Source organism: Leuresthes tenuis, unplaced genomic scaffold (assembly GCF_036924035.1).
Source record: "Leuresthes tenuis unplaced genomic scaffold, fLeuTen1.0.hap1 SCAF_8, whole genome shotgun sequence".
NCBI lineage: Eukaryota > Metazoa > Chordata > Actinopteri > Atheriniformes > Atherinopsidae > Leuresthes > Leuresthes tenuis.
In genome coordinates, this window is record NW_027325362.1 from 2,324,810 (window position 1) to 2,396,898 (window position 72,089).

Here is a 72,089-nt window from a genome sequence, read left to right on the forward strand (position 1 = left end):
CACTTTCACCATCATAAAAAAGTAGAGACAAAATGTGGAAGATGGAGCAAAGAGACCCAAGATAACCCCGTGGGTCGAGACAAAAAAAGGACAAGAATAAACATCAGATTGGATCTTACTCCTGGAGAAAGGTCAAAGTAACAATGTGGAGACAGAGAGATGCAGTTAGCTTCATTGTTGCTGTCAGGAAATAATAACGGATCAGCTCTCTTCTTCTGTCCCGTCTGCTTTGCTTGGCTCTAAAGTAGCCGGTGTGCAGATTAAGCTTAGTTCATTCATGTAGTAAAACCAATGGGAAATGTTCATGTACTCCAGACATTTCATTTAATGCTAACAGGAAACACGCAGCATCATCAAAAAGAAGCTAAAACCTTATCTGTGTCTCACAGATGAAGCCTCAGTTAGCTCCTCTTTCTGTTTCAGACCAACATGGAAATAAGTTCTTCCAAAGTAAAGATATTTGGTCATTTTTTGCAGCCTTTCAAAATGTTCTTTACGGCACTGTGACACATACAACGTGCGTTACATTGCACACGGGTTGATTTCACGTGCCACGTTCAAATCAAACATTCAAAAATGTAAATCAGTCCTTCAAAAATAAAAAAATGTATCTTGTTTTTGTCTTTTTGAGCATGTTTGTTCTCATGTCTTCTTAGAGCCTTTATTTTTAGAGTTATTAATAACCAGAGTTATTACCGGGGGCTCACAACCCGCCGCTTGTACTTCTTCTGCCGCCGGAAGCGGCCAAAGGGGCGGGGCTTATATGTATAGCAACTAGCATATATATATATATATATAATAATCCATCCATACATCGGTTCCCTCTCTCACCATGGATCGTACTCTTGGCAGCCTTCTTTGTGTTTCTTTGTGTTTCTGCTCTGCCGTTTTCCGCTTTTTTCCGCCTTTTTTTTCCCGCCTTTTTTCCGCCGGAATCCAGATCGGCCCTAATTGGCTGTTGTCGCGTCGCGTCACTGCTCATTTGCATAAAGTTGAGCCTTTCTCAAGTCATTAAGCTCACGCCGGCTGCTCACGACGCTCTTGGTGTGAGCCCCCGGTTATTCTTCTTAGATTCTTTAATACTAGCCTACCTCGTCTATACCTCTTGACATATTTGGTGACTTCTGAAGGTGTCTTTTGTCAGGCTCTAAAGTATAACAACAAATTCCCATCATATCTGTGCACACGCACGGTTCATCCAACTTATTAAGTGATGTTGGTGCATGATTAAAATGCTGCTGTAAAGCAAAAAGAAGCTATTTTCATTTATTAAAAATTGCTCTGACAGAGGAAGGTCTCACAGGATGAGTTGGTGCTCAGATTCAGGTAATCAGTCACTGACGAACCTTTCGCCCCCTGCAGACACATTATGCTGATTTCTGCAGAAATCTCTAATCAACGCTCCAAAATCTAATCAGACCGCTTTGCTGCAAGAGCAAAAATAGCTCTCTGATGATGAGTTATAAAAGATTTACTGCCCTTTTTTGAAAATAATGCCTTTTATTCCTTGTAGTCAGCAGAAAATGCAGAAAAAACAGATGGAAATGCTGCTCATAAAGGATTAAAACTACCTCAGAACTTAAGCTCTATATTTATACTTTTACATTTAATTGATCTGGCTGATTTAAATGTATAATATTAAGTAAATAATCCTTTGTTCCTTTTCACTTTGTCTGAATAAACCAAGCGAGGCACCATGAGAAAAATCTCATGAATGTTTTCTAACAGAATAAAAAGTCAGTTTTGGAACGATCCTGCTTTTTCCTCCTGTTGCGCTTGTCTTTGTTTCATTTCCATGCTTTTTACAACATGCCTCTGCTCGCTCCTTTCATCTTCAGCGAGCAGAGGAGTTGAAACAGAGCTGAGGCACCCAGGGGCCACAGAGGGGCCGAACCTCTGAACCTCACAGGTGTCATCCACAGCCAGCTCAGAGTGCTTCATCACAGCAGCATTGTACCAGGCTGAAGCTCAGATGTGAGCCATACCATGAATAAAACCTGTATTTATAACTTTATTCCTGCTTTATCCCAGCTTCCTGCTTTATCCCAGCTTCCTGCCACTAGGGGGCGCATCAATCAACAAAGACCCTACAGAACTTTTGGATCTGCAGGACGTAAACAGTAAAGGTGGTTAGCTCGTCCCTCAGGCTAAGATACACCAAAATAAGATGTGTCATTGTGGATGGTATTTAGATAAAATCAAGGATTTTTGCTTATTTGTAGAGTTAATATCATTGTTCCTGCACAACTGGTGCTCCAGAGGAATACAGGACACATGAGATAGTCCTTATAATATGAACACTGAATTAACCTGAAGTATTTTCAGTCTAACGGGACAAAGTCACAGCGTGGCAAAGGGAAGGCCTGCAGGAACACAAAGACCAAAGTGCTGTAGCACCTCAGGTCTGTGCTTGATGTTTTGTCTTATATAGTATATTTATATGTATTTAATTATTAGAAATAAAAAGAGTACAGTGGGTGATGCTCTGGATTTTACATGTGAACACACACAACCCCAAAGTTTAATGAACCCCCAGGAGCCTTGATGTTCCCCTACGAGAGTGAAGGAAGACAAGAAGAAACAGAAAGGAGACGTTCCTTAAAGGACTGATTTACATCGGGAACCAGCATCCAGACTATCCAGGTATCATTGCCACCTTTTTTCTGGGAGACCTGGGTTCAAATCCCCTGCATGAAAGGTATTGCCTCCAGTAGGGGTCCTTAGGCAAGACCCCCTTACCCTACCTGTAAGTCGCTTTAGATAAAAGCTTCTGCTAAATGCATAAACATCCAGGATGAGTCCTTTATTTACTGGGAAGCATTTTTCTCTCTGTAGTCCCTTCGATCTTCCATTTAGAGTCGTGAAATGACACTGCCGTGTGCAACAGTGCAGACGAATCTGCAGGAAACACCGAAAAGTGTCCCGAAGGGTGGAGAGGTAGGACCCAGATGCACAAAAAGGTTTATTTCCAAAAGCAGGGAGAAAAAGGCAAGAAGAAAAAGCTCAAAAATCAGATCAAAAATACTTCAACGTTGACAAAAACCAAGGCTATGAAAAACAAAGCTGTGATTAACTGTGACTACGAATAAATAACTATGAACAGGACTATGGCTATGAGGCAGGAAACCAGCCTTATCTTTCAGTGACTGTGGCATGAAGGGATGGAGAGGATTCTGCAGTGACTGAAAGGAAACCAGGAGGCTAATTACTGTGGAGGGAGTGATCAGTGACATGAGGTGCAGCTGGGAACAATTAACCAGGTGAAACTAGGTGGGAAAAACATGACGTTTAAAACATAAACTGTGACAAACAGACAAGAAGACAGAGACTCTCCTGATGCCTGAAGTGGGAAGCAGATTCTTTTCCATTTGCTTTATGCAAAACAGTCCAGACTGGCCTCTCCTCAGCCAGTTTATGTGAGCAGCACCACTTCCTCCTTTTAAAAACACACCTTCAGCGTGGCTCGAACATCAAGCCCTCCTGCAGCGTCCGATACTCCTGCAGAGAAGCTCAAAATGAGGCTATAACACCTTAATTCAAGAGCTTATCTCCTCCCTCACTCACCTGAAAGTATTTGGTGCAGAATCTTTCATCCTGAATCTAAACTGATGCTCATGATCAGCATTTAATGCCCAAAAAATCAGCATTTACTCCCAGATTAATAAATGTGTCATTCTGAACACAGGAACCAGTATTGCAACATTTATTTCCTGTAAAATACTTTCTTTTATTCGATTTTATCTCTGCATCTTTGTCTCTTTCAGTTTCTGCGCTCAGGCAGGAGTTATGTAGCTTTCTTTTCCTCCTACACTTATTCAACAAAAGAAGATGTCTCTCACGGCACAAAATCTATCACGCTGTAATAAAACGTGCATGGATGAACGCTCTATTATTATAGGGCTGTTATGCCTTCAAGAACGAAGAAAATAACCCCTTAAAAACACATTATTCATATAATATATCTACACGGTAAAAGCAGGGAACATTTTGTGAAAGTGCAGGAACCGGAACAACAGCTCAGAGTGCATGATCATGTGTTACCGATGACCTCATAATGGCCTCATAATGGCCTTATAATGACCTCATAATGGCCTTATAATGGCAACTGAAACCAGAATGAAGGTTATCTCTTTTTTATCAATGTGAATCTGACTGAAAACCTTTCAAACAGAACATTTCTGTTTTTCTTTTACTTTGGACAGAAAAGGGAGATTTGATAAAGGTCACAAACACTCATGGAGTAATTTTTTTACGGAGGATTTTGATGATAGAGACCATAGAAGTCTGTGGAAGGTTGCCTATCAACCACTGAGTTATGGAAGTGTTTATTAATCACTGCCACAGAAACAATATGAACACTCGAGCTGTTTTAAACCTGCTTTAAACCTGTTTTAAACCTGTGTCGAACCTGTTTTACACCTGTTTTGAACCTGATTCGAACCTGTTTCGGAACCTGTTTTACACCTGTTTCGAACCTGTTTCGGAACCTGTTTTACACCTGTTTTGAACTTGTTCCAAACCTGTTTTACACCTGTTTTGAACCTGTTTTGAACCTGATTCGAACCTGTTTCGAACCTGTTTCGGAACCTGTTCCGAACCTGTTTCACACCTGTTTTACACCTGTTTTGAACCTGATTCGAACCTGTTTTAAACCTGTTTTGAACCAGTTTTAAACCTGATTTAAACCTGTTTTACACCTGTTTTGAACCTGTTTTACACCTGTTTTGAACCTGATTCGAACCTGTTTCGGAACCTGTTTTACACCTGTTTCGAACCTGTTTCGGAACCTGTTTTACACCTGTTTTGAACCTGTTTTACACCTGTTTTGAACCTGATTCGAACCTGTTTCGGAACCTGTTCCGAACCTGTTTCACACCTGTTTTACACCTGTTTTGAACCTGATTCGAACCTGTTTCGAACCTGTTGTTCTGAACCAGTTTTGAACCTGTTCTGAACCTGTTCTAAACCTGTTGTTTTAAATCTGTTTTAAACCTGTTTGGAACCAGTTTTAAACCTGTTTTACTCCTGTTTTCGAATTAAGCGACTCCAGACTAAATGGTGTAAATGAAGCAGAGAGAAGCTCTCGTTTTCTCTCCACATTTTATTCCTGTCCTCATCTCCTGCAGCCGATGGACTGACTAATAACATCTAATTCTGATGTAGTTACGCCCAACGGTGACACAAATTAATCCACACAGTTTAACATCTGATGCTATATCAGAGTAAATGTCTTTCATTGATCCCGAGTTCAATGTGAATCTTTTTTACACCTGTTTTGAACCTGTTTTGAACTGGTTTTGAACCAGTTTTGAACCTGTTTTGAACCTGTTTTGAACCTGTTTTGAACCTGTTGTTTAGAACCTGTTTTGAACATGTTTTTAACCTGTTTTGAACCTGTTTTACTTCTGTTTTCCAAACAAAAATCTTGAATAAAGCGACTCCAGACTAAATGGTGTAAATGAAGCAGAGAGAAGCTCTCGTTTTCTCTCCACATTTTATTCCTGTCCTCATCTCCTGCAGCCGATGGACAGACTAATAGCATCTAATTCTGATGTAGTTACGCCCAACGGTGACACAAATTAATCCACACAGTTTAACATCTGATGCTATATCACAGTAAATGTTTGCTTTCATTCACCACGAGTTCACTGTGAATCTTTTTTACACCTGTTTTGAACCTGTTTCGAACCTGTTTTACATCTGTTTTGAACCTGCTCCGAACCTGTTTTACAACTGTTTTGAACCTGTTTTACAACTGTTTTGAACCTGTTTTGAACCTGTTTTACACCTGTTTTGAACCTGTTTTACTCCTGTTTTATTCCTGTTTTAAACCTGTTTTACACCTGTTTTAAACCTGTTTTACACCTGTTTTGAACTGGTTTTGAACCAGTTTTGAACCTGTTTTGAACCTGTTATAAACCTGTTTTGAACCTGTTTTAAACCTGTTTTGAACCTGTTGTTTTGAACCAGTTTTGAACCTGTTTTACACCTGTTTTGAACCTGTTTTGAACCTGTTTTAAACCTGTTTTACTCCTGTTTTCCAAACAAAAATCTTGAATAAAGCGACTCCAGAGTAAATGGTGTAAATGAAGCAGAGAGAAGCTCTCGTTTTCTCTCCACATTTTATTCCTGTCCTCATCTCCTGCAGCCGATGGACTGACTAATAGCATCTAATTCTGATGTAGTTACGCCCAACGGTGACACAAATTAATCCACACAGTTTAACATCTGATGCTATATCACAGTAAATGTTTGCTTTCATTGACCCCGAGTTCAATGTGAATCTGTTTTAAACCTGTTTTGAACCTGTTGTGAACTTGTTCTGAACCTGTTTTACACCTGATTCGAACCTGTTTCGGAACCTGTTTTGAACCTGTTTTACACCTGTTTCGAACCTGTTTCCGAACCTGTTTCGGAACCTGTTTTACACCTGTTCCGAACCTGTTTCACACCTGTTCCGAACCTGTTTCACACCTGTTTTGAACCTGATTCGAACCTGTTTCGAACCAGTTTTGAACCTGTTCTACACCTGTTTTGAACCTGTTTCTAAACCTGTTGTTTTAAATCTGTTTTACACTTGTTTTGAACCTGTTTTAAACCTGTTTTACTTCTGTTTTCCCAACAAAAATCTTGAATAAAGCGACTCCAGACTAAATGGTGTAAATGAAGCAGAGAGAAGCTCTCGTTTTCACGTTCTCTCCACATTTTATTCCTGTCCTCATCTCCTGCAGCCGATGGACAGACTAATAACATCTAATTCTGATGTAGTTACGCCCAACGGTGACACAAATTAATCCACACAGTTTAACATCTGATGCTATATCACAGTAAATGTTTGCTTTCATTGACCCCGAGTTCACTGTGTTATTGACTTTATGTGGAATAGACTGAACATAATTCATTCATAATGTGTTTACCTGCCAAAAGCAGCCAGAGAAGAGATAAATTCGGCTAAAGCACGTATTAAACAAGCCAGCAGTGGACAGTCTCATCCAATTCTCCCTCTATGGTCCGAGTGTCTCTTCCACACCCCCACACAGGCTGCAGGTCATGATTTGGTGTCATAATCACAGAAGTAATCACAGCAGAGGAGCTGAGGGCAGCGTGCTGATTGCAGCCGCCTCTCAATGACTGTTGAGCCGCAGAAAGTGGACGCCTCTGTTTGCTGTCGAGGACTGAAGAGTCATCAGCAGTTCATCTCAGACAGCAGCAGGCACAGTGTTTGTGGAGAGGAAGGACAGAAAGTGACCCTGCTCTGGGCTGCAGGAACAATGCAGTGAACACAGCGTTACAGGAGGCTGCAGCAGGCTGCGAGCTTCAGCCTCCTGCTGGAAATAAAACACTTTAAAACGCGCTGCAAGCAAACTATCTGGAGTTAGTTTTAGCCATCTGAGGGTTTCTCGTACTGATTATACTGACCATAAATGTAAAAATAACTCTTTAAATGAATGGAATAAAACAATAAATGCTTCGGAAATAAGAAACGTTTTCAGGAAGCATCATGTTTCTGCTTTAATGTTCAACTGTATTCATTTGAATTTGTGTTAAATTTGTATCTCCATATTTACAGTTATTTCTAATCTGCCTTTTCCCTTTCTCCATATTTTTGCTGAGACATTTTATTATTTTATTCGGAACCTGTTTCTAACCTGTTTCACACCTGTTTTACACCTGTTTTGAACCTGTTTTACACCTGTTTTGAACCTGTTTTGAACATGTTTTGAACCTGTTAAAATCGATTTTCTCTGTCCGTTTTCTCCAGCTCGGCCGCATGGTTCAGACTGAGTTATTTCTTTCCGTTTCATTGTCTCCTCCCCCTCATTCCCCTTATTTCTGTGCCTTCTTTGACACTCATCTGAAGTTTGACAAACAAATTAACAATGTTGTCAGGACTAGTTTTTACCAGCTGCGTCTCCTGGCCAAAGTTAAAATGTTTTTAAGAGAAAGCCTCCATGCAGGTTAGACTCCCAGACTTCTCTCAGTCGCCTTCAGCTGGTGCAAAATGCTGCTGCTGCCCGTCCTTTAACCAACACTAACAGACGTGTGCACATCACTCCTGTTCTTAACTCCCTTCACTGGCTTCCTGTCCTTTATAGAACTGATTTTAAACTTTTAAAGTTTGGTTTTAAAGCTCTTAACGGCCTCCCCCCGTCGTATTTATCTGAGCTTTTAACTGTAACCCTGGCAGAGCTCTGAGGTCAACAAATCAACTTTTTCTGGAAGTGTTCAGGTCCAAATACAAGCCCTGGGGTGCCCCCAGGCTCTGGAATAAGCCCCCCCCCCCCCCCCGAGATGCATCTTATTTCTGACCTGGGCCTCTTTAAATCTGGGCTAAAAACATATTTATTTCAGATGGCTTTTAATACCCAGTAGTATGGTGACTCTTTTATATTATCTTATTCAATTTTGCTGTTATTTTATTGCGTTTCCTGTTATTTTATTGTTTTTTACTTATTCTTTTCTTTATTTATTATCTGCTGTAAAGCACTTTGGATACACTGAAATGGACTGTTGTAAAGGGCTGAATAAATAAATAAATAAATTACATTTACATTCTTTCTACATTTCTGATTCACTTCCTCGTTTCGATCCTTCGCACAAGAGCTTCCTTCTGTGAGCAGATCTGTTAATTGTTAGTTTCCAAAAACAACAAGTAGAGGGAACCAGAGTCCTGGCCACATCCTCTCTGTCTTTGGTTGAGTTACAGACAAACTGACGGGAGCTGCATCCAGTAAACATGCAAACACAGTCCCACAGATCTCTAATCGGTGTGTTTTTTCCTCTGTGAGGTTGTTTTAAAATGGAATAAAGTAGAAAACCACCACCTGAACCCACTGTTCCTGTCATTTTTATAGAAATTCACAGTGAATGTCAGTTTTTTTGTGCCACATGCAACTTTTTGCTGCCCTCCCACAGATTCCCACAGACTCAAAGCAGCCTGTTGAGATCCAAACCACAAAAGCTGGTGGAAGGCACAAAAATCCAGGTGGTCAACTTCATGTTGCTCTATTGTTGTTGTTTCTCACCTTTATATCATTTACTGCGGTAATATTTCAGGCTTCTTATTGTGATATTACTGCTTTTACAATTTCTGTTCTATAGATTGAATGGAAACAAAAAATAATAATATTTGGGACCAGATGTGATTCCTGGTAACTTGTCAGAAGCTAAATCTGGTAAAAAAAACAACAATGTTCAGGTGTCTGTATAAAATGCTGAAGTCAAATTATAAAGAATTTATTCCTGTAAGCATGAAATGTGCACGAGTTCTGGCTGCTGGGACTCATTCAAAATGAGTCAAGCAGCTCAATATTTGTTCTTTTAAAAAAGTATATATTTACAATGATTATATATTAGAACAATAACAACAGTAATGATAACGATTATAAATTAATACATAAATAAAACATTGAAAAAAACATCAAAATCCAAAAATTATAATAGTATTAAATAGATAAATAAATAATAAAAAATATATATGTATATACATATATAAATAATAAAATGAAAAATAAAAAATAAATAGATAAATGAATAAAAAATAATAAGATAAAAAGAAAAAATAAATAAATAGATAAATAAAATTAAATAAATGCATAAATACATAAAATAATATAAAAAATAAAAATACATAAATAAATGAAATTAAAATAAATAGATAAATAAATAAAAATAAATAAATAAATAAATTTAATTAAAAATAAATAGATAAATAAATAATAGTGTTCATGTTAAACAGTGTGATTTACAGAGAAGTTGTGTTCTTGTTTTGTCTTTCAGATCAGACTCTTTGGCTCCCAGGACGATGAGTTCCAGTCCCCAGGTGAAGGTAACGCCACCACCAGGTAACCCCACCACCAGGTAACCCCACCACCAGGTAACGCCACCACCAGGTAACCCCACCACCAGGTAACCCCACCACCAGGTAACGCCACCACCAGGTAACCCCACCACCAGGTAACCCCACCACCAGGTAACCCCACCACCAGGTAACGCCACCACCAGGTAACCCCACCACCAGGTAACGCCACCACCAGGTAACCCCACCACCAGGTAACCCCACCACCAGGTAACCCCACCACCAGGTAACGCCACCACCAGGTAACCCCACCACCAGGTAATGCCACCACCAGGTAACCCCACCACCAGGTAACCCCACCACCAGGTAACACCACCACCAGGTAACGCTACCACCAGGTAACCCCACCACCAGGTAACCCCACCACCAGGTAACCCCACCACCAGGTAACGCCACCACCAGGTAACCCCACCACCAGGTAACGCCACCACCAGGTAACCCCACCACCAGGTAACCCCACCACCAGGTAACGCCACCACCAGGTAACACCACCACCAGGTAACGCTACCACCAGGTAACGCTACCACCAGGTAACCCCACCACCAGGTAACCCCACCACCAGGTAACACCACCACCAGGTAACGCCACCACCAGGTAACACCACCAGGTAACGTCGGCTGGTCAAACTGCGTTTTTAAAGAACTGTTGATGTCTGACCACATAGTTTGTTCCTGAACCTTATCAAATCATGACTGAAGGTAAAACTTTACTTTATAACTATATATATACATATACATATAGTTATATATATATGCATATATATATATATATATATATATATATATGCATATATATAAAGAAAGAGAGGGATTTGGATCCCCCCCAATGTTGACTCCATGGTTACGGCCTGATGCAACAACACTGAAGTCTTTGCATTTATTCTGATAAACATGTGCAGATCTTTTGCTTTTCTTTGTTCCCAGGAGTGAAGCCTGAAGTCACTTTAACTCCATCCTGGACCCGCTTTAATTTGATGCAGCATTTGTTTTTGGACTTTAAAAAAATGTTTCTCGATGCTATTTTCATGTTAAATGGCACAAAAACACAAAAATTAGGCTCAGAGTCGCTGGATACGATCAACACAAAACATTTATTTCTTGCAAGAAAGAGACAAGTCGGGACAAGAGTTGTCTTCCCGACAAAATGGTGCTCCAGCTATTTATGTTGTTTATGCTGCTGATCACACAATGTTATGGGAAAAGGCGCTTTTCTCACCAGTTAATATTATGGGAAAGACTAGTACAAGAGTCAAAGCACTTTTGCTTGAATCATAGAAGAGGAAGAGATGGAGGGACTCTTCTGTCATAGTATAACTATATAATTTTTCCAACATAAATAACAATAAGTCTTCAGTGAGCTTTAGAATAGCTGAGCTGGGGATTCTTACTCATTTATTCACACAAGAGATGAGCCTCAGACATCTGCAGACTGAGCACAAATGCTTTGAATCAGTCACATTTCATGTATTAATGTTCAGAGGAGGCATTTTATTCAGTTAAACTGAACACTGACGATAAAGGTTGAAGGTTATTTATATATATATATAACTTAAAGGTGAAAGTAGCTGTTATATTTATATAATATGTCATTTAAATTGAACACTGACGATAAAGGTTGAAGGTTATTTATATATATATATAACTTAAAGGTGAAAGTAGCTGTTATATTTATATAATGTGTCATTTAAATTGAACACTGACGATAAAGGTTGAAGGTTATTTATATATATATATAACTTAAAGGTGAAAGTAGCTGTTATATTTATATAATAAGTCATTTAAATTGAATTGAAGGTTATTTTCCTCTTGTTAAGATAGTTTTATTTCAAATTGAATAACTTGGTGAAAGGAGAAAGTAGCTATTATATTTCTATAATTCATGCCGCAGCAGTCCTAATAAATGAAATTGCTCAGCTTGAGTCAGTGCTGCAGATAAAGAGAGAACATTTGTTCCTGATCGGTCCAGACTGGGTGGAACGACGTGTTTTTTGTGCCTCGCTTGGTTTTTTCAGAGCAGATTTTTGGCAGCAATCACTGGAGAAAAACTTGGGAGCCCAACGGACTCCTGATCTGAATGAGAAGGAGCCGGGCACTGAAGGCAGGGTGTCAGTGGGGGGCTAAGCTGTGACCCAGATTCCTGCACAAGTCTTTGTCCTGAAGGAGAGAGGAGATTCCCCTCTTTCATTTCTCTGAGCGCTGAGGTGCTGAATACATCCACGAAAGGGGAGAGAACTGCTCGGTCCAGCCAGAAGAGAAGAAAATGACTTTTAGTTTAGTTTAGAACAGATCCTGCTTCATCAGTTATTCCAGGAGTAGATATCTTTATAATCTGCACTGTTCTTCTGTAAAAGCCATTTAAAACGTGTCTCTGAGCCTTTTTCTTCCTGCTTTGCAAACTTGCAGCAGGTTTGTCCCAAACTAAGAAGCTTTTCTGAACTAATTCAGTGTTGATGAAGCAGTTTCCAGGCAGGGCCACATGATGAAAGGCTGCAAACTGTAAGGACTGACTGCACCACAAAGATTTGACCCTACAGGGTACCCATACAGGTGCTCCGGACTCGTTTTGCAGTGCATTTACTTTTTCTCATCACAAAGTAACACTAAAAAAAGTCTGCAAGCTCAATTTTGATCCCACAGGGCACCCATACTGAGACTGTGTTACACCCCTCAACTGTAGGGGGCGCTAAAGAGCAAAAACGCGGCTGAGTTACTTCAACAAAAGTACTTTAAGGTGTAAAAGTAGAAGTAATGAGGTCGAGAAAATGAAAAAGCAAGTGAAAACCAGCAGAGTGAAGGTTGAACCCAAACACGAGTCCCTTGCTTGGGAGTCAGATGTCCTTTTTCCTGTTGTTTTTTTGGTTGTTTTTGGTGTATTTCTGCAGCCCAGAAAAGTTTGTGCCCCTCAACCTTTATTTTCCTACTACAGACTTTAAATAAACCCCAAATTGTTTGGGTTTTTTTTGGTTGTTTTTGGTGTATTTCTGCAGCCCAGAAAAGTTTGTGCTCCTCAACTTTTATTTTCCTTCTACAGACTTTAAATAAACCCCAAATTGGTTGTTTTTTTGGTTGTTGGTTTATTTCTGCAGCCCAGAAAAGTTTGTGCTCCTCAACCTTTATTTTCCTACTACAGACTTTAAATAAACCCCAAATTGGTTGTTTTTTTTGGTTTTTGGTGTATTTCTGCAGCCCAGAAAAGTTTCTGCTCCTCAAGTTTTATTTTCCTTCTACAGACTTTAAATAAACCCCAAATTGGTTTTTTTTTTGGTTGTTTTTGGTGTATTTCTGCAGCCCAGAAAAGTTTGTGCTCCTCAAGTTTTATTTTCCTTCTACAGACTTTAAATAAACCCCAAATTCATTGTTTTTTTTGGTTGTTTTTGGTGTATTTCTGCAGCCCAGAAAAGTTTGTGCTCCTCAACTTTTATTTTCCTACTACAGACTTTAAATAAACCCCAAATTGGTTGTTTTTTTTTGTTTTTTGGTGTATTTCTGCAGCCCAGAAAAGTTTGTGCTCCTCAACTTTTATTTTCCTACTACAGACTTTAAATAAACCCCAAATTGGTTGTTTTTTTTTGTTTTTTGGTGTATTTCTGCAGCCCAGAAAAGTTTGTGCTCCTCAACTTTTATTTTCCTACTACAGACTTTAAATAAACCCCAAATTGGTTGTTTTTTTTTGTTTTTTGGTGTATTTCTGCAGCCCAGAAAAGTTTGTGCCCCTCAACTTTTATTTTCCTTATACAGACTTTAAATAAACCCCAAATTGTTTGGGTTTTTTTTGGTTGTTTTTGGTGTATTTCTGCAGCCCAGAAAAGTTTGTGCTCCTCAACTTTTATTTTCCTTCTACAGACTTTAAATAAACCCCAAATTGGTTGTTTTTTTGGTTGTTGGTTTATTTCTGCAGCCCAGAAAAGTTTGTGCTCCTCAACCTTTATTTTCCTACTACAGACTTTAAATAAACCCCAAATTGGTTGTTTTTTTTGGTTTTTGGTGTATTTCTGCAGCCCAGAAAAGTTTCTGCTCCTCAAGTTTTATTTTCCTTCTACAGACTTTAAATAAACCCCAAATTGGTTTTTTTTTTGGTTGTTTTTGGTGTATTTCTGCAGCCCAGAAAAGTTTGTGCTCCTCAACTTTTATTTTCCTACTACAGACTTTAAATAAACCCCAAATTGGTTGTTTTTTTTTGTTTTTTGGTGTATTTCTGCAGCCCAGAAAAGTTTGTGCTCCTCAACTTTTATTTTCCTTCTACAGACTTTAAATAAACCCCAAATTGTTGTTTTTTTTTTTTTGTTTTTGGTGTATTTCTGCAGCCCAGAAAAGTTTGTGCCCCTCAACTTTTATTTTCCTACTACAGACTTTAAATAAACCCCAAATTGTTGTTTTTTTTGGTTGTTTTTGGTGTATTTCTGCAGCCCAGAAAAGTTTGTGCCCCTCAAGTTTTATTTTCCTACTACAGACTTTAAATAAACCCCAAATTGTTGGGTTTTTTTGGTTGTTTTTGGTGTATTTCTGCAGCCCAGAAAAGTTTGTGCCCCTCAAGTTTTATTTTCCTTCTACAGACTTTAAATAAACCCCAAATTGGTTGGTTTTTTTGGTTGTTTTTGGTGTATTTCTGCAGCCCAGAAAAGTTTGTGCCCCTCAAGTTTTATTTTCCTTCTACAGACTTTAAATAAAGCCCAAATTGGTTGTTTTTTTGGTTGTTTTTGGTGTATTTCTGCAGCCCAGAAAAGTTTGTGCCCCTCAACTTTTATTTTCCTTCTACAGACTTTAAATAAACCCCAAACTGGTTGTTTTTTTGGTTGTTTTTGGTGTATTTCTGCAGCCCAGAAAAGTTTGTGCCCCTCAACTTTTATTTTCCTTCTACAGACTTTAAATAAACCCCAAATTGGTTGTTTTTTTTGGTTGTTGGTGTATTTCTGCAGCCCAGAAAAGTTTGTGCTCCTCAAGTTTTATTTTCCTACTACAGACTTTAAATAAACCCCAAATTGTTGGTTTTTTTTTGGTTGTTTTTGGTGTATTTCTGCAGCCCAGAAAAGTTTGTGCTCCTCAACTTTTATTTTCCTTCTACAGACTTTAAATAAACCCCAAATTGGTTGTTTTTTTGGTTGTTTTTGGTGTATTTCTGCAGCCCAGAAAAGTTTGTGCTCCTCAACTTTTATTTTCCTTCTACAGACTTTAAATAAACCCCAAATTGGTTGTTTTTTTGGTTGTTTTTGGTGTATTTCTGCAGCCCAGAAAAGTTTGTGCCCCTCAAGTTTTATTTTCCTTCTACAGACTTTAAATAAACCCCAAATTGTTTGGTTTTTTTGGTTGTTTTTGGTGTATTTCTGCAGCCCAGAAAAGTTTGTGCTCCTCAACTTTTATTTTCCTACTACAGACTTTAAATAAACCCCAAATTGTTGGGTTTTTTTTGGTTGTTTTTGGTGTATTTCTGCAGCCCAGAAAAGTTTGTGCCCCTCAACTTTTATTTTCCTACTACAGACTTTAAATAAACCCCAAATTGGTTGTTTTTTTGGTTGTTTTTGGTGTATTTCTGCAGCCCAGAAAAGTTTGTGCCCCTCAACTTTTATTTTCCTACTACAGACTTTAAATAAACCCCAAATTGGTTGTTTTTTTGGTTGTTTTTGGTGTATTTCTGCAGCCCAGAAAAGTTTGTGCTCCTCAACTTTTATTTTCCTTCTACAGACTTTAAATAAACCCCAAATTGGTTGTTTTTTTGGTTGTTTTTGGTGTATTTCTGCAGCCCAGAAAAGTTTCTGCTCCTCAAGTTTTATTTTCCTTCTACAGACTTTAAATAAACCCCAAATTGGTTGGTTTTTTTGGTTGTTTTTGGTGTATTTCTGCAGCCCAGAAAAGTTTGTGCTCCTCAACTTTTATTTTCCTACTACAGACTTTAAATAAACCCCAAATTGTTGGGTTTTTTTGGTTGTTTTTGGTGTATTTCTGCCACCCAGAAAAGTTTGTGCTCCTCAACTTTTATTTTCCTTCTACAGACTTTAAATAAACCCCAAATTGTTGGGTTTTTTTGGTTGTTTTTGGTGTATTTCTGCAGCCCAGAAAAGTTTGTGCCCCTCAACCTTTATTTTCCTTCTACAGACTTTAAATAAACCCCAAATTGTTTTTTTTTTTGGTTGTTTTTGGTGTATTTCTGCAGCCCAGAAAAGTTTGTGCTCCTCAACTTTTATTTTCCTACTACAGACTTTAAATAAACCCCAAATTGTTGGGTTTTTTTGGTTGTTTTTGGTGTATTTCTGCAGCCCAGAAAAGTTTGTGCCCCTCAAGTTTTATTTTCCTTCTACAGACTTTAAATAAACCCCAAATTGGTTGTTTTTTTTGGTTGTTGGTGGATTTCTGCAGCCCAGAAAAGTTTGTGCTCCTCAAGTTTTATTTTCCTTCTACAGACTTTAAATAAACCCCAAATTCATTGTTTTTTTGGTTGTTTTTGGTGTATTTCTGCAGCCCAGAAAAGTTTGTGCCCCTCAAGTTTTATTTTCCTTCTACAGACTTTAAATAAACCCCAAATTCATTGTTTTTTTGGTTGTTTTTGGTGTATTTCTGCAGCCCAGAAAAGTTTGTGCCCCTCAAGTTTTATTTTCCTTCTACAGACTTTAAATAAACCCCAAATTGGTTGTTTTTTGGTTGTTTTTGGTGTATTTCTGCAGCCCAGAAAAGTTTGTGCTCCTCAACTTTTATTTTCCTACTACAGACTTTAAATAAACACCAAATTGTTTTTTTTTTTGTTGTTTTTGGTGTATTTCTGCAGCCCAGAAAAGTTTCTGCTCCTCAAGTTTTATTTTCCTACTACAGACTTTAAATAAACCCCAAATTGTTGTTTTTTTTTGGTTGTTTTTGGTGTATTTCTGCAGCCCAGAAAAGTTTGTGCCCCATAACTTTTATTTTCCTTCTACAGACTTTAAATAAACCCCAAATTCATTGTTTTTTTTTGTTGTTTTTGGTGTATTTCTGCAGCCCAGAAAAGTTTCTGCTCCTCAAGTTTTATTTTCCTTCTACAGACTTTAAATAAACCCCAAATTGGTTGGTTTTTTTGGTTGTTTTTGGTGTATTTCTGCAGCCCAGAAAAGTTTGTGCTCCTCAACTTTTATTTTCCTACTACAGACTTTAAATAAACCCCAAATTGTTGGGTTTTTTTGGTTGTTTTTGGTGTATTTCTGCCACCCAGAAAAGTTTGTGCTCCTCAACTTTTATTTTCCTTCTACAGACTTTAAATAAACCCCAAATTGGTTTTTTTTTTGGTTGTTTTTGGTGTATTTCTGCAGCCCAGAAAAGTTTGTGCTCCTCAACTTTTATTTTCCTACTACAGACTTTAAATAAACCCCAAATTGTTGGGTTTTTTTGGTTGTTTTTGGTGTATTTCTGCAGCCCAGAAAAGTTTGTGCCCCTCAAGTTTTATTTTCCTTCTACAGACTTTAAATAAACCCCAAATTCATTGTTTTTTTGGTTGTTTTTGGTGTATTTCTGCAGCCCAGAAAAGTTTGTGCCCCTCAAGTTTTATTTTCCTTCTACAGACTTTAAATAAACCCCAAATTGGTTGTTTTTTGGTTGTTTTTGGTGTATTTCTGCAGCCCAGAAAAGTTTGTGCTCCTCAACTTTTATTTTCCTACTACAGACTTTAAATAAACCCCAAATTGTTGGGTTTTTTTGGTTGTTTTTGGTGTATTTCTGCAGCCCAGAAAAGTTTGTGCCCCTCAAGTTTTATTTTCCTTCTACAGACTTTAAATAAACCCCAAATTCATTGTTTTTTTGGTTGTTTTTGGTGTATTTCTGCAGCCCAGAAAAGTTTGTGCCCCTCAAGTTTTATTTTCCTACTACAGACTTTAAATAAACCCCAAATTGGTTGGTTTTTTTGGTTGTTTTTGGTGTATTTCTGCAGCCCAGAAAAGTTTGTGCCCCTCAAGTTTTATTTTCCTTCTACAGACTTTAAATAAACCCCAAATTCATTGTTTTTTTGGTTGTTTTTGGTGTATTTCTGCAGCCCAGAAAAGTTTGTGCCCCTCAAGTTTTATTTTCCTTCTACAGACTTTAAATAAACCCCAAATTGGTTGTTTTTTGGTTGTTTTTGGTGTATTTCTGCAGCCCAGAAAAGTTTGTGCTCCTCAACTTTTATTTTCCTACTACAGACTTTAAATAAACACCAAATTGTTTTTTTTTTTGTTGTTTTTGGTGTATTTCTGCAGCCCAGAAAAGTTTCTGCTCCTCAAGTTTTATTTTCCTACTACAGACTTTAAATAAACCCCAAATTGTTGGGTTTTTTTGGTTGTTTTTGGTGTATTTCTGCCACCCAGAAAAGTTTGTGCTCCTCAACTTTTATTTTCCTTCTACAGACTTTAAATAAACCCCAAATTGGTTTTTTTTTTGGTTGTTTTTGGTGTATTTCTGCAGCCCAGAAAAGTTTGTGCTCCTCAACTTTTATTTTCCTACTACAGACTTTAAATAAACCCCAAATTGTTGGGTTTTTTTGGTTGTTTTTGGTGTATTTCTGCAGCCCAGAAAAGTTTGTGCCCCTCAAGTTTTATTTTCCTTCTACAGACTTTAAATAAACCCCAAATTCATTGTTTTTTTGGTTGTTTTTGGTGTATTTCTGCAGCCCAGAAAAGTTTGTGCCCCTCAAGTTTTATTTTCCTTCTACAGACTTTAAATAAACCCCAAATTGGTTGTTTTTTGGTTGTTTTTGGTGTATTTCTGCAGCCCAGAAAAGTTTGTGCTCCTCAACTTTTATTTTCCTACTACAGACTTTAAATAAACCCCAAATTGTTGGGTTTTTTTGGTTGTTTTTGGTGTATTTCTGCAGCCCAGAAAAGTTTGTGCCCCTCAAGTTTTATTTTCCTTCTACAGACTTTAAATAAACCCCAAATTCATTGTTTTTTTGGTTGTTTTTGGTGTATTTCTGCAGCCCAGAAAAGTTTGTGCCCCTCAAGTTTTATTTTCCTACTACAGACTTTAAATAAACCCCAAATTGGTTGGTTTTTTTGGTTGTTGGTGGATTTCTGCAGCCCAGAAAAGTTTGTGCTCCTCAAGTTTTATTTTCCTTCTACAGACTTTAAATAAACCCCAAATTCATTGTTTTTTTGGTTGTTTTTGGTGTATTTCTGCAGCCCAGAAAAGTTTGTGCCCCTCAAGTTTTATTTTCCTTCTACAGACTTTAAATAAACCCCAAATTGGTTGTTTTTTGGTTGTTTTTGGTGTATTTCTGCAGCCCAGAAAAGTTTGTGCTCCTCAACTTTTATTTTCCTACTACAGACTTTAAATAAACACCAAATTGTTTTTTTTTTTGTTGTTTTTGGTGTATTTCTGCAGCCCAGAAAAGTTTCTGCTCCTCAAGTTTTATTTTCCTACTACAGACTTTAAATAAACCCCAAATTGTTGGGTTTTTTTGGTTGTTTTTGGTGTATTTCTGCAGCCCAGAAAAGTTTGTGCCCCATAACTTTTATTTTCCTTCTACAGACTTTAAATAAACCCCAAATTCATTGTTTTTTTTGGTTGTTTTTGGTGTATTTCTGCAGCCCAGAAAAGTTTCCCCCGATGAACAAAGATGTGTTTTGTTCAAACTCTGAGTGACACTGAAGGATACAAATTCACAAACTGTCAGTCGCACAAAGAGAAAAATCTTGGCAAGTGTGTCCATTGTCCAGTTCTCACATGTATATGGGGGGGGGTGGATGTGGGAGGGATCCTTGCGTTTTGGTGGGCAGTTCTTCGTATAGTTTCCCCCAAACCCCCACCTCTTCCTCCTCCTTTATCCTCGTCTTCTGCCCCCTTTTATCTGAGTTTTTGAGGCCCCCGCATTCTCACAGCGACTCAGAACCGAGGAGCGTCACATGGTAAGAACACCCGGCCTCTGCTCACACTAAACAACCAATTCGCATCTCCTCTGCTTTTCCACGTCTTTGAAAAAAGGTCGAACCAAATTACAGACAGCCAGGAAAAAATGGTCTTTACTCGGGTGCGTTTGGAGGAGACGGCGGCTGCTTAGCCAGAGGATTATTTTTGGTTTTTTGGCGTCTTTGTCTTTCATCTTCCAGAAACTCTGGTTAAGATGCTGTGCTGGAAGGTGAATTTTACCACTGAAGTGCTTTTTCTGTCACATTCAGACACAAACAAAAGGAGGAACTTTGCACCATAGTAAGACACAGCTACTAAAGATCCAAAACAAGAAAGCACTCAAAGATTTGTGCTGTTATTTAGCTTCCTATAGTCTGAGAGATTAAGCATCTTCTGCCTTTAGGTAGCAGCGAGGATGCTGCCATTATCCCTGAGTTGGCAGCACTGAAGGTAAATGGCCCGATAAATTTGGGGTTTATAAAGTGGATTTGGCCACATTGGGTGCATTTTTCGTTACTTTTCACAAAAATCCCTGATGTAAGTACATGTGTTCATATCGGAGAGCAAGAAAAATAGAAGAGTTTGTTTACTTTTGGAGTATTATACACACATTTACTGCTTCTTTTGGGCTTTATCTGTCTGCTTCAGCAGCATCAGACACTGGATCTTCCATCAACATCACAAATCCTTTGGCTTTTTTGTCCTGGGTCATCTTCCGATGGTCTAAAACAGGCACCACACAAGGTTGTTGGTGCAGAATCTTTGCTGCAATCTCCTCATCTGCACAAAATGCTGTTAAATCAGTTAGCATTACTGTTAATCATCAGCAGCCATCAGCTGACTTTGCTCAGCTGTCCAATAAACTCTTCTGGTTGTCCCCAACCACAGATTCATTTCTCTCTGATGGACGATGTTTCTCCTGATGCCGACCAGGCTCATAATCATAAAACTGTTGTCTGTTATGTGTGTTTCTATCTATCTTTTCATCTCTTCAGCATCCAAATTAATTTATGGATCAATTTTCCTTATTATTAGAGCCGCTCCAGATGTTTCTCATGCGACTTAGCTGCAGGGCTGTGTTTAATAGTCAATAAAAGTGATATTAAAACATCTTTAAATGTTTACTGTAAGGCATATCTATTCGTTAAACCAAGTTCTTGCTACACTTTAAGCTGCTCAGGTTGATATCCTGCACTTTGGTGCTGAATCTGGACAGATTCCCAATTAAAAAGCAAAAGATTTTCCACACAATCATTAACTAGACTCATTTCTTTTGGATTTTCGACCATAAAGTATCTCTCTCCGCGTGGTTTTAAACCCCAGAAGGTGGCCATCTCCATCAGTTATCTACCTCTGAGGCATGAAAAGGAGTGTATCCATGTCACTCTGCTTCTCCGAGGAGAATAAAAACACAATGCTTCTTATTTTCAGGTGACTTTACCTTCAGTAAAACACTGATGTGAACTTTCTGAGTAGAGATGACCCTGAATGTTTAAACTTTTATCACTACAGCAGCCTGTGTTTCATGCATGAAGCAAACATTTCACCTGAGTTTGCTCCATTTTTATGCATTAGGATCATTCTTTATTCACTTTGGTTGCACATGGAGAGTTACAGTCACGTGCACATTCTGTGCTCGAGCTCTTGGAGGACTCAGACTTTGAGTAATTCCCCATAGATGTCCTTGTAATACACACCCTGAGTACAGCTGGTCCTCACTAATGCTTCAAGTTGCTTCCATAGTTGACCTGCTGCAGGATTAACAAGCCAAAAGTTTGCAAATCTCTGACATCTGTTTGATTTCATTTAACAAATGTAAATGTAATTTATTCCTACAGCCCTTTACAACAATCCATTTCGGTACCAAAGTGCTTTACAGCAGATAATAAATAAAGAAAAGAATAAGTAAAAAACAATAAAATAACAGCAAAATTGAATAAGATAATATAAAAGAGTCACCATTCTACTGGGTATTAAAAGCCATCTGAAATAAATATGTTTTTAGCCCTGATTTAAAGAGGCCCAGGTCAGAAATAAGACGCATCTGAGGGGGGGGGAGCTTATTCCAGAGCCTGGGGGCACCCCAGGGCTTGTATTTGGACCTGAACACTTCCAGAAAAAGTTGATTTGTTGACCTCAGAGCTCTGCCAGGGTTACAGTTAAAAGCTCAGATAAATACGATGGGGTGAGGCCGTTAAGAGCTTTAAAACCAAACTTTAAAAGTTTAAAATCAGTTCTATGAAGGACAGGAAGCCAGTGAAGGGAGTTAAGAACAGGAGTGATAACAAGCCAAAAGTTTGCAAATCTGTTTGATTTTATTTGTTCCAAATGGGAAAAAAAGTTTAGATAAAGTCTGAGGCCAAACTTCCCCGATGCTCTCTAATCTGACTGCACCCAGACATGTTTTGCTAGCTTTTGTTTTGGCTGATTACTGGTAACCTCTGCATGATGAAATGAACCATGCTGTGGTTCAGACTCTTACATATACATATAAAAACAAATAATCCAGATTCTTCTTCCATAGATGCAGGTTGCAAATGTAAAATAAGAAGCTGTGACAGAACAGCAAAAAGTGATCAATAAAACCGACACTTCCACTCCAGTGTTAGCTGACGGCAACATGTCCAGTCCGGACTCCACTTGGGGGAGTGTTTCTGCCGCATGGCTGATTTTCAATAAGCCGCTGACCTCCTCACACTGGGCCCTTTGTCCATTTCTTCACCATTTAACACTCGTATGTCAAGTCATTCTTTTCTTACACCTCTGATCCTCTGGACTCCAGGAGGAAGGCAGAACAAAAACTCCACTTTGAACCTTTTTAAGAATTACTCGAGCGAAATTATTCCGGTAAAAAACACATTTTAAAAGACACTTTCGAGTGTTTAAGGCTCTAGTTTCCTTGTAGGAATCATTAAGATTCCTCTCAATACCTTTATCCCAGTCTTACTCTTAATTATGTGGTTGGATTAATGTTGCTGCATTTTTATTTATTTTTTATTTTGCTTCTAAAAGGCTACTTACAGTACCAGCTAAAGGCTTTTCCTTTGATCCACCTTTGTTGACTGCTTCTGCTATCCTGGTTCAATTAAACACACATAGACCTTTCACCTTTCCTGACTGCTTTTACAGTACCAGCTAAAGGCTACTTACAGTACCAGCTAAAAGGCTACTTACAGTACCAGCTAAAGGCTACTTACAGTACCAGCTAAAGGCTACTTACAGTACCAGCTAAAAGGCTACTTACAGTACCAGCTAAAGGCTACTAACAGTACCAGCTAAAGGCTACTTATAGTACCAGCTAAAGGCTACTTACAGTACCAGCTAAAAGGCTACTTACAGTGCCAGCTAAAGGCTACTTATAGTACCAGCTAAAGGCTACTTACAGTACCAGCTAAAGGCTACTTACAGTACCAGCTAAAGGCTACTTATAGTACCAGCTAAAAGGCTACTTACAGTACCAGCTAAAGGCTACTTACAGTACCAGCTAAAGGCTACTTACAGTACCAGCTAAAAGGCTACTTACAGTACCAGCTAAAAGGCTACTTACAGTACCAGCTAAAAGGCTACTTACAGTACCAGCTAAAGGCTACTTACAGTACCAGCTAAAAGGCTATTTACAGTACCAGCTAAAGGCTACTTACAGTACCAGCTAAAAGGCTACTTACAGTACCAGCTAAAGGCTACTTACAGTACCAGCTAAAAGGCTACTTACAGTACCAGCTAAAGGCTACTTACAGTACCAGCTAAAAGGCTATTTACAGTACCAGCTAAAGGCTACTTACAGTACCAGCTAAAAGGCTACTTACAGTACCAGCTAAAGGCTACTTACAGTACCAGCTAAAAGGCTACTTACAGTACCAGCTAAAGGCTACTTACAGTACCAGCTAAAGGCTACTTACAGTACCAGCTAAAAGGCTATTTACAGTACCAGCTAAAGGCTACTTACAGTACCAGCTAAAAGGCTACTTACAGTACCAGCTAAAAGGCTATTTACAGTACCAGCTAAAGGCTACTTACAGTACCAGCTAAAAGGCTACTTACAGTACCAGCTAAAAGGCTACTTACAGTACCAGCTAAAGGCTACTTACAGTACCAGCTAAAGGCTACTTACAGTACCAGCTAAAAGGCTATTTACAGTACCAGCTAAAGGCTACTTACAGTACCAGCTAAAAGGCTACTTACAGTACCAGCTAAAAGGCTACTTACAGTACCAGCTAAAGGCTACTTACAGTACCAGCTAAAAGGCTACTTACAGTACCAGCTAAAAGGCTACTTACAGTACCAGCTAAAAGGCTACTTACAGTACCAGCTAAAGGCTACTTATAGTACCAGCTAAAGGCTACTTACAGTACCAGTTAAAGGCTACTTACAGTACCAGCTAAAGGCTACTTACAGTACCAGTTAAAGGCTTTCCTGTTACTAAGTTGCACTCGAAACAGTAACTTTTCTTATTGGAAATTAACAACGCCCATATTTAGTTAAAGGCCTATTGTTTCTAACAATTGTTAGTTAAATAATCCCAATTTATCCCCAATAATCACACTATTTCTCGCCAACAATAGTAACACAAAGGGTTCCTTACCATAAATCCACTGGTAAGTTCAACAACGAAGAATCCAGCGAGTCTGTCCACTGATTCAAAAATGGATTCTGTCACCTTTCCTCCAGCCAGTGGCAGCCGGCATCTATCAGAAACTCTGCTGAGAGGACTTCAGTTAGGAGTCCTGGACTCCCCCGTGCACGGTTTCAGCTCCGATCCTGGAAGGTGGAAAGGACTTAGAATCCGGCTCGAAGGACCAATATGTTAGAAAAATTCTCTCAAAATTAGGCTCAGAGTCGCTGGATACGATTAACACAAAACATTTATTTCTTGCAAGAAAGAGACAAGTCGGCACAAGCTGTCAGGAAGCTGCTCAGAGTTGTCTGACTAACAAAATGGCGCTATTGCTATTTATATTGTTTATGTTTGCTGGCCACACAATGTTATGGGAAAGGGACGTTCAATGTTATGGGAAAAGGCATTTCTCGCCATTTAATATTATGGGAAGGGACGTTCAAAGTTATGGGAAAAGGCATTTCTCACCATTTAATATTATGGGAAGGGACGTTCAATGTTATGGGAAAAGGCGCATTTCTCGCCATTTAATGTTATGGGAAGGGACGTTCAATGTTATGGGAAAAGGCGCATTTCTCGCCATTTAATGTTATGGGAAGGGACGTTCAATGTTATGGGAAAAGGCGCATTTCTCGCCATTTAATGTTATGGGAAGGGACGTTCAATGTTATGGGAAAAGGCATTTCTCGCCATTTAATATTATGGGAAGGGACGTTCAATGTTATGGGAAAAGGCATTTCTCGCCATTTAACATTATGGGAAGGGACGTTCAATGTTATGGGAAAAGGCGCATTTCTCGCCATTTAATGTTATGGGAAGGGACGTTCAATGTTATGGGAAAAGGCGCATTTCTCGCCATTTAATGTTATGGGAAGGGACGTTCAATGTTATGGGAAAAGGCGCATTTCTCTCCATTTAATATTATGGGAAGGGACATTCAATGTTATGGGAAAAGGCGCATTTCTCACCATTTAATATTATGGGAAGGGACGTTCAATGTTATGGGAAAAGGCGCATTTCTCACCATTTAATGTTATGGGAAGGGACGTTCAATGTTATGGGAAAAGGTGCATTTCTCACCATTTAATATTATGGGAAGGGACGTTCAATGTTATGGGAAAAGGCATTTCTCACCATTTAATATTATGGGAAGGGACGTTCAATGTTATGGGAAAAGGCATTTCTCGCCATTTAATATTATGGTAAGGGAAGTTTTGTTATGGGAAAAGGCGCATTTCTCACCATTTAATATTATGGGAAGGGACGTTCAATGTTATGGGAAAAGGCGCATTTCTCACCATTTAATGTTATGGGAAGGGACGTTCAATGTTATGGGAAAAGGCGCATTTCTCGCCATTTAATGTTATGGGAAGGGACGTTCAATGTTATGGGAAAAGGCGCATTTCTCACCATTTAATATTATGGGAAGGGACGTTCAATGTTATGGGAAAAGGCATTTCTCACCATTTAATATAATGGGAAGGTACGTTCAATGTTATGGGAAAAGGCGTTTCTCGCCATTTAATATTATGGGAAGGGACGTTCAATGTTATGGGAAAAGGCGCATTTCTCACCATTTAATATTATGGGAAGGGACGTTCAATGTTATGGGAAAAGGTGCATTTCTCGCCATTTAATGTTATGGGAAGGGACGTTCAATGTTATGGGAAAAGGCGCATTTCTCACCATTTAATATTATGAGAAGGGACGTTCAATGTTATGGGAAAAGGCGCATTTCTCACCATTTAATATTATGGGAAGGGACGTTCAATGTTATGGGAAAAGGCGCATTTCTCACCATTTAATATTATGGGAAGGGACGTTCAATGTTATGGGAAAAGGCGCATTTCTCGCCATTTAATGTTATGGGAAGGGACGTTCAATGTTATGGGAAAAGGCGCATTTCTCACCATTTAATATTATGAGAAGGGACGTTCAATGTTATGGGAAAAGGCGCATTTCTCACCATTTAATATCATGGGAAGGGACGTTCAATGTTATGGGAAAAGGCGCATTTCTCACCATTTAATATTATGGGAAGGGACGTTCAATGTTATGGGAAAAGGCGCATTTCTCACCATTTAATATTATGGGAAGGGACGTTCAATGTTATGGGAAAAGGCGCATTTCTCTCCATTTAATATTATGGGAAGGGACGTTCAATGTTATGGGAAAAAGCACTTCTCGCCATTTAATATTATGGGAAGGGAAGTTCAATGTTATGGGAAAAGGCATTTCTCACCATTTAATGTTATGGGAAGGGACGTTCAATGTTATGGGAAAAGGCGCATTTCTCGCCATTTAATATTATGGGAAGACGAGTTCAGACAGTCAAAACACTTTTGCTTTGCTACATAGTATTATGAGAACCAAAAGACAGGAGGAGGCCTCCCCCCCATCACAGAAACTCTTATTCATGCAGCTTTTCTCATAGAATAACTCTATAATTTTTCTAACAACAACTTTCAAGGAAACTTGCTTCATTGGTAAGTTTTATTGTGTGTCTGCACCATGTTGGTATGTGATGGCAAATAAACTGCTAAAACAGACATGGCAATAAGATACTTTAGGGTTCCTGCAACAGAAACTGATGCCAGATCTACTAAAACATCTCAAGCTTCAGCTTCTAGACGACCGTTTCTCACTCAGATTAAGACTTTGAGGACTTTTTCGATGGAAACCACAGATCTTGGGCATAAAGCAGTAAGTTTGAGGGTTCCTGAGTACCTTCTGACCTTCAGCCAAAGAACTTCAGCCACTTCTTTACAGTACACAGAGGTTCCCGGGTCCGTCTCCTGTCTTTGTCAGCCTGGCATCTGCTTTTACAATGAGGGAAATCAGAGAAATGTCGGTGGTTTTAATGGGGAAAAGAGCGACAACGAAGACATTCCAGATGTTTCACCAGCTGAAAACCTTTAGATACAACCAGGAATCCTCTATCAGACAGGAACGGGACAACGTTCCTCTCCCAAAGGTCCAGCAGCTGCTCTGCTCAGTTCCAGATGTTTCACCAGCTGAAAACCTTTAGATACAACCAGGAATCCTCTATCAGACAGGAACGGGACAACGTTCCTCTCCCAAAGGTCCAGCTGCTGCTCTCCTCAGTTCCAGATGTTTCACCAGCTGAAAACCTTTAGATACAACCAGGAATCCTCCATCAGACAGGAACGGGACAACGTTCCTCTCCCAAAGGTCCAGCAGCTGCTCTCCTCAGTTCCAGATGTTTCACCACCTGAAAACCTTCAGATACAACTAGGAATCCTCCATCAGACAGGAACGGGACAACGTTCCTCTCCCAAAGGTCCAGCAGCTGCTCTCCTCAGTTCCAGATGTTTCACCAGCTGAAAACCTTTAGATACAACCAGGAATCCTCTATCAGACAGGAACGGGACAACGTTCCTCTCCCAAAGGTCCAGCTGCTGCTCTCCTCAGTTCCAGATGTTTCAGCAGCTGAAAACCTTTAGATACAACCAGGAATCCTCTATCAGACAGGAACGGGACAACGTTCCTCTCCCAAAGGTCCAGCAGCTGCTCTCCTCAGTTCCAGATGTTTCAGCAGCTGAAAACCTTTAGATACAACCAGGAATCCTCTATCAGACAGGAACGGGACAACGTTCCTCTCCCAAAGGTCCAGCAGCTGCTCTCCTCAGTTCCAGATGTTTCACCACCTGAAAACCTTCAGATACAACTAGGAATCCTCCATCAGACAGGAACGGGACAACGTTCCTCTCCCAAAGGTCCAGCAGCTGCTCTCCTCAGTTCCAGATGTTTCACCAGCTGAAAACCTTTAGATACAACCAGGAATCCTCTATCAGACAGGAACGGGACAACGTTCCTCTCCCAAAGGTCCAGCTGCTGCTCTCCTCAGTTCCAGATGTTTCACCAGCTGAAAACCTTTAGATACAACCAGGAATCCTCTATCAGACAGGAACGGGACAACGTTCCTCTCCCAAAGGTCCAGCTGCTGCTCTCCTCAGTTCCAGATGTTTCACCACCTGAAAACCTTTAGATACAACCAGGAATCCTCTATCAGACAGGAACGGGACAACGTTCCTCTCCCAAAGGTCCAGCTGCTGCTCTGCTCAGTTCCAGATGTTTCACCAGCTGAAAACCTTTAGATACAACCAGGAATCCTCTATCAGACAGGAACGGGACAACGTTCCTCTCCCAAAGGTCCAGCTGCTGCTCTGCTCAGTTCCAGATGTTTCACCAGCTGAAAACCTTTAGATACAACCAGGAATCCTCTATCAGACAGGAACGGGACAACGTTCCTCTCCCAAAGGTCCAGCTGCTGCTCTGCTCAGTTCCAGATGTTTCACCAGCTGAAAACCTTTAGATACAACCAGGAATCCTCCATCAGACAGGAACGGGACAACGTTCCTCTCCCAAAGGTCCAGCAGCTGCTCTGCTCAGTTCCAGATGTTTCACCAGCTAAAAACCTTTAGATACAACCAGGAATCCTCTATCAGACAGGAACGGGACAACGTTCCTCTCCCAAAGGTCCAGCAGCTGCTCTCCTCAGTTCCAGATGTTTCACCAGCTGAAAACCTTTAGATGCAACCAGGAATCCTCTATCAGACAGGAACGGGACAACGTTCCTCTCCCAAAGGTCCAGCAGCTGCTCTGCTCAGTTCCAGATGTTTCACCAGCTGAAAACCTTTAGATACAACCAGGAATCCTCTATCAGACAGGAACGGGACAACGTTCCTCTCCCAAAGGTCCGGCAGCTGCTCTCCTCAGTTCCAGATGTTTCCAGATGTTGTTAAAAGAAGAGGGGAAGCTGCACAGTGGGAATCATGGACCAGATACACTGTTTTCTCTTGGATTAATCAGAGGTAGTTGTCCTCTGCATGATGGACGCCAGGTAGTCGGTTAAGTTAAATGAATTTTAAGGAATAAATATAGCTGGATATCATCGGCATATTCTTATAATCTGTTCAGTAAGAATGCAGAAAGCATTCACAAAACCGAGTTGTTGACTTCGCTTTCTCTTGAGTCTTTACCCAAAAGCTCTAACAACTGAAGTTACCCACTGAGTTATTTACAGCATCATTATTGCTGCATCCTGGGCTTAGAGCCATCCAGGATTATTGCTTTAAATACACAAAATACAGATTTATACAGGTAAAGGGAGAACTTTCTTGCTCATTATATACAATTTAATGTTTCTAGATGGCATGTTCTGCTCTAACACTGTTGACATTCAGCATATGTCCCTCCTCAGCCACCATGCGCTTTGTGCAGTGCAGCGTTTTCCTCCTCCTCTGCCTCTTCTTCCTAACTGAGGCCAAGCGCCAGCCTGGCGAGGAAAAACATGAAAAGCCCCGCCAGCCTCCGCCGTCGCCCCAGCCCGCCAAGAGACCCAGAAACCGCTCGGTGCTCAGCTCTGGAGAGCTGACCACAAAGGAGGGCCATAGCTGCACCTGGCAGACGTCTGGTGAGGGTTTGGTGAGCCTGCTGGTGAACTGCAGCACCAAAACTAAAGGTGACCAGGAGAGGTGAGGCACGACAAAGCGAAAATGTCCATAAGAATGTGGCAAATATGTTTTATGCTTTGGAAAAGGGGGATAATTTGCTATACTGGAGGGAAATAAACCAGTTTAGCCAATAATAAAGCTAATAGGAGGCTTTATTTGCACCTTTTTGTCTTCAACTTGTCCTCCTTTTAGGTACTGGTGTCGTTACGCTGGTAAACCAGACCTCTGTCAGGCGTATGGGGTGAAGTCCAGCCAGTATTGGAAGCAGCTGGTGGGAAAACTGAAGAAAAGGGGGAACGCCTGCGAAGGAGAAAAGGTCTTAAAGGCCAAAACCTGTAAGAAGGCGCCCGCCGAGGCCCACATGAAGTTCGCCGAGCGCAGCGGGGAAGAGGAAAAGAAAGGAGGGAAAGAAGGAGGGAAGAAGAAGGGAGCAGCTGGTGGGAAGAACTCAGATGGGGGAAAGGTAGAGAAGAAGAAGAAGAAGGAAAAGGAGGATGAAGAGGAGAAGAAGAAGAAAGAAGAGGTGACTGAATTTGACGATGAATTGTTGGTCAACGACATGGATCCCGTGCAGAGTTACTGCAGCGAGGGATGGCACTCCGTCTGCGCCTTCTTTGTCAGGTTTTTTGAGGGTTGAAGAGAAGTCGGAGAAATGGAGACGTCTTTGGTTTTTATTGGCATGAATCGAGGAAAATTATATTTCTTAATCTCGAGGGAAGCACCAGGCAGCTCATTTATTTGAATAGGTGTAAAATCTTCTCTGTCGAAGTTAAGCAAAACACCATCTGGATGTTTCGTCCCCTCAAATTTTACTAGTTTCATGTCACTGGTTACATTTTACTGGTTAAATCTCACTGGTTACATGTCACTGGTTACATTTTACTGGTTAATTGTCACTGGTTACATATCACTAGTTAAATGTCACTGGTTACATGTCACTGGTTAATTGTCACTGGTTAAATCTCACTGGTTAAATCTCACTGGTTAAATCTCACTGGTTACATTTTACTGGTTAAATCTCACTGGTTACATGTTACTTGTTATATGTCACTGGTTAAATTTCACTGGTTATATGTCACTGGTTAAATCTCACTGGTTACATGTTACTTGTTATATGTCACTGGTTATATTTCACTGGTTATATGTCACTGGTTAATTGTCACTGGTTACATGTTACTTGTTATATGTCACTGGTTATATTTCACTGGTTATATGTCACTGGTTACATTTTACTGGTTACATTTTACTGGTTAAATCTCACTGGTTACATGTTACTTGTTATATGTCACTGGTTATATTTCACTGGTTATATGTCACTGGTTAATTGTCACTGGTTACATGTTACTTGTTATATGTCACTGGTTATATTTCACTGGTTATATGTCACTGGTTAAATCTCACTGGTTACATGTTACTTGTTATATGTCACTGGTTATATTTCACTGGTTATATGTCACTGGTTACATCTCATTGGTTACATCTCATTGGTTATATCTCACTGGTTACATGTCACTAGTTATATGTCACTGGTTAATTGTCACTGGTTACATATCACTAGTTAAATGTCACTGGTTACATGTCACTGGTTAAATCTCACTGGTTACATGTTACTTGTTGTATGTCACTGGTTATATTTCACTGGTTATATGTCACTGGTTATATTTCACTGGTTACATGTTACTTGTTGTATGTCACTGGTTATATTTTACTGGTTATATGTCACTGGTTGTATGTCACTGGTTACATATCACTAGTTAAATGTCACTGGTTACATGTCACTGGTTAAATGTCACTGGTTACATGTCACTGGTTATATTTCACTGGTTACATGTTACTTGTTGTATGTCACTGGTTATATTTTACTGGTTATATGTCACTGGTTGTATGTCACTGGTTACATATCACTAGTTAAATGTCACTGGTTACATGTCACTGGTTAAATGTCACTGGTTACATGTCACTGGTTATATGTCACTGGTTAAATCTCACTGGTTACATGTCACTGGTTATATTTCACTGGTTAAATCTCATTGGTTACATGTTACTTGTTAAATGTCACTGGTTACATGTCACTGGTTAAATGTCACTGGTTAAATGTCACTGGTTACATGTTACTTGTTATATGTCACTGGTTATATTTCACTGGTTATATGTCACTGGTTAAATCTCATTGGTTACATGTTACTTGTTATATGTCACTGGTTAAATCTTACTGGTTACATGTTATCTGTTATATGTCACTGGTTAATTGTCACTGGTTACATGTCACTGGTTACATGTAACTGGTTAAATATCAGTCGAACGATAATCTAAATGATGCAAAGTTATCATATAAAACCAATCAACCTTGAATGAAAGCTATAATCCAGTATAAATTTCACACACAGATTATCTTCTGTCATAACCTCCCTGAAAAATCAATCAGTCTGATTATATTTGATGTCACATTTTGTAAATGGATTGTTTTTAGCTCTGAGGTGTTCTTGTTGTTCTTATTTAGTTGTATTAGACTTTAAATCCGAGTTGTTGTGTACATACTGAGTAGCTTTCTGATGAATTAAAACAATGTTGTGGGACAACAATCAGTCAGTGACTGTAATGATAGAAGTGGTCACTAGATGAATTAACATCTCTTCCTGTCATTATTTCTGTGATGTGACTAAACCTTCGTGTAATTCCTGCTTAAAAACAATCTACTGATAGATGTTGTTTTGTGGATTCGTGTTTTCTTAAAGAAATATTAGCAATGCCTGGAACTCGACAATAAAATGCTCAAAACACCAGCCTGTGTCATTTTAAATATTCCACATTTGGAAGTATGGAAGCCCAGATGTTGAGATCACATTTTAATGACTTCATCATATCAAGATGCTAACGTTTGCTTCGATCTGATAGCGAATACATTCTTTTTGTGATGGAAAACTGACAAGACCCAGAGGATCCCAGGACACAGATGCAGGGAGATTTCAGAACAAGGTGTTTTTTATTGTGACACAGGAGAATTACCTGAACCAATAGGCTGTTAAACTCCTATAAACTACAGCTCTCTCCACTCTAGCAGGAAAACAGAAAGGCTATTAAAGATTACAAATTAACTCTCGCTCTCCTGGTGAGGCGGACATAAACAAAGAAGTTATTAAATCAAAGCGCTCCACTAGCAGAGGTTTCTATGAAAGAAAATGTCTCCAAAAACAGAGGAACGAAAATCAGGCTATGAAAAATTACGTCAGCTAGAACTAAAGCTATGGCAAAAGTCTTACAAACAAAAAGGCTCTGCAGGAGGGCTACAGGCACTAGGATTCAAGGCTTGGAAGTTTACGAGGGATTCAAGGCACGAGGGTGAAGAACTGAGGAGGTGCGACACACTGGCCCAGGACAGAGGGAAAAGCAGAAACGTAAGGTACCTGAAACGAGAGTTTCAAAATAAAACAGGAAATGACGAGACCAAAAGACTTCAGAACAAAACATATCACAGGTTCCTGACAAAAACGTCCCGATGATTTCAGCAGTAACATCTTTAAGTGAGTCGGTCAGCATCTAATATAATCCAGTCCATGTAATTCTGACAGTTCAAAATTACAAAAAGAGGACGGGAGCTTTAAAATCTGATTTATTAAACATTAAAAAGTCATAAAACAGGCACCATAGAGCATCACTAACCGGCGTTTTCCTGCCTCACACAGCTGCTAATGGTCAACATTTCAGACTACACTGGAGGAGAGTGCGGCTATGAAAATTACTAAACAAAGCTCTCTCCACTCTAGGAGGAAAACAGAAAGGCTATTAAAGATTACAAATTAACTCTCGCTCTCCTGGTGAGGCGGACATAAACAAAGAAGTTATTAAATCAAAGCGCTCCTCTAGCGGAGGTTTCTATGAAAGAAAATCTCTCCAAAGACAGAGGAACGAAAATCAGGCTATGAAAAATTACGTCAGCTAGAACTAAAGCTATGGCAAAAGTCTTACAAACAAAAAGCTCTCCAGGAGGGCTACAGGCACTAGGATTCAAGGCTTGGAAGTTTACGAGGGATTCAAGGCGTGAAGAACTGAGGAGTGGCGACACACTGGCTCAGGACAGAGGGAAAAGCAGAGTATTTGAACACATGAGGGAACAGGTGGAAACACTTTGGGATCAGGGCAGACACAAGAGGAAGGGCAAGGTACCTGAAACCAGAGGGAAGTTAATATTTCAAAATAAAACAGGAAATGACGAGACCAAAAGACTTCAGAACAAAACATATCACAGGTTCCTGACAAAAACGTCCCGATGATTTCAGCAGTAACATCTTTAAGTGAGTCGGTCAGCATCTAATATAATCCAGTCCATGTAATTCTGACGGTTCAAACTCACAAACAGAGGACGGGAGCTTTAAAATCTGATTTATTAAACATTAAAAAGTCATAAAACAGGCACCATGGAGCATCACACATCACTAACCGGGGTTTTCCTGCCTCACACGGCTGCTAATGGTCAACATTTCAGGCCTGAAAGCTGAAATCAGGTGTGATCAAATTAACCAGAAGCTCAGTTCCCATAATTAATATATGAAACTGCTTTTTGAGGCGACTGCGTTAGCATGGAAGTCTACATACATGCCCACAGATTCAGTGACAGGAAGTTAATGTCCTACAGCTTTGACCAGTTTTCTTATTACTGCAGCTCTCTTGTGTTTATTGCTGCAGCATTTTTGCTTTTTACCGTCATATAGTCTGTGTCTAAGATGCCTTTTCATGTGAGTGTGCACAGAGAAACCAAACCGTTAAGCTAGGTGCCACAAAGAAAGCCTGACTGGGTTTAATTTCCTCCATCGTACCCCCGTCTAAATGTTTTAAGGTCCAAATCAGAGCCATTAAGCTAGGTGCCACAAAGAAAGCCTGACTGGGTTTAATTTCCTTCATCGTACCCCCGTCTAAATGTTTTAAGGTCCAAATCAGAACCGTTAAGCTAGGTGCCACAAAGAAAGCCTGACTGGGTTTAATTTCCTCCATCCTACCCCCGTCTAAATGTTTTAAGGTCCAAATCAGAACCATTAAGCTAGGTGCCACAAAGAAAGCCTGACTGGGTTTAATTTCCTCCATCGTACCCCCGTCTAAATGTTTTAAGGTCCAAATCAGAGCCATTAAGCTAGGTGCCACAAAGAAAGCCTGACTGGGTTTAATTTCCTCCATCGTACCCCCGTCTAAATGTTTTAAGGTCCAAATCAGAACCATTAAGCTAGGTGCCACACAGAAAGCCTGACTGGGTTTAATTTCCTCCATCGTACCCCCGTCTAAATGTTTTAAGGTCCAAATCAGAACCATTAAGCTAGGTGCCACACAGAAAGCCTGACTGGGTTTAATTTCCTCCATCGTACCCCCGTCTAAATGTTTTAAGGTCCAAATCAGAACCATTAAGCTAGGTGCCACACAGAAAGCCTGACTGGGTTTAATTTCCTTGTGTTTTAAGTGTTTTAAGGTCCAAATCAGAACCATTAAGCTAGGTGCCACACAGAAAGCCTGACTGGGTTTAATTTCCTTGTGTTTTAAGTGTTTTAAGGTCCAAATCAGAACCATTAAGCTAGGTGCCACAAAGAAAGCCTGACTGGGTTTAATTTCCTCCATCGTACCCCCGTCTAAATGTTTTAAGGTCCAAATCAGAACCATTAAGCTAGGTGCCACACAGAAAGCCTGACTGGGTTTAATTTCCTCCATCGTACCCCCGTCTAAATGTTTTAAGGTCCAAATCAGAACCATTAAGCTAGGTGCCACACAGAAAGCCTGACTGGGTTTAATTTCCTTGTGTTTTAAGTGTTTTAAGGTCCAAATCAGAACCATTAAGCTAGGTGCCACACAGAAAGCCTGACTGGGTTTAATTTCCTTGTGTTTTAAGTGTTTTAAGGTCCAAATCAGAACCATTAAGCTAGGTGCCACAAAGAAAGCCTGACTGGGTTTAATTTCCTCCATCGTACCCCCGTCTAAATGTTTTAAGGTCCAAATCAGAGCCATTAAGCTAGGTGCCACAAAGAAAGCCTGACTGGGTTTAATTCCCTTCATCCTACCCCCGTCTAAATGTTTTAAGGTCCAAATCAGAACCATTAAGCTAGGTGCCACAAAGAAAGCCTGACTGGGTTTAATTTCCTTGTGTTTTAAGTGTTTTAAGGTCCAAATCAGAGCCATTAAGCTAGGTGCCACAAAGAAAGCCTGACTAGGTTTAATTTCCTCCATCGTACCCCCGTCTAAATGTTTTAAGGTCCAAATCAGAGCCATTAAGCTAGGTGCCACAAAGAAAGCCTGACTGGGTTTAATTTCCTTGTGTTTTAAGTGTTTTAAGGTCCAAATCAGAACCATTAAGCTAGGTGCCACAAAGAAAGCCTGACTGGGTTTAATTTCCTTGTGTTTTAAGTGTTTTAAGGTCCAAATCAGAACCATTAAGCTAGGTGCCACAAAGAAAGCCTGACTGGGTTTAATTTCCTCCATCGTACCCCCGTCTAAATGTTTTAAGGTCCAAATCAGAACCATTAAGCTAGGTGCCACACAGAAAGCCTGACTGGGTTTAATTTCCTCCATCGTACCCCCGTCTAAATGTTTTAAGGTCCAAATCAGAACCATTAAGCTAGGTGCCACACAGAAAGCCTGACTGGGTTTAATTTCCTTGTGTTTTAAGTGTTTTAAGGTCCAAATCAGAACCATTAAGCTAGGTGCCACACAGAAAGCCTGACTGGGTTTAATTTCCTTGTGTTTTAAGTGTTTTAAGGTCCAAATCAGAACCATTAAGCTAGGTGCCACAAAGAAAGCCTGACTGGGTTTAATTTCCTCCATCGTACCCCCGTCTAAATGTTTTAAGGTCCAAATCAGAACCATTAAGCTAGGTGCCACAAAGAAAGCCTGACTGGGTTTAATTTCCTTCATCGTACCCCCGTCTAAATGTTTTAAGGTCCAAATCAGAGCCATTAAGCTAGGTGCCACAAAGAAAGCCTGACTGGGTTTAATTTCCTCCATCGTACCCCCGTCTAAATGTTTTAAGGTCCAAATCAGAGCCATTAAGCTAGGTGCCACAAAGAAAGCCTGACTGGGTTTAATTCCCTTCATCCTACCCCCGTCTAAATGTTTTAAGGTCCAAATCAGAACCATTAAGCTAGGTGCCACAAAGAAAGCCTGACTGGGTTTAATTTCCTTGTGTTTTAAGTGTTTTAAGGTCCAAATCAGAGCCATTAAGCTAGGTGCCACAAAGAAAGCCTGACTAGGTTTAATTTCCTCCATCGTACCCCCGTCTAAATGTTTTAAGGTCCAAATCAGAGCCATTAAGCTAGGTGCCACAAAGAAAGCCTGACTGGGTTTAATTTCCTTCATCCTACCCCCATCTAAATGTTTTAAGGTCCAAATCAGAACCATTAAGCTAGGTGCCACAAAGAAAGCCTGACTGGGTTTAATTCCCTTCATCGTACCCCCGTCTAAATGTTTTAAGGTCCAAATCAGAGCCATTAAGCTAGGTGCCACACAGAAAGCCTGACTGGGTTTAATTTCCTCCATCGTACCCCGTCTAAATGTTTTAAGGTCCAAATCAGAACCATTAAGCTAGGTGCCACACAGAAAGCCTGACTGGGTTTAATTTCCTTGTGTTTTAAGTGTTTTAAGGTCCAAATCAGAGCCATTAAGCTAGGTGCCACAAAGAAAGCCTGACTGGGTTTAATTTCCTCCATCGTACCCCCGTCTAAATGTTTTAAGGTCCAAATCAGAACCATTAAGCTAGGTGCCACAAAGAAAGCCTGACTGGGTTTAATTTCCTCCATCGTACCCCCGTCTAAATGTTTTAAGGTCCAAATCAGAGCCATTAAGCTAGGTGCCACAAAGAAAGCCTGACTGGGTTTAATTTCCTCCATCGTACCCCCGTCTAAATGTTTTAAGGTCCAAATCAGAGCCATTAAGCTAGGTGCCACAAAGAAAGCCTGACTGGGTTTAATTCCCTTCACCGTACCCCCGTCTAAATGTTTTAAGGTCCAAATCAGAGCCATTAAGCTAGGTGCCACAAAGAAAGTCTGACTGGGTTTAATTTCCTCCATCGTACCCCCGTCTAAGTGTTTTAAGGTCCAAATCAGAACCATTAAGCTAGGTGCCACAAAGAAAGCCTGACTGGGTTTAATTTCCTCCATCGTACCCCCGTCTAAATGTTTTAAGGTCCAAATCAGAACCATTAAGCTAGGTGCCACAAAGAAAGCCTGACTGGGTTTAATTTCCTCCATCGTACCCCCGTCTAAATGTTTTAAGGTCCAAATCAGAACCGTTAAGCTAGGTGCCACAAAGAAAGCCTGACTGGGTTTAATTTCCTCCATCGTACCCCCGTCTAAATGTTTTAAGGTCCAAATCAGAACCATTAAGCTAGGTGCCACACAGAAAGCCTGACTGGGTTTAATTTCCTTGTGTTTTAAGTGTTTTAAGGTCCAAATCAGAACCATTAAGCTAGGTGCCACACAGAAAGCCTGACTGGGTTTAATTTCCTCCACCGTACCCCCGTCTAAGTGTTTTAAGGTCCAAATCAGAACCGTTAAGCTAGGTGCCACAAAGAAAGCCTGACTGGGTTTAATTTCCTCCATTGTTCCCCCGTCTAAATGTTTTAAGGTCCAAATCAGAACCATTAAGCTAGGTGCCACACAGAAAGCCTGACTGGGTTTAATTTCCTTGTGTTTTAAGTGTTTTAAGGTCCAAATCAGAGCCATTAAGCTAGGTGCCACAAAGAAAGCCTGACTGGGTTTAATTTCCTTGTGTTTTAAGATGCACAAAACTGCAGAACCGACTGTAAGCAGATGCTTGAGTTTCATTCCTGGAGGTTGTGAAGAGCAGCATCATTAATTCCAGCAGTCCAAGGCTGCTCTCTACGGTTGTTCTGAGAGCTGAAAGCATGCACTTTACATCATCTGCATACCAATCAAAGCGTTTGCTGAGCTCTTGCTTCTCCTCGTTTATTCGTGTTCTTTCTTTCATTCGTCACATGTGTTCTTGGAGCTCGTTTGATCCGGAGCGTGAAGCTCCAGAACTTCTCCAGAAAATCCAAAAGGTCAAAAGCACGAAGAAGGAAAAGGTAATCAGGTGGATAGCATAGCATTTCTGCCCATTTTTAAAGACTCCTCACGTTCGGGACACCCTCATCTCCCACTCCACGTCTCTGCAGTGGTCCAATTGTCCTTGAACAGCACACACAAACATCCACTTACATTCACAGGGGGGAGCGGCTTGGGTCAAATCCTCCATGGATCGGAACACTAAGACCCCCCATGTTGGACGCTGGCTGCCTGCCTGTGAGGACTCAGGCACAGCGAGGGGCTGGCAGCCCTCAGCTCAGCTTTTATTCCTCAGCTTTTCCCTGAGCATCTTCATTTTTCCCCCCTCCCGTTTAGCCCCTGCACACCTTCACATGAACACAGGACTCCCCTAAGCTGCCGATGAAGTTCACAGAAGAATGAGAAGAATCAGGACAGATTATACTTAAACTGTTCAGATGGCAGAAACAAACTGACTTCATTATGATAACGAAGTCTGAGCCTAAAAGATGAAGCTCTCAGGATCCAAACTGGCTTGATGGAGAGAAACTGGGGAACAGAACAGACTGAATCACCAAAACCTGCAGCTCTACTTGCTTTATAAATTAAGAATGAATTAATTTGCTTCTGTTGAAGTTTAATAGTAGCTTTTTTCATTTCTGTGTTGGTATATGAAGAAATATCGACTGGCTTTTAGCTCAAGTAGAAATGATTGCAGTCGGTCACCCCTGAAGTTACCTGGAACCTTGCTTTGCTTGTTGAACCCCACAGAAGTCACAGCATTTCCAAAGGCAGCTGTTGCACTGAAGCCAGTTTTAAGCATTTGACTGAAACATTACACTAAAACTCACTGGTTTACTGATCCAGCAGCTTCAGCAGCAGTGAGTGTAAAACTAAGTGAACCCCTGATCCAGCAGCTTCAGCAGCAGTGAGTAATAAACTAAGTGAACCCCTGATCCAGCAGCTTCAGCAGCAGTGAGTGTAAAACTAAGTGAACCCCTGATCCAGCAGCTTCAGCAGCAGTGAGTGTAAAACTAAGTGAACCCCTGATCCAGCAGCTTCAGCAGCAGTGAGTGTAAAACTAAGTGAACCCCTGATCCAGCAGCTTCAGCAGCAGTGAGTGTAAAACTAAGTGAACCCCTGATCCAGCAGCTTCAGCAGCAGTGAGCTGTAGTGATGGTTTCCTGTGGGACGTTATCAGTCTCTCTCATGGTTCTGGAGGAATCTCGGCCCTCTTCTCTCCAGCGTTGCTTCAGCTCATTGAGGTTTGCAGCTTTGGTTTCTGCACAGCTCTCTTAAGGTCCCACCACAGCATTTCAGTCAGGGGGCCCCCCAGCACTGAGTCATTGCAGCTGATCATATTATCTATTATTTTCTTTATTTTATGTGATATTCTTTTTGTTGTAATGTTTTATTAAAGTGCAAACAATAAATAACAAATAAATAAATAACATAGAGATGATCTTTTCTGTAATTTCTGTTTGTTTTATGAATAAATTGGAAGTTCTCTCTGATTTTCTCATCATATTAACTGCTGACTTCTCTGATCTTTTTCTGCTCTCTGTCTCAGAGATGTTTTCTTTAATTAAAATGATTAATCAAATTAAATTCTCCCTGATTGAAGCTGCTCCATCACACCCAGCAGCTCTCTGCTGCCCTCATCTGGAAAACACTCGTAACAGCACGAGGTCGGTCAAATGATTCCCGGATCATCATAAAATAACTATTTTTATTACAGCAGTAAGGCAGGAGCTTAAAAAACACATTTTCTGTGAAGCCACGCTGCTGGAAGTCCTGCAGAATGAGGTCTGGCATCGTCCTGCTGAAATAACCACGGACCTCCCGGGAAAAGACGGCACCTTGATGGCAGCATCTGTCTCTCCAGAACTCCAACATCCAGCATGCATCAGTGGTACCTTCACCCAGATGAAGCCCTCCATGCCATGGACTCTGCTGCAGCCCCAGACCATCACAGACGCTGGCTTTAAACCTTCCTCTGAGAACAGCTGGATGCTCTTTCTCAGCAGTTTTTCCCAGAAGCAGCTGAAACGTGGACTCATCAGACTGAGGTGTCTGGGCTTCAGATGTGGAGCAACTCATCCTCCAGGCTGAAACCTGGAGGACTCTTTCCTCCTGCTGAGGTTATTAATGCATCTGATCAGGATGAAGAATCTTCAGCATCAACACTCAGTAAAAGCTGCTCCAGACTCATGTTTCCCTTCAGCTTCCTTTAATGACTCTTTTTAATGAGTTTTTCACAGGAATCTGAGTCCATTCCTGCTGAATCCCAGATTCCAGCTGCTCAGCAGTCCCTGGTTGTCTGGTTCTCCTCTTCATGATGCTCCAACATCTGCAGCAGGAGACAGATGTGGACTGCAGGCAGGCAGCCGAGCTCACACACTCTGAGTGTCTGAAGCTGCTGGAAGTCCTGCAGAATGAGGTCTGGCATCGTCCTGCTGAAATAACCACGGACCTCCCGGGAAAAGACGGCACCTTGATGGCAGCATCTGTCTCTGCAGAACTCCAACATCCAGCTGTGCATCAGTGGTACCTTCACCCAGATGAAGCCCTCCATGCCATGGACTCTGATGCCCCCCCATCGGCTAATTAGCATAAAACTGTATTGTACAAGTTTCACTGTTTTCATGGACCAGTTTAGTAAACAAATCTAGAATTTAATGCAGTGGAATACATTCAAAAACGCTGTTATGGAGTCAAGTTTCCCATCGTGTTCCTTCTGCTTCCTTTTAATGACTCTTTTTAATGTTTTGGGAACTGAGGACACTGATTGTTGCAGTTTTTCAGAGGAATCTGCGTCCATTCCTGCTGAATCCCAGATTTCAGCTTCTCAACACTGATTCAGCCCCATACCCTTAAACCTTTCTCTGATAACAGCCTGGATGCTCTTTCTCAGCAGTTTTTCCCAGAAGCAGCTGAAACGTGGACTCATCTGCCCACAGAACACGTGTCCACTGTCTTTCTGTCCCTCTGAGATGAATCATTCGTAATTTCACTGAATCAAGGCATAAATAGGACATTTAAACCTAAATCTCAGAGTTTTCTTTGCATATTTGACTCCAGATCCACGTCAAAACAAATAAATACTTCGTAAAAACAGAAATTTGTGCAGTTTTGACCACCAGAGGTCGCTGTTGGATAGCTGTGACTAACAACGTGTAACAGGGGAAAGCGAATAAACTTAGATATGAAAACGACATGATGCTGTCTCCGTTCTCATATGATTAATTTAGAATTTTTATTAACCTTTATTTATACAGGTAAAATCTCATTGAGACCTGTTTTAGGCAGCAGCAAAACACAAAGTTTTAAAGATTAACTGAACGTACAAGAGACAAAAACAGGATCATATGATAATTAATAATAATTAAATTAAAGAAAAAAGGAACTAGTTCAGTACAGAACATGTGCAGATCCCCACTGACTGTCTCACCAGCCTTCCTACAAGTATTGTAGAATTCAAATACATTAAACTTAAATCTTCAGGAGTGACTTTAATCTGCTTTATCTTAATTGATTAAGTGAATTTCAGTCGAATCGGCTCCTCCTCTTGTTTCATCAGCTGTTAAACCACCTGACAGCTGCATGCTGGCTAAAAGCTGCAAAGTGGGCATTTCACACAGCTTGCATCATGCTTTCTTCATCCAAAGGTTGAGACATGCAGCAGATGACCCTCCTGGCCTCATTCTCACTGCCTCCTGTGAAGAAAGCAGAAATCTGGCCACTCATTGACTTTAAAACACACCAAAGACTCCCATCCCGCCGAGCTGAATCAGCTGAGAGCAGGAGAATGATGTGACATAAGATATGAAGCAGGCATGTTTGTGTTCCTCATGGGAAATTAATTTGTACGGTAGGCCCTCAGGTGCAGGAGAGCTGGGTGTGGATCAATCCTTCCCCTCGAGACAGAATTCCTGAGTCACAAGAGATTACATCTTCCATCAATTCATGTCACAACCGGTCAAAATACTTTACCCCTCACTAACAAAGCATCAAGTTTTATGACTTACAAGAGCGTTTAAAATGCAAAGGAGGAAATGTCTGTCTGGGAAAGTGAGCAAAAGGTATGCAGGACGACGTAATCCCACCGAAAGGCTGCGATTTGGACATAGAGGGGGCAAAAAACAGAATTAATATACAGTTTTAGCTTGTTTTGTGTGTCTTAGGTTGTAAAAAGCTCACCAGCTAACCACAGCGTGGGGTTTGGATGGAAAAGCAAAGGAAAGAGACTCCCCACTCAGCTTTATTTACATGGCACCAAACCACAAGAAATACCATCTCTTTATTGTAGTAAAACCAATAAAAATCAGAAATAAATACATCTATATCAGTGGGTCAGTGCTGTGAAACTTCTATTGAACCCTTAACACTGAATTTGGACAGTTTGCATCCCCAAATTTGGATCCACAAGGTGTCAAAACCACATTCAGATTTATTATTCATCATAAATATGAACTAGTTTTGCTTTAACCTGACACCCTGAACCCAGAGAGTCTTGCCAGTCCTTTGTTGCCCTCCTCTGTGGGATAAGAACAGCCTCTGGACCGACTCCCCCGGCGTGAGTCACTGGTGCTGCTGCCAGCATCTTTACACAATCACTTATTAGCTGGTTATTTCAGGACCTGCTGATCCTGACGTTGCAAAATACCTGAATGTGTGCACCAGCCTGTCCTGTGAAGTGCTGCCAGATTACAATGAGTCAGGTACACAGTGGACGGATAGCAAAGCCCTTTGAGTACATCCACTGGTGTAAATTACAGGTTAACAGCAGTTCAGCTTAATATTACAACTAATAAATATACTAATCAGTTTGTTCATTAACAACAGCTGAGATGAGGACAAGCTAATGGTATCTGGAAGAAGAAAATTCTGTTATAAATCAGCCATAAAAGGAAGGCCACAGATCAGACTGAGGAGGACAGAAGGAGAAAGGAGGTTTAAAACCAGGTGGAAGCAATCAGGGAACCTCAGAAGTGGGAGAAGAAAGAGACCCACAGAGGAAGGCAAAAAGAACTCACATAAAGTATATTTTCTATCGTTTTTCACTTGATCTAATGATACAAATCACTGTAATAAAAAGTGAAGAAGCTTCCTGCAGTTTTTCTTTTATCGGTGCAACTTTCAGTGCCTGATTATTAATGATATGATTCATATGGTAAAGCTTTTGTGTGGATCGTATTCTTATCACACGCCGTCTTCTCTGGAGTCCTTGAGATTTCCTGCTGCCATCGTTCTTTAGCCTGTAGCCTTCTTTCAGCGAGGTAAAGAGATGCTGTGAGGGAGGAGGTTATTTTCTGGGCTGCATAACCAAACCCATGAAGTTCAAATGCAAGTCAAAACAAAAGTGTGACGCTGAGAGTTTTTCATGAATCGATGCAGTAATGTTTCTGAGTCCTTTTCTATCGGCAGATTTGAAAGAACTGGTTATTTTACATCAACTAGTCCCTGCATTCATCTTTAGTAGGCTTGATTATTATTATGAGCAGGTTCATATTAGTGCTTTCTATAAATCTATAAACCTAAAAACTACCAACCAGGCCAGAAATCTGTTTGCAGTGATGGACTCAGACCTAAATTTGGACAAATTAAGGCAATAACAAAGTCGGCCGACTATCACCTTAAGAATATATCAAGGCTAAAAGATCTGATGTCTCAGCAGGACCTGGAAGAACCGGTCCATGCATTCATCTTTAGGAGGTTTGATTATTGTAAAAGCATCTTTAAAAAGTCAGTCAGACACCTGCAGCTCATCCAGAACTCAGCTGCTCGAGTCCTCACTAAAAGTGGAGCACATCAGTCCAGCTGTGAGGTCTTTCCACCGGCTGCCGGTCCATCAGAGGATAGACTTTAAGGTTCTGATGCTGGTCCATCAGAGGATAGACTTTAAAGTTCTGATGCCGGTCCATCAGAGGATAGACTTTAAGGTTCTGATGCTGGTCCATCAGAGGATAGACTTTAAAGTTCTGATGCTGGTCCATCAGAGGATAGACTTTAAGGTTCTGATGCCGGTCCATCAGAGGATAGACTTTAAAGTTCTGATGCCGGTCCATCAGAGGATAGACTTTAAGGTTCTGATGCCGGTCCATCAGAGGATAGACTTTAAAGTTCTGCTGCTGGTCCATCAGAGGATAGACTTTAAAGTTCTGCTGCCGGTCCATCAGAGGATAGACTTTAAAGTTCTGATGCTGGTCCATAAAGCTCTGAATGGTCCAAAATGCATCAGTGACCTCCTGACCCACTATGAACCTCCCAGACCCCTCAGGTCATCTGGATCCGGTTCTTTATCAGTTCCCAGAGTCAGAACCAGACCTGGAGGAGCTGCATTCAGCTTCTATGCTCCACATGTCTGGAACAAACTCCCAGAAAGCCTCAGATCAGCTGAAACTCTCAGGATTTAAGTCCAGTTCCATCTATTTTCAGCTGCTTTTGAATAAGCTTGAGTTTCATATTTTATCTCCTGATTTTATCTATTGTTCTTATTTCTTTCTTTTGCTTAAATTTTAAATCCTGCTTTTTATTTCTTCTGTTTTAATGTCTCTGTGAAGCACTTTGAATTGTGCTATAAAATAAACTCGCCTCTCCTTGATAATGGCTTCTTCTCACTGACTGAATGTGCCGTTGATAAAGTCCGTTTTAATCCCAGTTCTGCTCTGTAACACTAAAACAGTTCACAGATTTTAAGCCTCTTCACACACTTCACTGGAGCAGCATCTCAGGGAAACATGTCAGTAAAAGCCTGCAGTTCAGCCGCAGCCAAACAGCCGCTTTAGCTGTCAAACAAGCTCTAATTTCAGCATTTTGCCTTGTTACCATAAAGCAGGAAGAGTTTTCTTTTCAGCTTGAACTAAAACAACAGCTGATTTCTGCCTTCTCCTGTGAACCAGCTGACTAAATAAAGGTGTTTCCAGTTTCTGGCTGATTAGGTCTTTTCGAGTCAGAGCACACCTGATGAGCTTCTTTCTGGTGGTTGCTTGATGTGTCGGGACTCATCACATCTCGATGATTCATGGGACAAATTACGATTTCACGCTTTTCTGCCGGTGAAGGTCGACTGCGTGCGATACAGCAAGTAAAGCCTGAAGTTTTATACTTTCATACAGAACAGAAATAAAACTCAACTGGTTTGACCCGGATAAACACCAAGAACAATGGTTTTCAGCTTATTATTTGGGTTATTTTGTGTTGGAAGCGTGACTCCAGACACCCAAACTCATATTATTTGGGTTATTTTGTGTTGGAAGCGTGACTCCAGAGACCCAAACTCAGCCTGAGACAACAGGAGATAAATCTGAATAATTCTTTTCCCTGGTTACGTCAACAGAAGGTGGGGATGTGGGTTATGTTGCTGATCCTCGAGGAGGAAAGAAACAGAACTGTGGTGGACATCCAAAACAGTTAATTTAATCTTTGGGAAGGTGTTTAATATCATTTCATCCCTGGAAAGATGCTGGTCTGGAAACAGCCGGTGAGTCATTTTAATCTGATGAGATTCACAAAGATGCTTTCATTCCCCCTCAAGTTTTTCCATTTTTAGTGGTTCACTTTTTCTTATTCCCATCATTAATAAGCTTTAATAAAAGAGCAAAGCCTGCCTGTGGATTTTTGTCACATTTAAGTAAACAAGTTCAAGAGCAATGGATAAAAGAGACAAACCGGCTCTTTTTTAATCAGCACTTTGTAACAGAGGGATATTAGAATGAGAGTTTTACTAAATCAGTCATTTTTCTAATGAACAAAAGAAGTTAAAAAAAGAAACAAGTTGTTTCTAAGGTTACGAGCACCCAGGTCAGATGGCAGCTGTCTTTAGTTCGAATCAGATTTCAGTTCAGGTGAAGCAACATGTGCATCCGTTGGTTGATCACTTCATGGGGGTGTGTCCCAGGGTTATGTTAGGTTGCCCTGCAGCCCAGAGCCTCTGCACTGAAGCAAAGTCGAGGCTCCAAATGAGCATAAATGAGTGTTTAACGTGTGAGAAAACACAAAAAGGAAGTAAACCTGAGAGCACAAAGGTTGCATGAACCATTATTCATTCCATCCTTTTTACTTCATGACAAATGAGAGGTGGTTCGAGCCATTTAGCTGCCAACGGTTATAAAAAGTGTCTGCTGCCGAGTCCAAAGGTGAAATTGTTGCACCTGTCCTGGTTTTTCGGTAATTCCTAAATATGCAAAAACACTTTAGGTCCGCTCAGAGGTAGAATTAGGATCCTACATTAGTAGGTTACTTTCAGAAAACTGCAATATTTCATTTTTAGTTAAAAAAAAGGTTTGAAATTATGAATTCAGAGGAGTTATATGTATTTGATATTTCATTTTTAGTTTAAAAAAGGTTTAAAATGACGTGGTTCAGAGCAGTTATATGTATTTAATATTTCATTTTTAGTTTAAAAAAGGTTTAAAATGACGTGTTTCAGAGGAGTTATATGTAGGTATTTTTGTGTTGTTTCAACTTTCAACAGAATGAGTGAATAAACTCAGATTCTACTGTGCAAAAGTATTGATCCATTCCAAATACTTTTTATTTTGCTTCCAAACAGCCAGTTTTCATGTTTAAGTGCCTGTTATGGTCCAGATCGAAATGGGAAGACGTTGCTGAAATTACTTTTATTCAACAAAAACATTACAAACCAAAGTAAGAATGCAGCCTGCCAAAAGAACCTAAAACACACTATAATTAACTGAAAAGCAGAACGTATGAGTGGCTTCGTTGTTAGAGGCAAAGGGAAAAAATCAAGGGAAGAGTCCCAGGAAGAGAGGGACATTAAATAAGTTGGATTTGGAGACACTGGCCAGCTGTCATCATCTGGAAACCTGCAACACAGCAAACACACACTGGCCAACAGCATAATTCTTTCAGGAGGTTTGGTACATGATCAAAAAGACCAAAAGTGTATCCAATATATTGAGAAAGATGATGATATTCATGAAATATCCTGGACTACAGCGTAAGAGGCCAAGCAAAGCTGTGAATTCACTCGGATCTGATTAAAGGCTAAATTACAATAAGACTGAGTCATTCAGCTCATGTAACAAGCTTAATCTGACATGAAATCGAAGTTACTTGCGATCAATTAAGACCCTGAGATAACTAGATCCAATAACTCGTTCTGCGCATGCTCCAGATTTTTTCCCGCGATCGTGACCCGGAAGTGGAAGGAGACGATATTCCTGTTGCTGCCGTCAGAAAGAAAGAAACAACGCGATGGAGAATGCTCCGTTGGGCATCGTCTGTGCCATAACCAGCTCATCACAGATGGAGAGGGACGCAGCTTCATCTCGCTCTGCGTTCGCCATCTTTCTGAATGCCTGAGTTTGTTGTTGTTGGCGGTGAAGACGTCAACAGGAAGTGGCTCTATTAGCGATAGCTGAAATGGGGACAGCGCCACCTATGGTACCGGGGTATGACCTGCTTTGTGCCAGTGATTCCATTCATTCACCGCCATATATCCAAGGATAATTACCCTCAGATAAGGAGCAGAACCCAACTGTAGCTGTAATCCAGTTAATCTCATCATGTGGACCCACTGACTGTCTTCAGTTCAATTCCTTCATTTTATATGCTGACGTACAGCAGAGATAAAGGTGTTTTACACTATAGAGTGTGGTTGCCTAAACCTGAATATAAGCCACACCCTCTAATTTTAAAACCAACGGGTTATAAACTGTGGGTGTCCACAAGTTTTCAAGTTCGGACCATGATTACCTCTGAAGGCTTTTGTCGCCTTTTGGCATTGACTCAGTTCTTCATGTTGGCGCCTCCATCGATTCATTGATGCGAAGATTACGTGCAGCAGCTCTGTTTCCTTCTTCAACAGCCAGATTGATCTCCTTTAATTTAAAAGCTGCATCATATGCATAATTTCTTCATTTGTTTTCCATGTTGAGGGTGAGCACAAATGACCGATTTACAATAATTTAGCAGTGAAAGCGCATTTGATTTATCGTACAGTTTCATTGGAACTATTCGTTAATTTTATTGGTCTAATGTTACGAAGCAAAATGTCTTTGGCGGCATTAAAAAAAAGAGAAAAACATATATTAGCCGCACCTTATTATAAGCCTGGCTTATAGTAGTCGCCACATATTAGAAAAACGTGTTAAACACGAATGACTAAAATAACTTCCAAATATGCAAATTAGGCTCTGTGCTCTGGGATTTTGGGTGTTATCCAGAGGAGGAAGCTCACTGCAAACAGTGAATATCGCAGTTATCTTCCTGGTGAGGTGTAAATTAACATCAATGTCAAACCGAGACCCAGCTGATTGTGATACCCTGCCGCAGCAGAGTGTTTGTGAAACTGAGTGGATGTGGGTGCTCGCAGTGATCTTTAAATCTATGTCACTATCCCACATAGCTGGGAATGTTTGGCCCAAACATGGCCCGCATCTGCACTTTTCTTTCATCTGACACTTGACCTCGGATGACGCGTTGAGGGTGACTGTGGCTGTCAGTCACATATTCACCTGTCCAAATCTATGTTTGCATTTTATCTGGGCCACACCTGATCATCCCAGCACCGATTGTTACCCATGTCAAAGCTTCTGTTACCCTGTAACTCACATGCCAGTGTCGAATGTTACCATATTAACATTTTTAACCCCTAAAGTTCACTTGAACTTTAGTACTTTTGGAAATTAGATGTTAAAAGTAGATTTAATGCTCATGAATTCATGTCACAACCAGTCAAAATACTTTACCCCTCACTAACAAAGCATCAAATTTTATGACTTACAAGAGCGTTTAAAATGCAAAGGAGGAAATGTCTGTCTGGGAAAGTGAGCAAAAGGTATGCAGGACGACGTAATCCCACCGAAAGGCTGCGATTTGGACATAGAGGGGTCAAAAAACAGAATTAATATACAGTTTTAGCTTGTTTTGTGCATCTTAGGTTGTAAAAAGCTCACCAGATAACCACAGCGTTGGGTTTGGATGGTAAAGCAAACGAAAGAGACTCCCACTCAGCTTTATTTACATGGCACCAAACCACAAGAAATACCATCTCTTTATTGTAGTAAAACCAATAAAAAATAAATCACATAAATAAATACATCTATATCAATGGGTCAGTGCTGTGAAACTTCTATTGAACCATTAACACTGAATTTGGACAGTTTGCATTGTTAAAAGTAGATTTAATCCTAATTGTTTCTGTTTTGTGTCTACTACCGTTATCCGTGGCATAGGTAGCTTAGCACTTGGTCATTCTCTGAGTTGTAAGATCAATACGAAACAACCGATTTGTCTCACATGTTGTGTGTGCATGAGCAGTGTTTACGTCATCAGTTCAGACAAGTCTATATTTATTTGCCCTAAAAGACAGAAAACTGACATGTTCATGATTGCCGAATGTCAGTGTGGTCATGTTTCTATCTACATGTGATAATAAATTCATGATAGTTGGTTCTCTGCCCTTGTTCTCTCTAAATGCCAAAGCTTTAGCTGGAGACATGAGCAATGAAGCTCACCTGGAATGAGGTCTTCAGGTACAAGATCGTTACTCAGGTGTTTGCTGCTTGTCTCGTTAGATTTCTACTCTGGCCCTGTAGATACTGTGGATTTTTCTATCCATTCACACATATCCTCACAAGCAAATGCAGTCTTGGGAACTGAAATCAACCTTTTTCTAAAACACCTTCCAGGATGAAAATGTTTATGTGTGGACTGGAAAAAATGGGGTTTTTGGCTTGGAACATCACATTATGCACCACCATATCCTTGGCTTAATGATGGATTATGCACCAACATCTCCTTTGTTTACATAGCTATTGCAGACATAGCCATGGTATTGCTGGTGCTAACCTTGCTAACAGAACTGTTTACATGTTTTGACTTAAATGTAAAGTTCCTCTTTGATTTAAAATGAGTAATAAAGATTATGGAGTACGCTGCACCACCATATCCTTGGTTTAATGATGGATTATGCACCAACATCTCCTTTGTTTACATAGATATTGCAGACATAGCCATGGTAGCGCTCGTGCTAACCTTGCTAACAGAACGGTTTACATGTTTTGACTTAAATGTAAAGTCCCTCTTTGATTAAAAATGAGTAATAAAGATTATGGAGTACACTGCACCACCATATCCTTGGTTTAATGATGGATTATGCACCAACATCTCCTTTGTTTACATAGCTATTGCAGACATAGCCATGGTATTGCTGGTGCTAACCTTGCTAACAGAACTGTTTACATGTTTTGACTTAAAGGTAAAGTCCCTCTTTTATTAAAAAAATGAGTAATAACGAGTATGGAGTACACTGCACCACCATATCCTTGGTTTAATGATGGATTATGCACCAATATCTCCTTTGTTTACATAGCTATTGCAGACATAGCCATGGTAGCGCTCGTGCTAACCTTGCTAACAGAACTGTTTACATGTTTTGACTTAAATGTAAAGTCCCTCTTTGATTAAAAATGAGTAATAAAGATTATGGAGTACGCTGCACCACCATATCCTTGGTTTAATGATGGATTATGCACCAACATCTCCTTTGTTTACATAGCTATTGCAGACATAGCCATGGTAGCGCTCGTGCTAACCTTGCTAACAGAACTGTTTACATGTTTTGACTTAAATGTAAAGTTCCTCTTTGATTACACTGAGTAATAAAGATTATGGAGTATGCTGCACCACCATATCCTTGGTTTAATGATAGATTATGCACCAATATCTCCTTTGTTTACATAGCTATTGCAGACATAGCCATGGTAGCGTTGGTGCTAACCTTGCTAACAGAACTGTTTACATGTTTTGACTTAAATGTAAAGTTCCTCTCTGATTATACTGAGTAATAAAGACACCACCATGCATTATGGAGTACGCTGCCCTATAAAACAACACTCCAAGGATGCAGAACCTGTCCCTAACATTGACAGTTTTGGACCAGGCACTGATGGGACAACTTTGAGAACAAGATGTTTTTCCTGCACACTGAAGGGCAGGAAACAGTTATGAGATCAGCTGTCAGTGCTGTCAAAAAGGTTACACACACTCTGTGGCGCTGAGCTTAACTTTCCTCTGTGTGTTTGCAGGTGGACTGAGGATCTGTTGAGGATCCTTTTGTAAAAAATGCAGTGTAGATGGCATTTAGTTTGGGAATGGAAGAGGGAAAAATCCCCATTTTTACAGATGCCCATGTTGGTCTGCACTCAGCCTCAGAACACTGTAGTTTCATGCTTGATAAAACAGCTGTTTTCAAGCCATAACGAATAAATTTGGAACTAATAGTAGGATATTTTCACATTTTACCAATTTCTTCCCCATCACAGTTAACACAGATAATGCTATAAGATATAATGTGCCATCATATTGGCCGATATGATCATGATTTTATGAGATTTTCCCATCTCTCTGCTGCCTAACTGCTCGCAGAAGCACTGCCAGGTGTTTGGTAGTTATCATGTTTCCCCTGGCAGCTGCTGATGAAGATTAACACTGGTCATGTCACAGAGTGATCTGCTATTTCTGCAGTCGTTATGTGTGAAGTGATGACACACTCTACAGTCCAAGAGCTTTGAGACATCTTTGATTAACTGTCCAACTACGGCTAGAATTTAGGCCGCCATACCTGGTTTATTTTGTTACAGTGAGTCAGTGTCACGGAAAATCTTTATGGTATGTAGTGTCATTATAGAACAAAATAAAGAGTTTGTTTACGGGAAGCTGGGAGCCTCCATCTCAAGTGAATATTTGAGTTTAAAAAACCACAGCATATGTAAAAACTATAAATGTTAACCAATCGGTGCAATCTGTTGGTTTCCTTAGCTAGGATATTATTTTTTTAATTGGCTCTATATGAATTAATTGGATTATGATTACAATTGTTGTAATCTGGCGCTATATAAATAAAATTGAATTGAATTGAATTGAATTAACCAGGTAAAGAAGAACGAGAAATGACTGAAAACATAACAACTTAGTGATCAGAAACAACTTGAGGTTGTGACCTCAAACGAATCAGAAACAATACAAAAATGTTGGAAATTAAGTTACACTAATTCATCAATGGTTGCCATCTTCCTGAAGCTGAAACTCTGGAGCAGCCTGTGTTGACTTTTTCAGCACATGAACTTTGTTACTGAATTCTGCAGCTGATGACATGCCCCCCCCCCTCTCCGACGGATACCAGGCCACAGCCAGCTTGGCATCTGATGGCAGCCAAAATCAAGAAGAGGGATACCGCAGCCGGACGGATTGTCCCCACTGAGTGTCCTCACTGAGCGTCCTCACTGAGAATGTGTGTACAATGGAATAAAAAGAGACAGCCAAGATAAACAGAAACAAGGTAATAGTTCAAGAGTTCAAGTAGGACAAACAAAGGTTGAAAATATATATTGCATAAATTGATCAGAACTGATCTTTGGTTGGTTTAAAATGTACTAATTCATCATTTCATCACATAGAAATAATCAGTTTTATGACATTTAACCAACACACAGAAGACTGATGATGAAGTGTGGCCATGTGTGTATGTGACACCTTTTAGAGTAACATCAGGCTGGAAAAAACAGCTGTAGCAACTGTGGGTGAAGCAAGAACCGTGATGTAAACGGACAGCAGTGACTGCTGCCTCAGTATGTTTTAGAGCTGTAGAATGTAAAATTAACTGCATTTATTTCTATGAAGGTGAAACACAAGGCTTAGTTTATGAGAACATTAAATACAACGAAGCCTCATGAAAGTTGGTGAAACTGTCATAAATAAATGAATTCAAGCCCACAGTTCAGAGCTGGGAGCCATTCACAGGAGTTCCCCAGCTGAGTTTGTCTTCCTGAGCTTCCGTTGACTTTTGTTCTCAGAGAGTAGCTGTTTAGGTTTAGGATTTAAAAGCCATAGAGTTAGGTTTAAGAAACATTGTGGATTAGCTAGAAGCAAATTCTAATCTTCTTTCCACCTTCTTTTAGCAAGAGACACAGTGTGTGAAATTCATTACCATGAAAGTTGTGCCGGGTGTGATGATCATCAGCTCAAATACAATATTTCTTGTTTCGAGACTAATTTTACATTTAGCTGTGAGACTTGATTGATAAATAATCTGACTTTTTTGCTGTTATTCTGTTTCCACGGGAGGTTTCGGGAATATAAATGATACAATTCAACAGTATGCACCATTACCGCCTTCATTTTCTATGATAAACCTCAAAACCAGCCGCTGGAGCATCTTTGACACTGTCCTTGTTTCAACTATCATGGGGGAAAACAAGTGATTATTTTAGAAAATGTCATTTAAAAACACTTTTTCTTAAAGTGTATTCAGACGATGCATTGCTCAGATCTAATATCTAATGACAAACTGAGTTCATATAGTGTGTATCCTCAGTTTTAAACCAATATCTAAATGTTGCTGAACATTTGGGGGGTAAATCTTTCATTCTATAATTCATAATATCATTAATATAAAAGTGATTATGTTTCTCATTGTTAAAGTTCAGGTTAAATCCTGCTAAATGGCAAAACTATGCTACCTGCTTCAGCCCTTTCCTTGTAAACTATAAAATGTAGGATTAGCTCAGTAAGTTTAGGCTTTATGTAGAAATAACTTGAAGGCTACCATTTACTTTGTCGTGCTGTTAGAATATATTGGTATAGATTCTCAGTATTCAGCTTTGGAGCTTTTGTTAAAAACACACACTGAATGGCATCATTTATGCACTCCAGCGCAGCAAGGCGTGCACAACCTTTATGAGAGAGAAACTCAGCAAACACTTCATAAGTGCCTGGCAGGATAAACCAGCTCCTCAGGTCAAGGCTCAACTCTTCACCCACATTGTGAAAATAAGGGACACGACTTTGCGGACAGCGATGCACGTGCAGACGGAGAAGACAGATTGATTGAGGGAGAAGTAAACAAAGCCTTCGATGTTGAACTGGAAAAACCATTCAGATATCACCCACTGAACCTGCAGCCTTAATAGCCTCAACAGACGGTGTCACAACCATTCTCATGTTGGATCTTGTTCGGTCAAACAGGTAAACAACTCACAAATGGCTTAAAAGCCTCACATCATGGACAGGTGAGTCAGGGACTAACCTACCTGTTAGAAGCCTTTCAGGTTACAGACCAAACATCGTCGGGAAATAAGAAACAAAGTCCAGTTTCCTTCTTTTCAAGCTCACAGGACCACTGATCAAAACGTTTCCAGAAAACTATTACAAGCAACTTCTAATTAAAGTCAGCAGAGTGAATCCAAGTTTGGACCGGTTGGCATCGTATCCTGGTGGTTAGGGTTGGGTTTTTGACCAATATTTGCCTCCTGTGTGGTGCCAATTCATCGATAAGTTGGCACATTACTTTGGTGCCTCCTCTGCTGAGTATCTGTTTTCTAAATGGTTCTAAGTGTGGAGAACAAACCAGCATCTTCCCTGTTCCCTCATCATAAACTGATCAATCGATCAGTTCTATAAATCCTTTTAAGGCACTGGAACATCGTCTTTGAATGCAATTTATTACAAATACTGCTTCGAGAAATGATGGCAGAACAAATCTCAGCTTGCTGTGGCAGAAGTGATCTGATCTAGATCCTCTCGAAGGTTCTTTTCAGGGGTCACACAGATAACCAGCGATCAATTTGTCTGCAAATCACACAAGATTGTGCAAATCTTTCACCATACATATCATGCTCAGCAGGATTGTATGCAAAGTTACATAATCGTCAATAGTTGTAAATTGATTCATGTAAGAAAAAAAGTGTTTTGAACAACAGCTGTTGGGAGGATTGGAAGTTTTCTGGTCTATAAAGCTCCACTCATCCAGTTTAAGGTCCTTCCTGCTATTACTGTTCAGTAGCTTTAAAAAAAACAAACCCTGAAGCGAAGAGACTCTCCATCTCAAAATGAACTAACAAACGGAAAGAATCCTGGATCTCATGCAGCTATGTCAGATAAAGAGTGAGCGCTTTAATGCGCTGCTCTACTGATCCAGGCTGCTTTAATAAATCGAGTCATGCATAACCTCTGAGCTGGAGATCCCAGTCACGTGACTGCCCTCAACCAATCACAACGCTTGATACCATTCTGTTGTTTTTTGTCTGCAGGCCATTGTCACGTAAATGTTGAGGAGCAGTTCCAAGGAAGCCTTGAATCCACAAGTCAGTGGGTCCACATGATGAGATTAACTGGATTACAGCTACAGTTGGGTTCTGCTCCTTATCTGAGGGGAATTATCCTTGGATATATGGCGGTGAATGAATGGAATCACTGGCACAAAGCATGTCATACCCCGGTACCATAGGTGGCGCTGTCCCCATTTCAGCTATCGCTAATAGAGCCACTTCCTGTTGGCGTCTTCACCGCCAACAACAACAAACTCAGGCATTCAGAAAGATGGCGAACGCAGAGCGAGATGAAGCTGCGTCCCTCTCCATCTGTGATGAGCTGGTTATGGCACAGACGATGCACAACGGCGCATTCTCCATCGCGTTGTTTCTTTCTTTCTGACGACAACAACAGGAATATCGTCTCCTTCCACTTCCGGGTGACGATCGCGGGAAAAAATCTGGAGCATGTGCAGAACGCTCGATCCGCTCCACTGTCGTCTGGATCGAGTTATCTCGGGTCTTAACCCGATCCGATTCGATTTCTTGTCAGATTAAGCTTGTTACATGAGCTGAATAACTCAATTTTATTGTAATTTAGCCTTTAATCCGATCCGAGTGAATTCACACTTGGCCTCTTACGCCGTAGTCCAGAATATTTCATGAATATCATCATCTTTCTCAATATATTGGATGCATTTTTGGTCTTTTTGATCATGTATCAAACCTCCTCAAAGAATTATGTTGGCCAGTGTCTCCAAATCCAACTTATTTAATGTCCCTCTCTTCCTGGGACTCTTCCCTTGATTTTTTCCCTTTGCCTCTAACAACGAAGCCACTCATACGTTCTGCTTTTCAGTTACTTCCAGTTTCTTTTAGGTTCTTTTGGCAGGCTGCATTCTTGGTTTGCACGTTCAGTGCACGTTTGGATCGAGTTATCTCAGGGTCTTAACCCGATCCGATCCGTTTTTAGTCAGATTAAGGCGTCTACATGAGCTGAATAACTCAGTCTTATTGTAATTTAGCCTTTAATCCGATCCGATGACAGTGTTTCTATCAGTCAGCCTCTCTGCCACCAAAGTGTCCTCCTGTCTAACCAATCTATCTATCCCTCTATCCATCTATCCATCTATCTATCTATCTATCTATCTATCTATCCATCCATCCATCCATCCATCCATCCTTCTATCTATCTATCTATCTATCTATCTATCTATCTATCTATCTATCTATCTATCTATCTATCTATCTATCTATCTATCTATCTATCTATCTATCTATCTATCTATCTATCTATCTATCTATCTATCTATCTATCTATCTATCTATCTATCTATCTATCTATCTATCTATCTATCTATCCATCCATCCATCCATCCATCCTTCTATCTATCTATCTATCTATCTATCTATCTATCTATCTATCTATCTATCTATCTATCTATCTATCTATCTATCTATCTATCTATCTATCTATCTATCTATCTATACTAGCTTTTATGACTCTGAAAGCCTGGAGACTAATCTCCAGGCTTGCCTACAAGGTTACCCCCCCACCATTTAACTTGTTGTGGAGTCATTTTCTGTTTAGTCCATTGACATGAAAAGTGCACCAACCTACAGTATAAATAAGGGCCACTAAAAGCCATCTCCTCAGTTTAAGATTCTGCCTGCATCTAAAGTTAAGGACGGTCCTTAGAGGACAGCGATGTCCACGGTCTGGACCGTGTAAACAGCCCATGTTACCTTAACAACCCCAGCCACCCACATGGTGCTTGATAGGGTAAACGACCCACATGTCACCTCAACGACCCTAAAACCCCTGATGACCAGGTAGGTTAGCAACACAAATATGACCTCAGGTTGGCAGTGACCCCACAGGTGTTGGAATACCTGAGACTCCGAGGAGGCCTTTAAAAAAGCTCCTTTTTCGGAGCTGCGTTTAATTTTTGTTGGGCAAGAAAACTGATCTCACTGTAGGTTTGCCAGTTTTTATGTAACTCATCCACTGTTTGGCAATTTTATTATCATAACTATTGATTAATGCGAGCTTATCTGTCATATCAGGACAGCTTGTGTTTGCTTGCCTTTTGCCCAGCGGGTGAAAGGACTGAAAAACCCACTGATTAAATGGGAGGGGTAGTTGGACATAAATGGTCTGATTAACTACTTTTTTTTGCTTTTCAATTTTCTGACATTTCATAATTATGAGGATAATACTGTCTTAAGTTAAACAAAGTATTTATTATTGGTAAAAGCATTGTAAAGCATATGGCCGTTGAGTCCTGAGAATGGCATCAAGGCGCTAAAAGAACAACTTTACGGACTCTTTGATTGAAGTTCTGCTTTCAGAGATCCAAAAAGGAAAATCTGTCATTTTTAGCAGTGTCAGCAGTGGAATTTCAGGACCTGCTAAAGCGAAGAAAGCAGTTACGAGTCTTTTGGTGTCACCTGTAGTTCTTAATGCCACCGAAATAAAGAAGAAATGCTTTGATATGAAAATGACTTTAAAAAGAAAAAGGGCAGGCGCTCGATGACTGCAGCTAAAGTCGTGCAATCAGTTGTTGCCTCATCATGATGCCACTGGGATGGGGCGGTCCATGGGGGGGGGGGGGGTCTTCTGGTGCCACACCTTCTGGTCTGCCTGGGCTGGTTCAGGTAGTAGGAGACCCTCGGTCATGTCAATATTGTGCAAAACGCAGCATTCCTTCTGTAGACCGTTCATACTGTGAGCTAACATGCCCTGAATCCCCCCGTCCCCTCATTATTCGGGTTATTTAACCTCTGGTTATTCTGACTGGAATACCGTCTTTGCTTAACCTTCCCTTTCTTAGGCTTAATTTAAAATCCCAGACTTGTAACTTCGGCACGATCACGCGTGCGCTGCATGATCATTAAAGCTCAGAGTCAGGAGATACAGCTGGAGTCCACATTTATATCACCACCAATAGCTGAACCTTGCAACTGCATCTCCAGAGGTCAGCCAAAAGCAAACACTTTCTAACCTCTTCTAAATAAAAATAAGGATCATAACAAACACTTTTTTAGTTTATGGCACATTAAAGCAACAAATATGGCTTTATATTAGATGTTTAAACTGCAGGGTGAGGCCTCCTCTTATGTAACAAAGCATTGCTTTATATGGCAGTTTTTCATCACCGCAGAGTTGACTTTTTATCTACTACATCAGGGAATCTTTATTCTGAAGCAATGAGGAGGTCACGTGTGGGAGGTGGCGAGGAAGCAGGACTCAGGTGCAGATACAGCGGATAGCCAGAGGCCAAAAGGAGGTTCATGGCGATATGAACTGGTGTATTAAAATGAATATTATCATCAGAATAACGACAAAACTAACCAGAAATCAGACGAAACTAGAACTGGGGACAGAACAAGAGGCTGTACCGATGAGGATCTGGTAAAGAATGAAAGAAAGCAGGAGTTTAAAAACAGAGCAGGATGATTGGAGTGAAAACAGCTGATGATCGGACCAGAGAGACTCTGAGGAAACGCGTGAGGAAGTGACAGAACCGAGACAAGACAGAAGAAACCCAAACAACAAGAAAGTAATCACCACATGTTATTGATGTGGTAACCCTGAGATTACCGGACAAATCTGTGATAATTTCTCTGTTGTCTTAGTGAGCATGTGAAAATGGCGTGCATGGAGTCTAAAGTCTCCTTTAGACTCAACTCACGTGTAAACAGAGGGGCTGTGGGGTGGGGAAGCCCATCAGCAAACAGTGACTAAATGAATCCTGACCTCTGACCTGCAGGTTTGCAGACACAAGAAAACAGCCCATCTGGCTGTAGTTTGGATTAATATAGGACCCCATCCTGGCTGGAGCAGCGCTGCAGCTGCAGGTGGAGGAGATTCGGCGGGTGTAGGACTGACCTGTCTGTTGTTAGATTAGAAGCCATTCAGTGGTGTGGCCTCTGGACACAACTGTGTGTTTAAGGATTACACACCCTGTCAGTAATTAGAGCACAAAGATCAGCTCCAACCCCAGTAAAAAGCCCTCATCAGGCAAGAAACACGGAACATTAATGGCTCCATTGGTTTGTTATGTTAAAGCTCCTATAAAGCTCCCCGAGTCCCAGTTTTAATCTAATATTATGATACTTCTACAATGATTCCTATCAGCTTGCAGTCTATGCTGAGAATGTAACTTCTAGGTGTTTAACCTTAACAGTCACAGCAAAGCTATCATCTTGAGGATGTAGAGATTTGTAGAAGGACACCATCCCCACTGCTGCCTGAGACATAGCAACACCTGCCAAAACGTGATCTGGAAGTGATCTGGAGTCACAGTTTTATCATAACGCCATGCTATAAACACTCTGCATGGTGATAAAACAGCAGGGCGTGAATCATCAGAGAGGATAGAGCTCAGAAACGTTATACCAGCTTTTTCTTATTCGTCTGGCACTGAAGGTAAAACTATCATTGGACAAAGGTGGAGGGGACAGTTAGGGGGGTGTTGTCAATGAAGGAACTGACTGTGGAAATAAAACAAGGAGAGTGAACATGGAAACAAAGGCAAAGAACCACAGAAATAACATAAATTTAAGGACACCGAACACAGAAAGTGTGACAGTGAAACTGGACATGGCCCAGCCCTGTTATTCATCCATAAAGAGATCAGAACTGCACAAAGTTAAAGCGTTAACTCTCTTAAAAACCTTTTTTAAAATGTGTGTTTTCTGGATCTGAAAAGAAACCCAAAGCAGCTGCATGTGTTTGTCTTTTAATGTGACCACAGCGGTTCAGACTGATGGAAATAAGTACAGGTCACTGGGTCAAATCTCATTCTGCTGCTGGTAAATGTTGCAGGAAACCAACTAACTGCTCATTCAGATGTTCAGTTGCTGCTCGGTAAATGAACAGTGGCTTTAAAAGCAAGAATCCGCATCTTTATTTAGGTGCAAAATGAGTAAGTAATAAGCTTATACATCCACTGAAATGACAGAAACGACAGATGCACCCACAGCACTGCAGGCAGCTGTGCTGAAGCATCTCTTCCTGTTGTTAGACGCTCTGCACATGCAGCAGAGTTCATAACCTTGGACCTGCAGGCTGATCCAGTTCAGTATTATAGCCTCAAATGCAAAACTAAATGCGTTTATAGAGGTCAAAGTTCACAAAGTATTATTTCTAAACATTTCTAATCAGAATTGCTGCTTGCTGCCCTCGTTCATGGACAGTTTTAGTCGCATATTTGAGATGAACACGACTCGTTTAAATCATTCCACAACACAAAACATGACGTGCAAAGACCCGTCACACTCCAGGGGTTTCTAATGGAGCTGATTGATGTACTGTGATGTAATCAAGCTCCTTATTCATCCCTAAAGGGTTCAAGAGTGAATCATGCCAACATGAAGTACCTCCTCAATCTAAACAGTTGAGTTTCAGTCCAAACTCTCGACTGGGACAGTGTTGGTCAGAACTAATATTAAATGAGAAGTGCAGTTTAAATGTTAGTTAGCAGGAAAGTGAAGTCGATCCATTTCAGAAGGTGTTTAAATGTATGATTTTATGGGCCAAGTTGGCGTTGTTTGAGGGTAATATTTAACCCCCGGCAGAAAATCAATGAAGCAAACAAGCTTTAAAAATAGCTGCTCTGTCAACACGTGTGGAAGTCTCAACAGACTCAAAACATGGCAGAGGAATCTGAAATCATCGGCTTCTATGTTGGGATTTTCACCTGGAAATGTTCATCTTTGGGCATGAATATGTTTCAGTGAAAATCTTGCAAATTTACATGCTTTTTAAAAAACACCGAGTTAATGGGTTTATATGATGAGATTAACTGGATTATAGCTACAGTTGGGTTCTGCTCCTTATCTGAGGGGAATTATCCTTGGATATATGGCGGTGAATGAATGGAATCACTGGCACAAAGCATGTCATCGTGTTATTTGTTTCTGACGGCAAGTGGATCGGATTGAGCGTTCTGCGCATGCTCGAGATTTTTTCCCGCGATCGTCACCCGGAAGTGGAAGGAGACGATATTACTGTTGTTGCCGTCAGAAAGAAAGAAACAACGCGATGGAGAATGCGCCGTTGTGCATCGTCTGTGCCATAACCAGCTCATCACAGATGGAGAGGGACGCAGCTTCATCTCGCTCTGCGTTCGCCATCTTTCTGAATGCCTGAGTTTGTTGTTGTTGGCGGTGAAGACGTCAACAGGAAGTGGCTCTATTAGCGATAGCTGAAATGGGGACAGCGCCACCTATGGTACCGGGGTATGACATGCTTTGTGCCAGTGATTCCATTCATTCACCGCCATATATCCAAGGATAATTACCCTCAGATAAGGAGCAGAACCCAACTGTAGCTGTAATCCAGTTAATCTCATCATGTGGACCCACTGAGTGTGTGTTTGGATCGAGTTATCTCAGGTCTTAATTCGATCACGAGTAACCCGATTCGATTTCTTATCAGATTAAGCTTGTTACATGAGCTGAATGACTCAATCTTATTGTAATTTAGCCATTAATCTGATCCAATAACCTGCATGTAACCGCACTGTGAAGAAAATGTGTCTTGATATGCAAATGTGGGTCATTAACATGGAAAAAGACGTTAAAGAACACAACACTAATGGGCCTTTAATCATCTCATTCATACTAAGGTGTTAAAAGTCCCGTCTCCACCTCCCTCCTCTGCTTACAAAGCAGCTCTTCTCTTGAATAGATTAACCTGTTTTGGCATTTAATCACACTTCAGATATAAACCTGAAACAGCTCCTCTGCTGGTGATAAAAAACTTAAAATGTTTGTTTCAGGAAACCTTTCACTGGAGACATGAATAACTCTGCTGCGGCCTATTCCCGGCATGTCAGTCATGCAGTGGAAGAGCTACTGGGTTTGAGCCACACTCTGGTAATCTGAAGATCATCTGCAGCGCCAGCAGGGGTCCATCATGCTTCTCAAATAGCAGCTGAGGCAACAAGCTGAGGAATCTGAGCCATGAGGCGACACTCCCCTATCTGCTGGCCCTCCGCCAACTCACATCAAAGCTGATTGGTTGGGGAGGATTTCCACCCGCTTTTCATTGGCTGTTTGAGGCCCCATATGATAGGATATGCTAATTATCTCTATGTGAACGTTGAAATCCCAGAGTGCTGAGCAATCCAGGCACTGTAAAGGCAGGAGAGCAAGAAGAAGGTGAAGAGAAGGGGGAGTGACTGCAGCATGCGCATTTAGACAAAGCTGCTCTGAAGATTCGGACGTGAAGGGGACTGAAAACCTTCCCTATTTCTACTTGGAGGCGTCTTACTCGTTGTTCCATGAGTGCTACAAGGTAAGAGTTTGGTTTAAGTCATTTATGTGGTGTTGGAGACAAGAGAAAAGTGAATGAATGTGTTGCTTTTTTCTTGTTCTGAATAGTTTAACCTGTAAAAAGTTGTTTTTTAAGACACAATTCTAAAGAAAAAGTTAAAAACTAGGCGTAGGAAACAATGAAAAGTGAATTTCTTTTGAAGAAGTCCCAGTTCTAACCCTTTTCTCTCCACCTCTCTCGAATTTTCTCTCCCTCCCACCTCCTCTCTCCCCCTCTTCCTCCCTCAGCGTGCTCACGTCTTTCAGTCCATCGGCAATGCCTGGCCCAGTTATGCCGATAGATATGGCTATGAGATTCTACATCAGCCACTCTCCCCCACCTCTCCGAGGCTTTCTCAGCTCCTACGAGGACCTGCACAGGGCGAAGAACCGGGTCAACCAGTCCACCGCCCGCGGCCGAAGCCAGCGGCTCTACAAACCCCTGCGGCCCTGCCTCAGCAACCAGCAGAAGACTGTGGATGACGCCAGCTGCTTGGCCTGGAACAAAAGCAAAGCCGGCAAGAAGCGGGTGGTGTTTGCCGACACCAAGGGCATGTCACTCACCGCCATCCACGTCTTCTCCAAATTCGACGACGAGCCATATCAGAACAAGAGGGGTAGCGACATCACGGAGGAGCTGCAGTTTGACATGAGTGACCTGGAAACGGCGGCGATGGACCTAAAGATCAGCTCAGTGCGCAGCCTGGCGCTCGACTTCAAGCAGCCTTCGGCCGACTACCTGGACTTCCGGAGCCGCCTGATCCAGAACTCTGTCTGCCTGGAGAACTGCAGCCTGCAGCAGCGCTCGCTGACCGGCACCATCAAGGTCCGAAACATCGGCTTTGAGAAGTCGGTGCAGGTGCGCGCCACCTTCGACTCGTGGGCCAGCTTCTCCGACATAGAGTGCACCTTCATGAACAACGTGTACGGCTGCCAGGACACGGACACCTTTGCGTTCGTGCTGGAGCTGCCCGCCGACATCCCGCCACAAAACCGGGTCGAGTTCTGCGTCTGCTTCAAGGTGCAGGACCAGACCTTCTGGGACAATAACGACGGCAAGAATTACACTTTCAAACACGCTGGCTGGAGCGGGGAGGACATAAACACAACTTCTGCTGAGCAGAGGAAGCCTTCAGAGCACAAAAGCGGGGTTGGGAAGATAGTGGAGCTGGAGGTCGATCAGTTCGGCAGCCCACGCACGTCCAGTGGATTCTTTCCTGGTTGGCAGAGCTGGGGCCAGATTGAAACCACTGTGCCTTACTGGTAAAAACATCAGGAAGCGTGCTGCACTGGCAGAAACTGAACAGATACTGACAGAGCATCCAGTACAAATCCATCTGTGGCTTTGAGCTCGGCTGTCTCAGACAGAAACTGAACACACAGCAGACAGAAACTCACGTGTAAAATGTCCAGCTGACCTGCTTTTCACTGTGGCTTGGTCATTTGGCCTAAATTATTGTACAGTGGCTGAAGGAGGAGGACTGTCTGGGGGGGGGGGGTGACCTGCTGTGCTTCATGATGTTCTCTTTTGTAAAATATTCATGTGCCTTCTCATTGTGCCTGCCCACTAGGACACAAACTATTTGTGTCATCCACAAGAAGCGTTGAGCCCATTCTGTGGGCCTGATGCATTGGTTTAACATGCACTGACTGAGATGTCCCCCTCATTGTGACATCTGCAAACTGAGGATGAAACAGTTGATTTAGTCCTTCATATTGAAGGGAAAGCTTGGGGAGCGCATGGCGACAGAATGCTTCTCTACAAACAAAACAGGGATTGATTTCTAATGAAAAATGCACACTAAACTTTTGCACCTTCTTTGGTGAAAATAATCCCACCCGATTGATAATGGCCTCAGATTTTAAAAGGCAGTCGTGCAGCCCTTTCTTTCCCTCCATGTAAATTGCACATGTTTGTCTGGTGAAAATAGTTTTGAGTGATGTTGTTTTGAGGTAAGTTTTTAAGGAACTAAGCTGCTATCAACAGAAGTGTCACAAGAATGTGTCTGCATGTGATTGGTTGCTTCAAACGGGGAAGAAGTTTGGAAATACGTGTGGTTCTGGTATGTCAAGAAAGAAATGATGTAAAGACGATGGCGAGTGTACAGAATGTGTGGCTGGGATCCAGACTTTTCTTTTTTTAAAACTACTTCTTTTTCTCACTGTGAAGAAAGCTCTACATCCCAGAATTTGATGTCTCACTTGAAGGCGTGTGTTGCCAACATGCGCCATGTTGGAAATGAGTTTCCTTTTCGAAATAAATTTCTATATTTGTGCTAAAGTGTCTCCAGTCTCGAGCATTTCTTTGAACTGAACATCTTTTATTAAAGGAGTAGGGAGTACATATATAAAACCCAAACACAAATAATGATGAAGAGAAAGGTCCAACCCATAAGAAGTAGCTCTACTGACAAAATGCACACATTATTTCACCCCATTTTCCAACTCTGTGGCTTCCGTCTTCCTAACAAACGTCTAAAAGCATCTTACACTTTTGGTACAGCCCAGCTGAAACTCAGTCTCTCATCACAGAACCACAAAATTAGCATTAGCAAGTTTTATGATGTAATTTATGTTTGTAAACACGAGGACAAAAATAAGCTGTGTGTTTACAAACATTTCTGTGATGAATAAGTTATGCATGAGCATGCATAATCAGGGGGCTGGGCCTTTATTAACAAATAAGAAGGGGAAGGGGGTGTGTGCATTATCTAATACACCATGTAGCCTCAAAGCACAACAAAATGTCTCCTGATGATGTCACATCCTGTTTGGACTGGGCCTTTATTAACAAATAAGAAGGAAAAGGGGGTGTGTGCATTATCTAATACACCATGTAGCCTCAAAGCACGACAATTAACAACAAAATCTCCCCTGATGATGTCACATCCTGTCTGGACTGGGCCTTTATTTACAAATAAGAAGGAAAGTAGGTGTGTGCATTATCTAATACACCATGTAGCCTCAAAGCACAACAAAATGTCTCCTGATGATGTCACATCCTGTTTAGACTGGGCCTTTATTTACAAATAAGAAGGGAAAGCAGGTGTGTGCATTATCTAATACACCATGTAGCCTCAAAGCACAACAAAATGTCTCCTGATGATGTCACATCCTGTTTGGACTGGGCCTTTATTAACAAATAAGAAGGGAAAGGGGGTGTGTGCATTATCTAATACACCATGTAGCCTCAAAGCACAACAAAATGTCTCCTGATGATGTCACATCCTGTTTGGACTGGGCCTTTATTAACAAATAAGAAGGGAAAGGGGGTGTGTGCATTATCTAATACACCATGTAGCCTCAAAGCACGACAATTAACAACAAAATCTCCCCTGATGATGTCACATCCTGTCTGGACTGGGCCTTTATTTACAAATAAGAAGGAAAGTAGGTGTGTGCATTATCTAATACACCATGTAGCCTCAAAGCACAACAAAATGTCTCCTGATGATGTCACATCCTGTTTGGACTGGGCCTTTATTTACAAATAAGAAGGGAAAGCAGGTGTGTGCATTATCTAATACACCATGTAGCCTCAAAGCACAACAAAATGTCTCCTGAAGATGTCACATCCTGTTTGGACTGGGCCTTTATTAACAAATAAGAAGGGAAAGGGGGTGTGTGCATTATCTAATACACCATGTAGCCTCAAAGCACAACAAAATGTCTCCTGATGATGTCACATCCTGTTTGGACTGGGCCTTTATTAACAAATAAGAAGGGAAAGGGGGTGTGTGCATTATCTAATACACCATGTAGCCTCAAAACACAACAAAATGTCTCCTGATGATGTCACATCCTGTTTGGACTGGGCCTTTATTTACAAATAAGAAGGGAAAGTAGGTGTGTGCATTATCTAATACACCATGTAGCCTCAAAGCACGACAATTAACAACAAAATCTCCCCTGATGATGTCACATCCTGTCTGGACTGGGCCTTTATTTACAAATAAGAAGGAAAGTAGGTGTGTGCATTATCTAATACACCATGTAGCCTCAAAGCACAACAAAATGTCTCCTGATGATGTCACATCCTGTTGGGACTGGGCCTTTATTTACAAATAAGAAGGGAAAGTAGGTGTGCGCATCATCTAATACACCATGTAGCCTCAAAGCACAACAAAATGTCTCCTGATGATGTCACATCCTGTTGGGACTGGGCCTTTATTTACAAATAAGAAGGGAAAGTAGGTGTGTGCATCATCTAATACACCATGTAGCCTCAATGCACAACAATTAACACAACAAAATGTCTCCTGATGATGTCACATCCTGTTTGGACTGGGCCTTTATTTACAAATAAGAAGGGAAAGCAGGTGTGTGCATTATCTAATACACCATGTAGCCTCAAAACACAACAAAATGTCTCCTGATGATGTCACATCCTGTTTGGACTGGGCCTTTACTTACAAATAAGAAGGGGAAAGTAGGTGTGTGCATTATCTAATACACCATGTAGCCTCAAAACACAACAAAATGTCTCCTGATGATGTCACATCCTGTTTGGACTGGGCCTTTATTTACAAATAAGAAGGGAAAGCAGGTGTGTGCATCATCTAATACACCATGTAGCCTCAAAGCACAACAAAATGTCTCCTGATGATGTCACATCCTGTTGGGACTGGGCCTTTATTTACAAATAAGAAGGGAAAGTAGGTGTGTGCATTATCTAATACACCATGTAGCCTCAATGCACAACAATTAACACAACAAAATGTCTCCTGATGATGTCACATCCTGTTTGGACTGGGCCTTTATTTACAAATAAGAAGGGAAAGCAGGTGTGTGCATTATCTAATACACCATGTAGCCTCAAAACACAACAAAATGTCTCCTGATGATGTCACATCCTGTTTGGACTGGGCCTTTACTTACAAATAAGAAGGGGAAAGTAGGTGTGTGCATTATCTAATACACCATGTAGCCTCAAAACACAACAAAATGTCTCCTGATGATGTCACATCCTGTTTGGACTGGGCCTTTATTTACAAATAAGAAGGGAAAGTAGGTGTGTGCATTATCTAATACACCATGTAGCCTCAAAGCACAACAATTAACAACAAAATATCTTCTGATGATGTCACATCCTGTTTGGACTGGGCCTTTATCAACAAATAAGAAGGGAAAGCAGGTGTGTGCATCATCTAATACACCATGTAGCCTCAAAGCACGACAATTAACAACAAAATGTCTCCTGATGATGTCACATCCTGTTTGGACTGGGCCTTTATTTACAAATAAGAAGGGGAAAGTAGGTGTGTGCATTATCTAATACACCATGTAGCCTCAAAGCACAACAAAATGTCTCCTGATGATGTCACATCCTGTTTGGACTGGGCCTTTATTTACAAATAAGAGGGGAAAGTAGGTGTGTGCATCATCTAATACACCATGTAGCCTCAAAACACAACAAAATGTCTCCTGATGATGTCACATCCTGTTTGGACTGGGCCTTTATTTACAAATAAGAAGGGAAAGTCGGTGTGTGCATCATCTAATACACCATGTAGCCTCAAAGCACAACAAAATGTCTCCTGATGATGTCACATCCTGTTTGGACTGGGCCTTTACTTACAAATAAGAAGGGGAAAGTAGGTGTGTGCATTATCTAATACACCATGTAGCCTCAAAGCACGACAATTAACAACAAAATATCTCCTGATGATGTCACATCCTGTTTGGACTGGGCCTTTATTTACAAATAAGGAGGGAAAGTAGGTGTGTGCATCATCTAATACACCATGTAGCCTCAAAGCACGACAAAATGTCTCCTGATGATGTCACATCCTGTTTGGACTGGGCCTTTATTTACAAATAAGGAGGGAAAGTAGGTGTGTGCATTATCTAATACACCATGTAGCCTCAAAACACAACAAAATGTCTCCTGAAGATGTCACATCCTGTTTGGACTGGGCCTTTACTTACAAATAAGAAGGGAAAGCAGGTGTGTGCATCATCTAATACACCATGTAGCCTCAAAGCACGACAAAATGTCTCCTGATGATGTCACATCCTGTTTGGACTGGGCCTTTATTTACAAATAAGGAGGGAAAGTAGGTGTGTGCATTATCTAATACACCATGTAGCCTCAAAGCACAACAATTAACACAACAAAATGTCTCCTGATGATGTCACATCCTGTTTGGACTGGGCCTTTATTTACAAATAAGAAGGGAAAGGGGGTGTGTGCATTATCTAATACACCATGTAGCCTCAAAACACAACAAAATGTCTCCTGAAGATGTCACATCCTGTTTGGACTGGGCCTTTACTTACAAATAAGAAGGGAAAGTAGGTGTGTGCTTCATCTAATACACCATGTAGCCTCAAAGCACGACAAAATGTCTCCTGATGATGTCACATCCTGTTTGGACTGGGCCTTTACTTACAAATAAGGAGGGAAAGTAGGTGTGTGCATTATCTAATACACCATGTAGCCTCAAAGCACAACAAAATGACCACTTCTCCTTTGTGATTGGACAGAAGCCATGCTGCTGAAGATTGATGATGTCACATCCTGTTTGGGCTGCCACGCTCGACCCAGATGACCTTCACCTTGCCTGGAAAGTGGATAAACAGGAGGCAGCAGACAGCGTTTGTACAGGAAGTCACAGAAACACTAATTTCCTGTTGGATTCCATTCACATTTCATAACAGGGCGAACCATCAATCTTCTATTCAGACAATCCCGTGATTTAACCTCCATTTTACGACAATTCTTATGTACAGAATACCAGCATCGTGTCAGCTTTCAGTGGCATATAAGTGACTTATATAGATATGTCTCAGTAAAATTACAAACCCAGGGAAGTTGGGAAGTTTTCTAAAACACAATAAAAACTTAATCTGTCATTAGTTAACTGGTTTGAACCTTTATTGAACAGAAGCACAACAATTCCTTTCAGGGTGTTCACTGCCAGCCTCACTGTACTTAGAAGATTTGAACAACTTTGATGCAACAACACAGTAAAAGTTGCTCCAGAGTCGTGTTTCCCAGCATGTTCCATCAGCTTCCTTGTTAATGGTTTGGAAACTGAGGATTCTGATGGTTGCACGGTGGTCACCATCCCCTCGCAGCAGGAGGGTTTCTGGGGCCTTCCTGTGAGGAGTTTGCATGTTTCTGCATCCCAGAACTGGGCAACATATCTTAGGCCTTGCCTAAGGACCCCTACTGGAGGTAGTACCTTTCATGCAGGGGATTTGAACCCAGGTCACCTGCATTAAAGGTGGCAATCTTACCGCTACATGTTAACTACAAAGAGCTTAATGGAACGGCTCCCATCTACTTGAATGCTCTTGCAAAGGCTTCTGTCCCAACTGGGTCCCTCCGTTGGTCCCAGGATTGTCATCTAGCAGCTCCTACACCACGCCTAAGACAATCCAAACTCTGTTCATGTGTCGTCCCACGATGGTGGAATGACCTACCGAGCGCTACCAGAACAGGGGCGTCCCTGTCTATCTTCAAGAAGCTCCTGAAAACCCAGCTCTTCAGAGAGCATCTCCTATCCCAGCACTTACCTTGTACTTCCCTACCCCCTCTATCTCTGCACTTTATCTTTCTGCTCTTCCTTCTATGCCTGCACCCTATCTCTGCTCTGTCCCCTCTGACAGAGTCGGACTCCTGGGTTCCTTCTATGGAGCTTATTGTTAGCTTTTTATAAAGCTGTTATATCTTCATTTGGAAGTCGCTTTGGATAAAAGCGTCTGATAAATACAGAAACAGAAACAGAAACTTTGATGCATTAAATAAGAAATCCAGATGATGCTACAGAGAACCAATGAAGTCGCTTTAAATGGCAAATTGGGGCTGGGGTGGACAGATAGAGCTCGACCATCTGGGGGAATATGGCGCTCCAGGCGAGAGTCGTCTTTGATGAACACGGCTACAAGCTACATGCTAGCTTAGAAGACAAAATAGCACCAACACCTTCCACTATTGTATCCACTATGAAAGATTTTTATTTTATTGTTAGCTTTTTATAAAGCTGTTATATCTTCATTTGTAAGTCCCTTTGGATAAAAGCAGCTGCTGAATACAGAAACATAAACATGTTTTGCCCGTGTATGTGCGGGTTATCTTCGGGTACTCAGGCTTCCTCCCACTGTCCCAAAAACATGCTTCTCAGGTTAATGAGTGACTCTAAACCTGACCCTGGGGGTGAGTCTGAGTGTGGATGGTTGTTTGTCTCTGTGACCCTTCCTTTCACCCAGTGACGGCTGGGATTGGCTCCAGCACCCCCTGCGACTCTGAGTTGGATTAAGAGGGTAAAGAAAATGGATGAATGGATGGAACAGTCCCTGGTTGTTGTTGCCTGGTTCGTGAGGCTGACTGACGAGACACAAGTGACGACAATTAGGACGAGAAAGGCCGGGGCAGACATACAAGGGAAGCCAAAGCACACGAGGGACAAGGCTGCACTTCTAAGATAAACCAGAGAATTAAGCAACTAAAGCAAGAACTAACTAAACACAAAACAGGCGTGTTAAAAATGCAGCTACCAGGTAACGCCTATCTAAAAAATTATATCTGCCGTTTGTTCATGTTTTAAACCTTTATTCAACAAATACAAGAACAAATCAGTTATTTTCAGTGTCTTCACTGACCAACTTCATTGTATTTATGAGACAAATCTGAAGAATCTGCAGCATCAACACTCAGAAAAAGCTGCTCCAGACTCATGTTTCCCTTCAGCTTCCTTTAATGACTCTTTTTAATGAGTTTTTCACAGGAATCTGAGTCCATTCCTGCTGAATCCCAGATTCCAGCTGCTCAGCAGTCCCTGGTTGCTGTTGTCTGGTTCTCCTCTTCATGATGCTCCAACATCTGCAGCAGGAGACAGATGTGGACTGCAGGCAGGCAGCCGAGCTCACACACTCTGTGTGTCTGAAGCTGCTGGAAGTCCTGCAG

General features: G+C 40.9%; 2 protein-coding genes across 2 annotated transcripts; both read left to right on the forward strand.

Annotated features, from left to right (window-relative positions):
* Nucleotides 1–19,626: 19,626 nt before the first annotated feature.
* Nucleotides 19,627–32,567, forward strand: fgfbp3 (fibroblast growth factor binding protein 3). The gene is made up of 3 exons (XM_072390508.1): nucleotides 19,627–19,691; nucleotides 29,532–29,805; nucleotides 29,977–32,567. Exons 2-3 carry the CDS (start codon nucleotides 29,537–29,539, stop codon nucleotides 30,419–30,421), a joined length of 714 nt encoding a protein of 237 aa, XP_072246609.1. The 5' UTR covers nucleotides 19,627–19,691; nucleotides 29,532–29,536; the 3' UTR covers nucleotides 30,422–32,567.
* Nucleotides 32,568–62,980: 30,413 nt separating this feature from the next.
* On the forward strand, nucleotides 62,981–65,459 carry ppp1r3ca (protein phosphatase 1, regulatory subunit 3Ca). The gene is made up of 2 exons (XM_072390509.1): nucleotides 62,981–63,161; nucleotides 63,428–65,459. Exons 1-2 carry the CDS (start codon nucleotides 63,148–63,150, stop codon nucleotides 64,443–64,445), a joined length of 1,032 nt encoding a protein of 343 aa, XP_072246610.1. The 5' UTR covers nucleotides 62,981–63,147; the 3' UTR covers nucleotides 64,446–65,459.
* The last annotated feature ends 6,630 nt before the right edge of the window (nucleotides 65,460–72,089 follow it).

What these genes read in the sequence shown, in the direction of transcription:
- fgfbp3 (XM_072390508.1), top strand. Translation starts at nt 29,537, where the DNA reads ATGCGCTTTGTGCAGTGCAGCGTTTTCCTCCTCCTCTGCCTCTTCTTC. An exon ending in ACTAAAGGTGACCAGGAGAG is followed by an intron (nt 29,806 to 29,976) that starts GTGAGGCACGAC and finishes TCCTCCTTTTAG; the next exon opens with GTACTGGTGTCGTTACGCTG.